Genomic DNA, 61437 nt, shown 5'->3' with positions numbered 1-61437 from the left:
CCACCATTTTGAGAAGGTCAAAAGCTTCCCAGGCGAGACACTCTCAAGATGGCAGCTGCGGGAAGACCACAGTGGAGTGCTGCAATACCGGACTCTGGCCACAAGGCGGCAGCACTCTTGCCCGCCTTAGCCAGGCGCTGCCACCCGCCATGGGGCTGCAGGAAAGGACGGTGGATAAAGAACAACAGGTCTCTTGAGATGAATTGGGGTCACTTGAAGTCATTTGAGGCCCTGAGTGGGGTCATTTGAGGTCATTTTGGGTCACTTTAGGTCACCTGATGCCCTGACCGTGGTCACTTGACGTCACCTGAGTCCTTGACCGGGCCATTTGAGGTCATTTGGGGTCACTTGAGGTCACCTGATGCCCTGACCATCATTTTCTCACATCACTTGAAGTCATTTAGGGTGATTTGAGGAGATCTGAGGTCCTGACAGCGGTCACTTGAGGTGACCCGAGGCCCTGACTTGGGTCCCTTCAGGTCATATGGGGTGACTTGTGGTCACCTGAGGCCTTCAGGTCATTTGTGGTCACTTGAGGTCATTGAGGCCCTGACCGGTGCTTTTGGGGGTCACTTGAGGTCATTTATGGTCATTTAAGGGCATCTGAGATCCTGACCCATGGTCACTTGAGGTCATCTGAGGCCCTGACTCGGGTCACTTGAGGTAATTTGGGGTCACTTGAGGTCGTTTGGGGTCACTTGAAATCTCCTGATGCCCTGACTGGGGTCACTTACGGTCATTTTTGGTCACTTGAGGTCATCTGAGGCCCTGACCGGGTCATTTGAGGTCATTTGGAGTCACTTGAGGTCATCTGAGTTCCTGACTAGGCACACTTGAGGGCATTTGGGGTCACTTGAAATCATCTGAGGCCCTGACCAGAGTCACTTGAGGTCATTTGGAGTCACTTGAGGTCATCTGAGGTCCTGACCACCGTCACTTGAGGTCACCTGAGGCCCTGACTGTGGTCACTTGAGGTCACCTGAGGCCCTGCCTGGGGTCATTTGGGGTGACTTGAGGTCATCTGAGGCCCTGCCTGGGGTCACTTGAGGTCATTTCTGGTCACTTGAGGTTATCTGGAGACCTCACCGGGGTCACTTGAGGCCCTGATTTGGGTCACTTGAGGTCATCTGATGCCCTGCCTGAGGTCACTAGAGTTCATTTTGGTTCACTTGACATCATCTGAGGCCCTGACTGGGGCCACTTGAGGTCATTTGTGGAAACATGAGGGCATCTGAGGCCCTGACTGGGGTCACTTGAGGTCATTTGGGATCAATTGAGGTCATATGAGGCCCTGAACGGGGTCACTTGAGGTCATTTGGGGTCACTTGAGGTCAACTGCGGCCTGGACTAGGGTCACTTGAGGTAGCTGAGGCCCTGATCGGGGAAGGTGTCTCTGCCCCTGGCTAGGGTGGAAGCACATAAGCTCTAAGTCCCTTCCTACTCAAACCTGTTTGTGACTCCATGATCAGAGGTCTGAGTGCCCAGTTTACTCTGAATGACTCCCTGGTGCTTATAAGGAGAAACAGGATTTAGAGTGAGTTATTCTCCATCTTAAATTAAAAATAAATTAAACTGAAGTGGGAGCCTTGAGCTGGCTCATCTCCCTGCTTTCTTCATCTGCCTTCCTCCTTGACCTCAGACAGAACCCAGGAGCTTTTATCAGGGAGACTAAAGTCAATGTCGGGAGTGTGCAGAGTTTCAGCCTCCCAGACAATGCCTGAATGACAAGTTATCACCAGCAAACTGGAGCCCGAGCAACTTAATCACCACCCCCTTTGAGCTCTGTGTGCATTGAATAAAGGTGAGATAAAGGTTGCTCATGTGTTGGGAGAGCCTTTGAAGTCTGACTGTGCCCAGAGGACGAAAGGAAAATCCAGTGCCTGCCTGCTGGAAAGACAGTGAGCAAAGAGCGTTCTTGGGAGTGATTAAGTAAGGAAAATGTCTGCTGGTGGGAAAAGAAAGGGGTTTGTCTGTCAGTACATCAGTGACTGACCCACCACTGTCAGGAGACTGCTGATAAATGTGCTTTCCTGTGCTGCATCATGACTTGGGCCAGAGCTTTGGGAATGGGCTGCAGAGCAGGGAGTGTCCCAGTCTGGGGTGCCAGGAGCATCCCATGTAGGAGATGGTGAGCAGAGTGCTGGGTGTCCCTCCATGGTTAAGGGTCGGGTTTGGTGGATCTTTGGGGCTGGGCTGTCGGGAGAAGCAGAACTGGCAGCTGGGTCGGGGTAATCGCAGGAACAAACCCAGCCTGGGGCCACAATGGATGGAGAGCAGCTCTGAGGAGAAGGGCTTGGGGCTGTTGGTGGAGGAGAAGCTCAACTTGCCCTGGCCATGATGCTTGAAACCCCCGGTGCCCTGGGCTAATGGCCCAGCATGGGCACCAGGGAAGGAGGGATTCTGCCCTGCTCAGGTGAGACCCCACCTGCAGAGCTGCCCCAGCCCTGGGGCCCAGCAGAGGAAGGAGCTGGAGCCACAGGAGTGGGTCCAGCAGTGTCCCCTGGTGGGGTGCAGTGCTGGCCCTGGTGACAGTGTCCCCTGGCAGTTGCAGGGGCTGACTCTGGTGACAGTGTCCCCTGGCAGTTGCAGGGGCTGACTCTGGTAACAGTGTCCCCTGGCAGTTGCAGGGGCTGGCCCTGGTAACAGTGTCCCCTGGCAGTTGCAGGGGCTGACTCTGGTGACAGTGTCCCCTGGCAGCTGCAGGGGCTGGCCCTGGTGACAGTGTCCCCCTTATGGGTTGCAGGGGCTGGCCCTGGTGACAGTGTCCCCCTGGCAGTTGCAGGAGCTGGCTCTGGTGATGGTGTACCCCTGATGGGTTGCAGGGGCTGGCCCTGGTAACGGTGTCCCCTGGCAGTTGCAGGGGCTGGCCCTGGTGACAGTGTCCCCCTGATGGGTTGCAGGGGCTGGCCCTGGTGACAGTGTCCCCCTGGCAGTTGCAGGAGCTGGCTCTGGTGATGGTGTACCCCTGATGGGTTGCAGGGGCTGGCCCTGGTAACGGTGTCCCCTGGCAGTTGCAGGGGCTGGCCCTGGTGACAGTGTCCCCCTGATGGGTTGCAGGGGCTGGCCCTGGTGACAGTGTCCCCTGGCAGTTGCAGGAGCTGGCTCTGGTGACAGTGTCCCCTGGCAGCTGCAGGGGCTGGCCCTGGTGACAGTGTCCCCGCAGCTGCAGGGGCTGGCCCTGGTGACAGTGTCCCCTGGCAGTTGCAGGAACTGGCTTGGTGACGGTGTACCCCTGATGGGTTGCAGGGGCTGGCCATGGTAACGGTGCCCCCTGGCAGTTGCAGGGGCTGGTCCTGGTGACAGTGTCCCCCTTATGGGTTGCAGGGGCTGGCCCTGGTGACAGTGTCCCCCTGGCAGTTGCAGGAGCTGGCTCTGGTGATGGTGTACCCCTGATGGGTTGCAGGGGCTGGCCCTGGTAACGGTGTCCCCTGGCAGTTGCAGGGGCTGGCTCTGGTGACGGTGTCACCTGGCAGTTGCAGGGGCTGGCCCTGGTGACGGTGTCCTCGGCAGTCAGTTGCAGGGGCTGGCTCTGGTGACAGTGTCCCCTGGCAGTTGCACGGGCTGGCCCTGGTGACGGTGTCCCCGGCAGTCAGTTGCAGGGGCTGGCCCTGGTGATGGTGTCCCCGGCAGTCAGTTGCAGGGGCTGGCCCTGGTGACGGTGTCCCCTGGCAGTTGCAGGGGCTGGCCCTGGTGACGGTGCCGGTGACGCCAGGGGCGGGGAGGGCCCAGCAGCGCTGCGGGATCGGCCCGGCAGAGCCCGGAGGAGGAGGAGGAGGAGGAGGAGGAGGAGGAGGAGGAGGATGCGCGAAGTACCGCTGTGAGCCCCGGGAATGTCCCCCTGCGCCCGGCCACGGCACGGACAGACCCCCGGAGCTGCTCCTGCGGGATGGGGAGTGGCTGAGCCAGGGTGAGGAGACCCTTCCAGGGAGGAAAAGGAGATGTGAGCCAAGGGGAATGTGTCTCTGTGTCCGTGCACGCTGTGGGGCAGCAGAGCCAGGATGAGGGTGGTGGATCCGGCTGGGTGGGCTGTGGGATTTCTGCTGTGTAATGGTTTGTTCACTGTCCTGTGAACCCCCTGCATTTCTGGGATTTGCTGGAGCAGGGAAGCAGCCACGGAGCTCTCCAGGTGCCATGGCTGTCCCCTTGCCACTGGCAGGACAGTCAGCAAACGCTGTGGCTTTGTAGGGTGGCACATGGCACAGCCTGGAACTTCACCAAGTGCAGCCTGGTTTTCCTAAGCCCGGCAGGGTCTGAAGTGGAGCATTAATTAACCCCTTCCAGGGAGTGATCAGAACACTGAGAAAACTCTGTTTGAAATGAGCTGTAACAGGGTCACTTTTCACTCACTGTCTCTGATTTGGAGATCTGGATCTTACCAACAGGGAGATTGTGGCAAGCACATTTCTCTCTCTCTCAGGATTTTTTATTGAGGTGCAGAGAGAGAAATGAAAGAGAAAACAATTTCTATTTCTGTTCCTTGTTTTTCTCTTGTGGAATGTGTTTGGAGAATTGTTTACCCAGAGTGGGCGCTTGGTTGGACCATGGTGGATTGTTTGGGCCTGATAGCCAATCAGATCCACCTGTGTCTGGACTCTGGCGAACAGGGTCACGAGTTGTGAGTTAGTGAGATATGATAGTTAGAGAAAGTAGCATCTAGTATTTAGTATCCTCTTTTATATAGCATATGAATGTATTATAACATAATTATAATAAAGAAATCATTCAGCCTTCTGAAATGGAGTTAGACATCATCATTCTTCCCATTGGGTTCACCGACATCTACAACAGGAGATCTGTGCAATCATCTTGGATGTGTTTTGGCAGGGCATCACAGAGCTCATTTTCCTCCTTTATTCCTATCTGGGAATCCTAGGATCCTTGATTTGCAGCAAGCTGAGGCAGGAAACATGATATTTATAAATATTTATGGCTGTCAGCCATTTCATAGTTCTGGATTACCCCTGGAAAAAAATATAAAGATGTTTTCTCATTATCATCTGTCAAATGAACAATTGTATGTGGCTGGAGACCTCGAGATTCTCCTTTGGGAATAGAAATCCTGGTGGTGTAGGAGGGCAGGCTGGGCTGAGCAGGGATCCTGGAGAGCAGGATCAGGCTCCAACCTGCACCTGCCTGGTCTGGAGTGGGATCAGCCCATCCCATCTGCCCGTGGACTCACTGGGGCTGTGGATGGGATGGGATCACAGGGGCTGTGCCTGAGGGATCCTGCAGGTGCCATCAGGGCCTTACTGGTGGTACCAGGACTTGCAGCCCCTCTGTCATTGCAACTCTGTGCTTGCATTGTGCCTCAGGGTCTGGTTCCTGGTGCTCCAGGGCAACCTTTGAGCTGGGAGAGTGTTCCCAGGACCGCTCAAAGTCACTGGTCTGGGCTGTTATTTCAGGAGAGTGAGCATGGAATGTGCTTGATCTCATCTTCTTGCAGAAAATACTTCTCAGGGTGTTCTATCAGCTTGGTTAACTCTCCTTCATTAATACTTTTCTTTAAGACAGCTGTATCTTTTATCTTTAGGAAAGATTTGGTAGCTAGGGAACAAAAAAAAGGAAAGGGAATAGCCAGAGAGAGCCTTCTGTCTGCAGCACAGAGTCAGGGATGATTGGGGTGCTTCTGGGAGAGGTGGTCATTCCTGTGGGAGCACACCCAGCTCCTGCTCTGGGCTGCAGGTGGGACTTGTTCAGGTGACGAGGATGAGGCCTCTGTTTGTTCCCTAGATACCTGTGCCAGGTAGCTCTCATGTCCTTGGAGCAGCACCAGCCAGGTGCCAGGAGGAGTTCCAGGCACTTCAGTGTTCCATGTTCTCCCCTTGCTCATGTTGCTGTCAGGATGGTTTATTCCAGGAGATTCTGATTCATCAGATTTAGAGAGCAGCATCTAGGATTTCCTGTGGGGATATTTCCATGGGGGAAATCTCTGGAAGCCTTGATACTAATTTTGCATTTCCAAACTTCTGGTCTCAAAAATGCTGTTAAAACCAGGGACTCCTCACAGAAAATGTGCCTCATTTTCCTCCTAGTGCAGTTGAGCCTCACAGCCTGTGCAGTCAGCATTTGGAAGAACTCTGCAGAACTCCACCTTTTTTTTTATTTGTCCCAGGTGAAGCGAGGAGCTGTTTTAAGTGGGTTATTTTGTGGTGGTTGTCAGTTCTGTACATGACTCATGTTGTTTTCCTGCAGCTGTGGCAATCTGGGAGATGGGCTTGGGAAGACTTCACAGCTCTTTTCCCTTCCTGCTTCAGATGATGGGGCAGAGGGCAGCTCTTTGAATTCCTTCTTTTTCCCATTTGGAGACACCTTTGCACCCATGATATCTGCAAGCTAAATATGCTCAAGTATCAACTATTATCCTTCTGTCTGGGAGTTTTAACCCTCCTCTTCCCCCACCTTCCAGTTTTGACTGGATTTTGGTTTTCACTCTTCTGTTTTTCCCTCTGAATGATTGCAAACACTCAGTGTCTTCCAGAACCAGAATTTTGGGAACGTATACCCAAGCTATTGTTTTCCATGGGCTGGAGCAGGTTAAACTGGAGGCCCAGTGGTTTGGCTGAGTTCTCATCTGAGGGAGGCTGCAAGTCCCAGTTTGGTGTTTTGCCAAGCCCCCATTTGGTACCATTTTCTGCTTTCCAGGCCCCATTGGATGCTTTGCTTTCCCTGTATCCCTGCTCCCATCCATGCCTTCCTGCCCATCCTGCTCTCATCCTTGCCAGATCCACCTGGGATACCCTTCAGCTCTGTTGGAAGTCTTATATATTCCTTTTCTCCTCTCCCTCTCCCATCTGCTTGCCTCAAATGGCAAAATATCCTTGTGGCAAGTCCTGGATTTGGGGAAAAGGCACCATCTAGATGCTGATGGTGATTTACTTTGCTCTGAACAGTCATTTCTAGGAGCAACCCCATCTCCAGGTGATCTGCTGAAGCTGGGGAGGCTGTACCTGGCACAGATCACCTGGGAGCACATGCCCATGGTATTCAGCTCAGGAAACACCTCAGTAGCTCTTTATTTCCATTGAAATCTTTGGTTTTCCTCCTATATGAGTTTTGTTTTTTTATAAAAAGAAGAAAAACTAAGAAATGCTCAATTTTCCCCCTTCCTCCCCCACCAGGCTTCTCCTCATATAATGGAGGAGGGATGAATGGCATGAGCACCATGACGGATTTCCTGGAGGAGCCTCTGCCTGGTGTGGGCACCTACGAAGATTTTAACACCATAGACTGGGTGCGAGAGAAGTCCAGGGATCGAGACAGACACAGGGAGGTAAAAATCCCTCCTCCTCCTCACTGCAGGATAATTAACGTGTGACTCTTGCTGGGGTAGGGAGGCTCTTCTTGGAGACCCCTGGGGTGGAGGGATTGCCCTTAGGATGGGGGCTGAGAGTTCAGTTTGAGGAAAAAGAGCACTAAATCAAACTTGTTGCCGTTTTTTTGGTTGCTGCTTCTCTTCTGAAGGTTTTGATTTATTCCAAATGGGGGTTTGGAGAACAAAACCAGCCTGGTTTTCTGCTCTCACATTTGCACTGGTGAATGGTGCTCTTTCTATTGGAATTTTTTTGTTTGAGGAGACTGGGTTCAGTTCTTCCAGAATTCCTTCCCAGGACTTCACTCTGCAATTAAAGGAATCTGCTCAGAATGCAAGGGGGGTTTTAGCTGAACACCCATGTCCCCAGCCTGCTCCTGCCTTGCTTCCTCACAGGGAATAACAGTGGGGAGCTGGAATGTTTCCCTTGGAAGAGGCAGCTGGGCACACAATGGCTGTTCTGTCATCCTTTGTCTGCCTATCAGGAGCAGTGAGACTGATAGGCCTCAGCCATCCTGGGCTCTGGGACAGGGCTGAGTCCCACTTCCCAGTGCCACCAGTGCCCACTTCCCAGCTGGACCATTCCTCTCTGCTGGCATTAAATCTGAGACCCCAATCTCTGTCTGTATTGTTCTGACTCTGGCACAGGTGCCCACAGAAGCTGTGGCTGCCCCATCCTTGCAAGTGTTCCAGGCCAGGTTGGATGGAGCTTGGGATAGTGGAAGGTGTCCCTGCCCATGACAGGGGGTGGTGCTAAGTGATCTTTAAGGTCCCTTCCCACCCAGCCCGTTCTGTGATTCCATGATCCTTGATCCATTCTCCTGCCCATACCCCGAGCTGTAGGAGCAGCCACTGTCAGATGCTTTTTCTCTCCCTCCTCAAAGCAGAGTCACAGTGTCACCAAGTAGTTTTAGAGCATTTACACCACAGTGGATCAGAGTCCTCACAGGTTTTTATTTCTTTCTGCAAACCCTTTCCCAGATCACCAACAGAAGCAAAGAGTCCACCTGGGCCCTGCTGCACAGCGTGAGCGATGCCTTCTCTGGCTGGCTGTTGATGCTCCTTATTGGTTTGTTGGCAGGTGAGGGCAAACCTCCAGGTAAAACTAATTTCTGCACTGCAGCATCAGGATCCATTCCTCCCCAAGGCCTGGCTGATCCTTGGAGCAGCAGGATTTTGGAGTGAGGACTTGTGCTGACATTTTTAAGTGCTTTCAGCCTGTGTTTGTGCAAAACCAAAATACAAAACTGAGGCTGAGAGATGTCCTGGACACTGCTCTGGGTCTGCTGCTGGCATAGAATTCTGAAATGAATAAAAAACATTCATTAAAGCAGAGCTGATTGAAACACTGGAAGTGTCTGTGCTGAATGCTCCTCATGGGTACTGAAGGGATTAATGCCAGGGGCTGCCTGCAAGAGTTTCTTATTGTTTGATGTTTTTCCATCTATACTTAGATATAAAAAGGGAGAGGTATTGCTTGGAAATCAGGTGTCTTTCAGAATTCAGCTGGCTGAGACCTTTTATATTACTTAGAAACAAACTTTGGCCCCAGGGCAGCAGGAATAAATCACTTGGATACAAATCTTCCCGATAGGAAGCAGCAAGCATCTGTCACGAGGGATGGGGTGAAATCTTGTGTTAATGTTTACCCAGGAAGGCTGCTGGCCAGTTGGTCATTAATTGGGGGATTTGCTGGATGTTTATTGCAGCCTCTGAGCTTGTGCTGCCACTTGCTTCTATGGATCAGAGGTCCCTGGCCTCTGCCTTGGTGTGGGGGTTTTGGGATTGGAGGAGTTATTAACAAAAGTGACTTGAAGATTCCTCTTAAAACCTGACTTCCCTTCTGTGCTGGCTCTGCTTGCCTTGTTTTACTTGGCACAGTTGTAACTTTCCCCTCCTTTATTTTTCTTTTTTTAAATTAGGGTTGGAAATGTTTTCTCCAAATTCAGAGTTATTCCTGTCACAGTGTTGCTGTTGTTGGTACAGCTCCTGAATCCTGGTGACACATTTTGTCTGAGTCCCCCAGGAATGTGGGACATCCCTCTCTGCCCTCCCACTGCTGCTGTGCTGTATTTAACAAACAGTTACTGAGAAGAATTAATTGCTGGTGATGCAGGGGAGGGTTTGGACACAGTCAACCTTTGAAGCATCATCAGCCATGCTCTGTTTCCTGACTTGCTCTTTTCAATATATTGAAATTATTCAAAACTAGGCAAATCCTCTCATTTAGCTCTCGATAGAATAAAAGTGATTTGTAGGCAGAAATACCACACTGCTCTATGTGTTGGGAGGTGAGTCCAAAATTGGTAGGGCAGGCTGTGACCTTCAGGTGTTTTAGTCTGCTCATTAAATTATTTGGGGTTTTTTCCCTTTAAACCAGGTTCCTTGGCAGGTCTGATCGACATCTCTGCCCACTGGATGACAGATCTGAAGGAAGGAGTGTGTTTGGCAGGGTTCTGGTTCAACCATGAGCACTGCTGCTGGAAATCCAACACCACCTTCACTGACAGGGACAAGTGTCCTGAGTGGAAGAGCTGGTCCCAGCTGATCCTTGGCCATGGAGAGGTGATGTGCACCTGGAGCTGCTTTTGGTGCTGAATTTCCCGTTTGCCCAGCCTGTAGCATCCCTGGGGTGATGTGGATGCCAGAAGTCCAAGCTCTGAGTGGTTCAGTGGTTCATTGTTGGGGCCCTAAAGGAGTGTCAATAAATAGGTTATATGGGTGTTGTCCTTGGAGGGGATGTGGGAAGGCAAAACACTGCCACATTTACAGGTGCAGTGTGCCACTGGTGTGTCCAGGATGTGCTGTTGGAGGGTATTTTGCCCATTTTGGGGAATGCCATGATTGTTAACCCAGCAAATGGAACTTGGCCTTGAAAGGTCAGACTTAGGGCAGGTCTCTCCATTTTTAGCTGATAACTCTGTGTGGTGTCCTGCTGATTCCCCGTGCTCACTTCAGTGCCCAGGTCTGATGTGGTTTCAGTTGAAACCATCTGATTTTAGCAATTTCCTCTATGTTTCAGGGGGCCTTTGCATATATCCTCAACTACTTAATGTACGTTATTTGGGCCTTGATGTTCTCCCTCCTTGCTGTGCTCCTGGTGAAGGGCTTTGCTCCCTATGCCTGTGGCTCAGGGATCCCAGAGGTGAGTGAGAACAAGAGTGGGTTGTTTTGCAGGTGGGATCCACCACCCAAAATTTACACATGCATGTTATGGAATAATATATTCCACTTTAGATGATGGCTTCATATGTAGGTGTTTTTCCAAGCTGTTTGAAACATGTCTAATACTAAAGTCTCCATGCAGTCCCTTGGAAAATCAGATGTTTTGGTGTTGCTGCAGGAGGTACTGCTTAGGTGTTCCTCCAGCAGGGATAGTGGCCCTCAGGGAAAGACTCAGATGGCTGCTCCTGCCTTTGTGTGGAGAGATATTTTTATGGACTCTCACTTTTGATAGCTCAGGGGGACTCTTGAAAGCTGTAGGAAAGGGCAGGATTGGGAATGTTCAGTAAATCAGGAGCTCTGACCAGGGCTTGAATGAAAGCCTGTAGAGCTTTGTGTGCTTGACTTCCAGATCAAAACTATCTTAAGTGGTTTCATCATTAGAGGCTACCTGGGCAAGTGGACGCTGGTCATCAAAACCATCACCCTGGTGCTGGCCGTGTCCTCGGGGCTGAGCCTGGGCAAGGAGGGGCCCCTGGTCCACGTGGCCTGCTGCTGTGGGAACATCCTGTGCCACCTCTTCACCAAGTACCGCAAGAACAAGGCCAAGCGCAGGGAGGTGCATGGGGACTCCAGCCTGGGGAGGTCAGGTGGGCTTGGGGCTGAGGGTAAATGGTTCTGTTTTGGGGTAAATGGTCCTGTTATGATTTTTTTTTTTTGGAGCTCCTTCTCGTGGAATTGGCTCACTCCACCTTTTCCCTGCTGTCTTAAAGCAGGTCAGACCTAGCTGACTGTGTTGTAGATAAACATTGTGCAAATTTAAGTGAAGACATACCAAAAAAGGGGGGTCGTTTGGAGGGCTGAGAAGTCTGAGTGCCTCTGTCTGTCCCTCAGGTGCTGTCAGCAGCTGCTGCCGCCGGTGTGTCTGTGGCTTTTGGAGCTCCCATTGGAGGAGTGCTCTTCAGCCTGGAGGAGGTAATCTTGGAATGCTGTGGGTTAGAAACACAGCCTGTGGAGAAATTCCTCCTGATGTCCAACCTGACCCTCCCCTGGCACAGCTTGAGGCCATTTTCCCTTGTCTACTCTCCTGACAGCTATGTCCCAGGGTACCTGGGTGTTACAGCAGACCTCTTGTTAGGGGTAAAAATGAGCCAAGACACAGACTCTCATTTAACAACATGAAAAGGGTCCCAGTGTATTCTTCTTTACACTTTAGCCATCCTGACTGACTACAGCAAACTCCTGCTGTTGGCTTCTCTGACAGACTGACTGCTGGCTATTTCCTGCTGGAATATGACTGCAAGTATTTCCTTGCTGCCTCTGACCACAGGCTTTTACCTAGCTGCACTATGACTGCAGGCTCCAACAGCAGGCTCTAAGTCTATCAGACCCAGACTGATCTCACAGCAGATCTTTTGCAGCAGCAACTCTCTTCCTTGTTTCATTCTTCTTTGTCTCTCTTTGGATTGTTCCTTCTTCCTCAGGGCTCCTCTGCCTCCTCAAGGTCCTCTTCCTCCAGGCTCTCCGTGACTGCCCAACCCACCCCTTCTATCACACTTATCTTAAATAGTCACAGCTGCGACCCATTAAGGGCGAGGCTATTCTTCTTTGGTAATTAGTACAACTGTGATTTATCAGGGGTGAGGTCACTTGTAATTTCTTCTTCTGCATCTACACATGGAAACAAACTTTTCTGGTTTATCAATCCTCTTTTTTTCCCCAAGGACCTAATCCTTAATCTGTTGATCTGGATGTGAAAGGACTATTGCTGTTTAGCTCAGGGGAGTACCAGGATGGATTTCAGAGGAAGGCAGGGATGGATTTGCTCAGCAGGGCAATAGTTGGTGGCAGTGATGGCAGGCACTGCTGTTTGGTACTTTGGACCTTGCAGAGCCACAAAATTCTCTCAATTCAGCTCATGGCTGATGTGTAACAGGTTTTATTACCCAAGTGAGATGCTCCAGGGATCACAGAGGACACATGCACGTGCTGCAGGCCACGGCGGCTCCCACTCACTGAAGTCCTCATTGAACTGGAGCTCCAGAGCAAGCCTGGGGTGCTTGGCTGGAGAGCAGGGAATGAGCCAGTGTTCATGGATCTCTGTCCTGGCTTTACTCCCTGCAGTGGGGTTGTGTTAAGTGCTCAGGTGACCAAATGTGCTTTGTTCTCTGTGGATATTCTCAGCTAAGTCAGAGAGAAAGAGAAAGGTTTTCTAACAAGGCAAGAGCCTGGGAAACAGTTGGGAAAGAATGTAAATAATTCTCTAATCTATCTTGTTATTGACATTGTTTATAGATATGCTCTGCCACTGTGCGTCATTCACTGCACACCAATGGCGTGACATGTTTTTACTCTAAGACAAATGAAATTAGTCTTCTCAATGTTCTCTATATATAGAGCGGTATATTTGAAATAAATCAGAGCTCATTTTCTTTGCCTTCTGATCTGGAGTTCTCTGTTCCCGTCCTGCTCGACAGCGACAGTTCTCCTCTTCAGGTGAGTTACTACTTCCCTCTGAAGACCCTCTGGCACTCCTTCTTTGCTGCGCTGGTCGCTGCCTTCACCCTGCACTCCATCAACCCCTTTGGCAACAGCCGCCTCGTGCTCTTCTACATGGAGTTCCACATGCCATGGCATCTGCTGGAGCTGGTGCCCTTCATCCTGCTGGGAATACTTGGTGGGCTCTGGGGAGCTTCATCCGTAGCAACATTGCCTGGTGCAGGCGGCGCAAGACGACGCGTCTGGGCAAGTACCCGGTTCTGGAGGTGTTCGTGGTGACGGCCATCACGGCCATCCTGGCCTTCCCCAACGAGTACACCAGGATGAGCACCAGTGAGCTGATCTCAGAGCTCTTCAACGACTGTGGGATTTTGGACTCGTCCAAGCTCTGCGAGTACGTGAACGATTTCAATAGCACCAAGGGGGACGATCTGCCTGACCGCGCCGCTGGCCCCGGCATGTACGTGGCCATGTGGCAGCTGGCACTGGCCCTCATCATGAAGGTCTTCATCACCATCTTCACCTTTGGCATGAAGGTGAGGGTTGCCTGTAAAGGAGCTCATGTTCTTCCCATGCTCTTCAGGACCCTTAAAGTTTTATTTCCTCCCTAACCAGACATGTGTCCCCCAAGCTCTGTTAGAAGGGGACAGACTGCAGTTGTTTGTCCTGCTGCTTGGATCTGAGGGCAGTAGAAACCTTCCAGTCTGACTGTGGGCACCAAATGCAGTCACAAAACTGCCGCCTCAGGGCTCCACATCCCATTTTCCAGACACAGAACGCTCCTAAATTGTCCTGCCTCAAGCTTTTTTGATAAATATGTGATTTAGATGAAAGAGCTAATTGCAAAGCAATCAGTGTCTTAATTTGTTAATGCATAATTGGAGCCGTTCCTTGCTCAGAGGGTTTGGAAGTTGTTTGGTGCAGCCTCTGGAGCTGCAGGTGTAGTTCCCAGGTGTGAGCTTTCCTGCAGTGGATGGAGCTGATGGACAGTTTTTATGTCCCTGCTCATTGCAGGGGGGTTGGACTAGATGACTTTTCCAATGTCCCTTCCAGCTCAGCTCCAGCAAAGCCTCTGCCTCACTCTGGTTTGAGGTTCCACCACTCCTCTGTGCAGTCCCTGGGCTCTGCTGCTCACTGCCCCGTGTTCCCACAGGTGCCCTCGGGGCTCTTCATCCCCAGCATGGCCGTGGGGGCCATTGCGGGCCGGCTGCTGGGGGTGGCCGTGGAGCAGCTGGCCTTCTACCACCATGACTGGGCCATCTTCAGCGGCTGGTGCAGCCAGGGGGCTGACTGCATCACCCCTGGCCTCTATGCCATGGTGGGTGCCGCCGCCTGTCTGGGTAAGCTGGGGCTGCCTGGGGCCACGCTGGGGCTGGGCCTTGGTTGGCCACGTGAAGAGGTGGTGTGGTGGGTGAATGGTTGGACTCCCTGATCTTAGAGGTTATCCCTGCCTTAATCATTGAACCACAGAATGGTTTGGGCTGGGAGGGATCTTAAAGACTATCTCATTCTGTGACGATTCTGTGGCTAGTGATTCTGTGGCTGAAGAGCTGTGGTTGTGGCCGATCATCAGAGCTGGTGTCACCTCAGGAAACTCTGTCACAAAGCGTGCCATGTGTTCCTCACCCTGGTGGTGTTCTTTTGCTGTCTCCAGCCTGGTGCTGGGCAGGGCAGCTGCAGTGGGGAGCTCCTGAGTGGGAGCCAGAACAGTTGAGGCTGCCCAGGGACTTGAATTTTCCTCTGAGGTTTTAATTCATTTTACTTCCTGTTCTGGCCTTAAATCTTGTGATGCAATTCTGCTTTTAAGTGCTCTGTGTTTTGGTAACACTTCTTCCTCTTGGCTGAGTTGGAGAGACTGGGTGCACATGACTGAACTTCACTTTCACAATTTCCAGTCCCTTCATCCATGGAATAGTACAGGAGTCCTAATGGACTACTTTATCAGGAGAAACTCACCTCTAAAAACATGCCACCAAACCCCATCTTTGGCCTTTTTAGAGGGGATACACCTTGTTTGAGCAGCCCAGTCTAGTGGGAGGTGTCTTTGCCTGTGACAGGGGTTGGAATGAGATAGACTTCAAGGTTCCTTCAAACCCAGACCTTTCTGGGATTGTTTGCATGTAATTGATGGAAGATAAATACACTTTGACTTCATTAATGGTTCTGTTTGCTGCTGGGCAGCACTGAAGGGTCTGTGCCCCTTTGGGGAATGGGTATTGGAACAAAACTCCTGTAAAATATTTGGGAGTAGTTTTAGGACTTGAATCTTAAAAGTGTAATTAAAACATGCCAAGAGAAAATTCCGCAGAGACCCTGAGCTCCGTGCCAGGGCCTGGTGCTGTGGCAGGGACAGAGGTTTTGGTGCTGTTCTGATTGTGTTTGGCGCTGCTGAACGGGGCAGTCCAGCTGTGCTGGCACCACCCTTCTCTAGAGGCGGGGACTGGTGTGACACAATCCCAGAGTGACCTGAGCCGTGCTGTGTTGGCAGGGGGGGTGACCCGGATGACCGTGTCGCTGGTGGTCATCATGTTCGAGCTCACCGGGGGCCTGGAGTACATCGTGCCCCTGATGGCAGCAGCCATGACCAGCAAGTGGGTGGCCGACGCCATCAGCCGGGAGGGGATTTATGACGCCCACATCTGCCTGAACGGGTACCCCTTCCTGGAGGCCAAGGAGGAGTTCTCGCACAAGACGCGGGCCATGGACGTGATGCGGCCACGCAAGAACGACCCTCACCTGACGGTCATCACGCAGGACTCCATGACCGTGGAGGATGTGGAGACCATCGTCACCAGCACCACCTACAGCGGCTACCCCGTGGTGGTGTCCCGGACGTCCCAGCGCCTGGTGGGCTTTGTCCTCAGGAGAGACCTCATAATTTCCATCGGTAAGGGGTGGCACTGCCCGGGTGAAGGTGATGTCATTAATGCCAGCTGTCACTGACCTGGGGAGGTCACACACTCCTGGTGCTGGTGGCTGGGCCAGCTGGTGCATCCCTGAGCAGTGTGGGTGGGCTCTGCTTGCCTTGGATGTGAAGGACAGGGTGGCTTGTCACAGGATCATTTAGGTTGGAAAAGCCCTCCAGGATCATTGAGTCCAACTTGTGTCCGATCTCCACCTTGTCACCAGCCCAGAGCACTGAGTGCCACATCCAGGCCTTCCCTGGACACCTCCAGGGATAGGGACTCAAGCTCCCTGGACAGCCTCTTCCAATGTTAGCAAGTTTTCTTGTGAAGAAATTCCTGCTGATGTCCAACTTGAACCTCCCCTGGCACAGCCTGAGGCTGTGTCCTCTTGCCCTGTCACTGGTTGTCTGGGACAATATGGAATAAAATACAGGAACAGGGGCATCAGGATATTTATGTGCATTGCCTGCCTTCTGTGGTACACTTGAGTTTCTGCACTTGGGTTCCTTGGAATCTCCAGGGATTCATTAAGAGTGGTCCTGTCCCCAAGCTGTGCACAGTAAGGCACAGGATGGGATTTGGGTTTTCATGATCAAATAGCCCAAATATTCTGAAGTATTCTGAATATCCAGCTGGTTTTTGGGCTGCTGGACCTGGCCCTTCCCAGGAAGCCTTGGAATGCTGATATCAGATTGCAGTGTGGCAGGTACCCACAGTATCTCTGTGTGCATTGCTGTGAAGGTCTGAGGGATGGCCAGTACTTGACTTGTTCTCCATTCCTGACCCTGATGACGTCCATGGAGCCTGTGCCAATCATTGAATGCTTAAAAATAGTCCTTTAACTGCTCTACATGGGACCCAAATCAGTGACTCATAAAGGTACAAAGCATTTTATTTACCTCCTCTAAAAATTGGGAAGTTAAAAGGTCTCCAGAACTTGTATTTACCTGGCCGGAGTACAATGAGATGCAACAACCTTGGCTTTGGGCAAAGCTGATGTGCTGATCCTGCAGTGGAACTTGGGAGATCTTGGAGGTTCTCCCAGGTAACGAGTGGCAGGACAATACCTGAAGCTGTGCCCAGGTGAGGTTTAGGTTGGATATTGGGGAAAATTTTTTCATGGAAAGGGTTGTCCAGTCCTGGCAGAGGCTGTTCTGGAGTCACCATCCCTGGAAGTGTTCAAAAGAATGTGTGGATGTGGCACTTTAGGACATGGGATTGTGGTGACCATGGTGGTGGTGCTGGTCGACAGTTGGACTGGATGGTCTTAAGGATCTTATCCAACATTAATGATTCCATGGTTCCCTTAGAAGAAAGGCTGGAAACCTATCACACCCTCCTTGGATGGGAACAGCTCTGGCAAAGGGAAGGAAAGGATTTCTAAGGCCATTAAATGTGAGCTGAGGAACAGGAACGCTCCTCTGTTTGGAAAAGAGTGCTGATATTGATTTAAATATTTCTCTTTTCAGAAAACGCCTGTAAGAAGCAGGATGGGATCGTAAGCACCTCAGTTATTTGTTTCACTGACTACTGTCCCCCCCTGCCTCCGAGCTCCCCGTCTGTGCTGAAGCTCAGGAGCATCCTGGACCTCAGTTCCTTCACGGTGACAGACGAGACGCCCATGGAGATCGTGGTGGACATTTTCCGCAAGCTGGGATTGAGCCAGTGCCTGGTCACTCACAACGGGTAGGAGCCTGGGGCCTGGGGTCAGAACCTCCTCTGCTCCCAGGGCAGAGGGGACTGGGATCCATCTGGGGCTGGATACTGCAGCAGTTCTTGCCTGGTAAAGGTGCTTGTGACAGCCCAGCTCCAAGCCCTGTCCAACCTGGCCCGGCACACTTCCAGGGATGGGGTAGTCACAGCTGCTCTGAGAGCCTGTGTCAGTGTTTTACCACCCTCAGAGGGTGCAATACTTTCTGTGGGGTGTCACTTTGAATCCCAAAAGACTCTTCAGCAGCTGCAAGGGGCTCAAGTGGCCCTGCCAGGGTCCCTTCTGACGGTGTTGGTGCCTTAAAAGCATTTTTTCATTTTCCAGGAAGCTACTGGGGATCATTACCAAAAAGGATGTACTAAAGCACATTGCACAGATGGCCAACCAGGATCCTGATTCCATCCTCTTCAACTAGAGGCAGACTGTAGGGATTGTGTGTCCCACATACCTGGAACTTTCTAGCCCATCCTGGGTAGACTTTCCTATTTTTATTGAGACCATGGAACTGTTTCCAGCATTTTCCTCCATGGAGCTGAAGAAGATATTTTTTTTCTACCAGATAACGAATTGCACTACGGAATCTGTGGAACATGATCTTCTTTTTAGAAGAAAAAAAAGAGACTTTATTTACATTGCTTTTGTGAAGTTGCGTTGGAAAGATTCCATGAAGGAGTAAAAGCAAAATGTTAGAGAATTGTATTTCCTTCTCTTCTTTAATTGGAACTGCTGTTACAAATGTGGGGAGGAAAAGCCAAGGTGTTTGTGCGCTTCCAGAGGTGTGGAAGGAGCAGGATGGTTTTGCACACAGTATTCAGGTGGTGGCAGGGGGACAGGGCTGAACTCAGGGTTGTGTATTTCCAGTTGTCCACTTGGGAAAAATCACAACCTTGGGAAGCCAAAATAGTGGAGAGAAAAAGAAAAATTTGGCCGGCTGAGGCTGCTTGGATGAAAGAAGGAAAAAAAAAAAAACAGCAAACCAACCCTCCCCCCAATCAGATCTCCTTAAAATTTGGCCCAGAATCTAATTGGGAAGATGTTGGTTTTGATTAATTAGTGAATGTATTAATTACTCTACCACTGCCTTGTCAGAAGAACCCCAAGGAGGAGGTAGGAAGAGTTCACAGGTGTCTTCCCATCCTGCTGCCTTTCTCTGATCCATTCCCAAGGATTCCTTCTCCTTGATTTCCCCTGGGCATGTCACTAAAATGCCAGAGGCTGAGTCCTAAATTCGTGCCCTTCCCCAAACCCTGGTGGTGTTGGACATGGCACAGGTGGCCTCCTCCTCACCCTGTCCCACTGGAGAGCCTGGTGCCTGGCACACAGATGCTGTTCCCTGATCCCTCCTGTTCCTGGATCCCAGCTGGAGGATTCCCAGCAGGGAATTCCCAGGTCTCTTTTAGCCAACAACTATGCAAGAAACCCTTCCCACCATGGCCCCCTGTGTTCCTCAGTCCCTGTCCCAGCACTGACCAAATGATTTTCCTGTTAATAAAACTGTGCCCATTTACTGGAATTTGGGAGGCTTCTGGATGCCTTGGGAGACTGATGTTCTTCATCCTGGCCTCAGCTGTTTGATGTCTGTGGGGAGTGGGGACTTCTGGCTTGACTTGGCTGGGTCCCTCTCAAAATCTCTCTGATACAAACAAATTCCTTGTCTTTCCAAGGAGCAAAAGCCAGATTCTTGATCTTCCAAAGCCATTCAGCAGCCAGTCTCTGCTCTGCTGCTTCCACCTGATGTCTCAATCCTTGTACAGCTCAAAGCTGCTTCAACCTGAGGTGTCACTGATGGATCCAGTTCTTTCTGCTTGGAAAATAAATGCCTGGACTTGTCTGTGGTGGTTTTGTGCAGCAGGAGATGGTTGGAATTCTCCATGTTTTGCCTCAGCAAGTGCCAGCAGCAGCTTTGCCTTTAAATGTCCTTTTTTTGTTCTCTTTGGAGGGCAGGTGGATGCTCCTGGGAGCTGGGGCTGAGTTCAGGGAAGAAGCTGCCTTCTCCCAGTCCCCTGGGAGCTCCTTTCTGGGAATGCTTGTCCTGTATGCTTCTCTTCCTGTGGCACACCTAGAATACCAGAAACGCAAAGCTTTTCTATTTTCTGCTCACCTTATCATCCTCAGGAGGGTCCCAGCTTGGGAAATGTGGTCCTGTTTCAATTAGATCCATGAGAGGATTCTTCTCCTTGTGGGAAGGCTGCAGCAGCCCAGTGCAAAGGTAAGGTGCCAAAAGGGAAACCCTTGTGCAGGGTTCTCCCAGATGGACCATCCCAGCTGGCTGGTGGCTCATTCCAGCTGCTCCTGGGGAAGGAGGGCAGGGAGCAGCTGTCACAGGGAATTGCAGCTGCTCTGCCAAATGGGGAGGGGAGCCCGGGGCAGGAAACATCTGCCCAGCAGTTCCTGGCTCTCCTCAGCTGCTGCTGTGTCTGTCCCGTGGATGTTTTTTTCAGTGGGAGAGGTTTCCTGGGGATGCTGTCCAGAGAAAGTCCAGTCCAGGATGGTGGGAGTGGGAAGGACAGGAACAGCCCAGTAGGGCCGGGCTTTAGGGAGGCTCACTTTGGGTGCCGGCAGGATCTGGAGTCCTCACGGTGCCAAACTTCCAGCTCCTGAGAAGGGCTCTGCCCAGGCCAGCTCTTGCTCTTCCATTGCTTCACTCCAGGAGGAGCCCTGTGGTTCCCTTCGGCAGACAGACGGGGATGCAGGACGCAGCCGGGGAGGTCCATCCACTGCATGAGCGACCCAGAAGGACCGGGGGGGTTGCAATATCCCATTTATGGCCCATGACTTTGGGGACCTCTCTGAGACAAGGCTGTCGGACGCTTGAAGGGCAGGATGGGACTGGAGGGAGCCGACTTTGAGCCTCCCACTGAGCTGATCTTTAAGGTCCCAACCCAAACCAGTCTGATTTCTTGGTTCTGTGGAATAGTGCAGGGGTTTGAACAGGACACAAAAGGAGGAATTTTCTTTAAATGTGGAATTATTCCTTCCCGATGTCTCCAGCTTGTCTCATGGGGGAATAAAAGGGGAAAGGCGTGTATGAGTGGTGCGGGAGGCCCGTGCACCCGGCTGGAGCTGGCTCAGCGCTTCCCTTGTGCTCAGCTCACTCAGCCCGTGGGCAGAGCCGGGGTCAGAGCTGCTGAGACCGAGAGGGAACCGGGCTCCCGCTGCTGCTGGGAGCCACGGGCTGCACGGGGAAAGACAACTGCTCCTGGAAAGGAGAGAAATCCCCTTCTTTCCTCTGGGCTCTCAGTGGGGCGGTGGGAAACGGGCTGGGAGCAGGGCAGCTGGGATGAGATTGCACTAAATGGCCTCTAAAGGTCCTTCCGACCCAAACCATCTGGGTTTCCTCAAGGGATGAGCTGAGCCTCCTGCCTGCAGCAGCACCGGGCCCCCCTGCTCGCTCACAGCGCCCCAGCATCAATGCCTTCCTGAGGGTTTAAGGAGCATCCCGCGAATTCTTCGTGCTGTAGGAAAGAGGTTTCTGTTTTGTTTCCCTCTTTTTTCCAGGCTGAATTCCTGCCTGGGGGGAGCTGTGGCTGGTGAGGTGCCCCTGGGGCAGAGCGAGGGGCGCTGCTGGGCTCTCACCACACCCCGCCGCCTCTCTTTGTGTGCTTTATTTACAGTGTCCCAAGGAATGATTTCCTGCCGGGGTGACGTGGATTTCCTCTCCCTTCTGTGAACTCGAGCCAGGCTGGGGATTTGAAAGTAAAACGAAATCGTGTCTGGGCAGGGATGGAGACTTGGAAGTGGGAGCTGGTTCATAACAACAAAGAGGGGAAAAAAAGAGCCTTTGGCCCAGGATTTATTTAGAGATGAAGGCTCAGGGCTGTGAACGCCCTGGGCTGAGGTAGAAGCAGCTCCTCAGCAGTGGAGATAAGAGGGTCCTTTGGCAGCGGCTGGAGGAAGCAGTTTTTGTCTGGATTGAATCCACGGGGTGAGGCCATGGGAAATCAGGTCAGTGTGGAGATTTTATTAGTGCTGCAGTCACACACCCCCCCCCCCCCCCCCAGCTCCTAGGCTGGGTTAGAGCAGGAGGGAATCAGAATTCTGGAATGGTTTGGATTGGAAGGGTCATGAAGCTTGTCTGGCTCCATCCCCTGCCATGGCAGGGACACCTTCCACTGTCCCAGGCTGTTCCCAGCCCCATCCAGCCTGGCCTTGGGCACCGCCAGGGATCCAGCCACAGCTCGGCAGCTACAGCTCCAGAGTTGTCACTGTAGGGACACTGTAGGGGTGTGCTGCCTGGGGAGCTGGAGCTCTCTGTTTTGGGGGACAGGGTCAGAAGGGATAATGGGGACTTGTTTATTCTTGTGGCTCTCCCCAGCTGAGGGAGGTGCTGGCAGAGGAGGCTGTGTGAGGGGCTGCAGAGTTGGTTTAGGGACCATTGACTTCGCTTTCTAGCAGGAGTTACAATGAACTTGTCAGCAATACACACGTTAAAATAGTGAGTTGTAATTTCTAATAAACAATTTTAACAACAACAGAAAAGTTGTATGAGAAATCTTCAGTACTTTGCTCCATTTGCACGGCAGATTTTGTTTCCTTAGTCAGAGAAAAGTGGTGTGTCCTCATCCAGGTCTTTCCACACTTGGTTCTTTCTTTCCTGGAGCACATCCTGGGACAGGTACTATTGGCACAGGTGCCTCAGGCAGTTTTTGTGGAGGCTGGGTTTTCATGCTGCTGGGTTCTCCTGCTGGTGGCCAATCCACTTGTCCAGGTGGGAGCCCAGCCCTGGCCAGGCTGGGGGTGTCCAGCCCTTCTGCTGGAAGCACTGGGACAGGGAGGACCATGGAGGAGGCAGAGGGGCCGCATGGGCTGAAGCTCTCGGGGTAACCTGTGCCACTTCCTCTCAGTGAGGAATTCCAGCTGGGCTCTCCCCAGACAGGGTGAGGCTGCCCTTTGCCCTGATGCTGCTGGAGTTCTCCTTCTCCCATCCACCCACCCATGAGCCTTCTCCTTTCCAGGAAAGCAGGGTGGGCCATTGCCCGCTGGTGCCGAGCCCAGCTCTCCCCACTCACTGCTTTCCCTGCTTCCTCCATGGCAAACACAGCCTCTGCTGGCCCCCTTGGGCCGTGTCCATGTTCAACTCCCTTTCAAAGGAAATCTTGGAACCACCTGCTGCGTTTCCTGTAGCCCCAGCTCCCTGCTTCAGCCCTGCTCTCCCAAGGCTGCTGCCAGAGGTGGGATAAGCTCAGTGCTCCTGGGGGTGTTTGAGACCTGAAGACCTCAAGAGCCCTGATTTGGGTCACCGAGGTGGTTGGGACAGCAGGAGGGGGATGAGAGGTGGAGGAAAAGGGATGGTTTTAGAATGGAGGAGTTTGGAGTGCTTTTTTTGCTTTGGGTAAGAGCCCAGCGTGCTCCAGGACCAAGTGCTGCAGAGCCAAGGCTCGGCTCAGCTCCCTCCATCCCTCCAAGGGGACTGGGGAAATGGGACTGCAGCCCTGCCATGGAGGGATCAGCCCTGTCACCCCCCTGGAGGCTGCAGGAGGTGGCTCTTGGTGATCTCTGGCTTTGGATGAGCTTTTGGAGATTCTGGATGAGCTGGGGAATCTTCCCTTGCATTGGGGCCGGTCCAGCTGCTTGTGTGCAGGTGCCAGGGTGGCACCGTGTCCTGTGGGGGTTGTCCAACCCCCCTGGATTGGGAGCCTGCAGGGGATGGGGGCTGGAGAGTGGGAATGCCCAGCAGCTGGGAGTGGGGGTGATGTGGGAACTGCCTGGCTCAGCCCCCAGCCCTGGCTGGATGTGGAGGGCCAAGAGTCAGGACTGGCTGTGTCCTGGGCTGGGCTCAGCAATCCCAAACTCAAAGAGGAGGAGCACTGGGACCCCCTGGGAGCTGATGGGTGCAGGGGAGGAGCTGGGATGGGCTCAGATCTCATGGGGTCTCTGCAGGAGCTGAGCCCAATGGGAATGAAGGCTCCGGGTTGAGAAGCAGGAACACATCCCCTTGGGACTACCTTGGGTGCCCATGGGGGCTGGCAGCTGCAGAGCCCCTGGAGGTGCTGTGGGTGCAGGACGAGCAGGAGACTTTGCTGGGCTCTGGCAGTGGCCCAGCCCTGCTCCACCTGGCTCCAGGCCCACCCTGTCCAGGCCCACCCTGGTTCAAAGGGGCCAGACCTGTGCTGGAGTACAAGGCTTTATTCCATCCTCCCTGGGAGCCCCATGCCTGTGGCAGCCCAGGCTGCCACTGTGTAAATCCCCCCAGTCTTAGTAGGATACAGAGAGTACAGGGAGAGTTGGAAAAGGGGGCTGTGCCCACCCAGTGTCCATGGGCTGAGCCAGCTGGGCCCTGCTCTGCCCTGCCTGAACCCACCTTTGGCCTCTGGAGTGGCTCCATCACATCACCCAAGGGCTGGTTTGGTCCCTCCAAGGTCTTGCTGTGACCATGGGGCTCACCCAGAGCTGGAATCCTGCAGGGATTGCCAGGGCTGGAGGTGTGAGGAAGTGGGGACTGTGCTGTCCATGAGGGCTGGGCGGGACGAAATCCACACGGGAAGAGGTGCTGCGTCAGCAGCCATGCTGAGCTCCTGGTCCTGTGCAGCCTGGCTCAGTCACCACGTGCCCCGGTGCCACGTGCTGGGTGTGGTGCCAGGACTGGTGACTGCTGCGGTGTCACGGTCCTGCCCTTTGCCCTCCCTGCAACCACCGGTGCTGTTGTCCCAGGCTTTCATCTCCCAAACTGAAATGCCTTCATTCCCTTCCAGAGGCGGACACTGCACCCATCCCCACAACGTGTGCCCCAGGAGTGCCAGCCCTGTGTCCCAGGGTGCTTCCAGCCCCAGGTCCTGGCACCCACAGCCCTGCTCAAGGTGGGGTCAGACTCATGGGTTTCACCCTGCCATGGGGACACTCTGTCTTGCAGTGGCAGGTGTGGCCCTGGTGCCTTTCCTGCTGCAGGGAGCCGTTGGGAGGTTCTGTGCCACCAGAGCTAGGATGTCCCTCCTCCTGCATGTCCCCTGTAGGCCCTCGGAGACCCTTCCTGGTTCACAGCTGCCTCCCACGTGGAGGGTGGCACGGAGCACAGCAGGGCCCTGTGGGCAGCCACCCCTGTGCCCTTCTTGGCTCATCCCTCACCACAAAGGACAAGGCAGCCATAAGAGCCCTGCGCCACCCCGGGCCATTGGCCACTGTCCAGGGGCCAGGTGGGAGCGGAGGGGGTGTCACAGGTCGAGCCGAAAGGCCCCAAAGTAACTGGCTGCTGCGTCACTGGAGTCGATGGCCAAGGAGGAGACGGAGACGAAGAGCTCGTCCCCAGCCTTGAGCTCAAAGAGTCCCCCCTGGTAGAGCGCGTGGAGCCCGTAGTCAGCCTCGGGTGCCCAGCACTTGGTGCCCACGCCCTTGAGCAGCAGCACGGGCGGGCTGTGGGCTGGCTGCCACTGGATGCACTGCACGAGCTGAGGGCCTGAGTCGCGGCTGGCACCGCGGTAGCGGAAGTAGATCTGTGAGTACACGTAGTACTTGCCTGGCTGTTCCACGCGCAGCCGCCCGGCCCGGTACGTCATGTTCTGCACGTGGGAGAGGAGGCTGCTGTGCCCCCAGTGCGTGATGGCATGGCGGCACGACTGGGAGAGATTCCCGGAGCGCTGGGAGCGTCCTGAGGGAAGGGACAGTCACTGAGGAGAGCGACCTGACACGGTCACACAGAGGGGAGGGGGTGGCTCTGACTCCTTCCCAGTCATCCAGCTCAGAGGGTGGAGCTTGGTGGTTTTGGAGTGAACAGGAGATACCTCTCCCCATCAGCTGCCCCCATCCTGGCCCCCTGCCCTTTGATCTCTCCCGTTCCCATCTTGGAGACCCAGCAGTGCCCAGAGGGATTCCCCAACTCACCATCCTGAGCCAGGTTCTGTGGGCGGAGGGTGAGATGTGCTGAGGGTTTCCCAGCTATTTTGGGAGGAAGTTGTCCCTCCGAGGTGTTGAAGTAGCTCCGCCAGGCCTCTGCAGGAAAGGGACAGATGCTGTAAGAACAGTGTGGGGACACCCGGCCCCATGCCAGCAGGGCAGAAAATGCCCCACTGACCCACCAGAGCAAAAGATTATCGAGGGATGGAAATGTCTCGTCAGTCATCAACCAACACATCTGTGTGTGCCATAGCCCTGCTTCCCCAGCCTCTGGACAAATGAACGTGGCTGTCCCGCGGCCCATTCCCAGAACTTGTGCTTGTCATGGCGAGTGATAATCCTGGCTCTCCCCTCTCCTGCCCAGCTTACAGCACTGGAGTTTGCCGCAGGAGTGACTGCCCCCCCACCCCCTGCTGGCCTCCCAGGATCCTGGTTCCCATGGATCCCAGCTCCCTGGACCACAGCTCCTATGGATCCCAGCTCCCTGGATCACAACTCCCATGGGTCACAGCTCCAGTGGGTCACAGTTCCCATGGATCAGGCTCTGTCCCAGGAGGGACTCACCCTTCACCATGCTCCTGCGGATGATGTCCTCGGTCACCTGTGCCACAGAGAAGAGAAAATTCCCTGGTTAAAGGTGACACAGGGGTTCCCCATGCCTGAGCTCCTACTCCAAGCCTCCATCACCTTCCCTGTCACGCTGTCTCTGGGCCCCACCACCTCCTCGCTGTGGAGGGCTTGAGTCCCACTCCCACCTTGAACCATCCTGGCTATTCCCCCCTCCCACTGGTCTGGTGAGGTGTGCTCTGGTGAGGCACACGGACAACCAGGAGCTCTCCCATCCTCCCCTGGTCCCGGGCTCACCGTGGCCACATAGGCTTTGATGGTGCTGGCCAGCTTGAGGCAGCCCTGGCTGCTGCTCAGCTTCTCCAGGCTGGAGCCCTCAGGCTGCTGATTGAGCACCTGCAGACACCGCAGCTCCTCCACATTGCCCAGAGCCTGGGATTTCAGCTGGGATGGAAACAGAGAGTGATGGCAAACTGGGACAGAGCAAGGAGCAGCCTGGATCCTGCTGGGATGTGAGCAGGGGCAGCTGCCTTCAGCCCGGCTCCAGCACCTGGGCACTCAGAGAACAACCAGGATATTGGGATCAGCTCAGCCTCTAGATCCACAGGACAGCCAGGATCCGCAGGATCCATAGGACCAGTACGATCCTATGAGGTCATATTGAAAGGACTGGGTTCATCTCTGCCCTCCAGGTCCCCCGGCCGGCCCTGCCCCCGGCCATTCCCCGCGGGAGGGCTGCGGGAGGGCTCGCAGGCTGTTCCTGCACGCACCTGCCCGCCCAGGTGGGAGTGCCGGGTGCTGCCAAGGCAGGGAATCCCCCCGGGATGGGGCTGCTCCCTTGGAATGCCCGCGGCGGGTGCGTGTCCGGGCAGGGCCGCCCGCGCAGCTCCTCCGGTCTGACTGCGGCGTGTGCCCGTCCGCGGAACCGGGGCCAGCCCGGCGCGGGAAGCTGCTGGAGAGGCTCTAGGAAAAGCCACGGAGATGTTCCGAGGGCGGGAGCCGCTCTGCCCTGGAGACAGTCTGGGAGAGCTGGGGGTGTTCACCTGGAGAAGGCTCCAGGGAGAGCTCAGAGCCCCTTCCAGGTCCTAAAGGGGCTGCAGGAGACTGACTCCCTACTCCCAGCACAGATCCAGTGACCGGCCGCTGAAATTAGCCCAAATTGTTCCACTACAGTGGTTTTCTCCGCCCTCCGGCTCTTCCCTGGGGCTGTATCTCCCCATTCCCCTCCTCTCCCCGCCTTTCATGTAAATCCCTCACAGCGGGACCTCATGTGACCCAGGGATGGAGACAAAGCCCGAAGGAGGGCTGGAGCCCACTCCGAAGGATCCTCCGCTGGATCCAGACGGGCTGTTTATTCCCCCTGCATCCGTGGCAGGGTTTTTCCTTCTTCCCCGTCTCTGGTGTGTTTGGATCTCCTGACTGGCGTTTCCCTCCCGCTGCTGAGGGGTTGTTGTGGGTCGGAATCAGCAGATGAGGGGAGGGGCTGGCGAGGCTGTTGAAAGGATCAGACCCGTCACGGCCAAGTTTGGGAGTGGTTTTGCTCGACTGACCCCGTGGGACGTGGGAATGGTGGGATTCCAGCACAGTTGGTGGGGCTGCACTGGAGCAAGCAAAGAGCTGCTGGAATGGGGGTCCCAGCATCTCACAAAGGGGGTGAGGAGTTTTTGGGGGTCCTGGAGTGTGGAGGAGATGGGAATGGGAGGAGGGAGAGATGAAGCCAGAACCAGGGTTCAGTGGGGCCTGGAGCCCAGGGAAGTCCCCCCGCACACCCCCATCTGGGGCTGGAAAACCCGATGGGATCCCAGGGCAGAGCCCCCTCTCCCAGTGCAAACATCAGCCCCAGGCGGGGCCCAGGACAAAGGCGCCGTCTCTCCACATCTGCATCGGCGACAGTGTCCACGCCTCCGCCCGCGCCTGCACAGCTGGATCTGCAGCTCCGGGCGGAGCTCGGGCAATTTCCACCCCCCAATCCACATCTGGCCCCGCGGCTCCCTGGGGAGCTGGGGCAGTGTCCACCCCCCAATCCACATCTGGCCCCGAGGCTCCCTGGGGAACTGGAGCAGTGTCCACCTCGCAGCGCGCACCGGACCCGGTCGCTGCCGCGCCCGGCGGGCAGAGGCGAGGGGCGGGAGCGGGCAGAGCCCTCTGGCAGCAGCCGGGACTCCCGGGGCCGCAGCCCCGCCGCCGGTCCCGGGGTAAAGCTCACCTTGGAGATGGCCATGGTGAAGTAGACGAAGAGGCCGGTGGTGGAGGCGATCTGCAGCGCCAGGATAGCCATGACGGCCACGCTACCCCACAGCGGCCCGCATCGCCGCCGCCGCTGCCCCCGCGCCGCACCGGGGCCGCCGTCCGGACCGGCACCGGGACCGGGACAGTCACAGGGAACGGGCCCGGCAGCGGGACCCTCGGCCAGCATAGGCGTGTCGGAGCCGCCGCTGTCGGAGCGCAGGTACTGCCCGGCGCTGGGCGGGTGCGGGGCCATGGCCCGGCCCGGTCCCGGTCCCGCTGCCCCGGGCCCGAGCGCGGCGGGACGGACGGACGGGCGGGGCGGGGCGGGGGGCGGATTCGAGGGTGTGGCCTGTGACCGAAGGGGCGGGGTCTCTCGTAGCCACCGAGGGGACACCGGGAGCGGTGGCGTCTCAGGGTTGTGATTCGGGAGGCAACGGTGTTGCGGGGACAGAGCGTGTCCTCAGGGAGCCCCAGAGTGTCACTTCACGGGTACACAGCGACAGGACACAGGGAATGGCTTCACTCTGCCAGAGGGCAGGGTTAGATGGGATATTTGGAACATATTTGGGAACATATTCTCTGCTGCGAGGGTGGGCAGGCTCTGGCACAGGGTGCCCAGGGAAGCTGTGGCTGCCCCTGGATCCCTGGAAGTGCCCAAGGCCGGGTTGGACACTGGGGCTTGGAGCAGCCCGGGACAGTAGAAGGTGACCCATGGCAGGGGGTGGCACTTGGTGAGCTTTAAGGTCCCTTCCCAGCCGAGCCATTCCATGATTTATGAGTATTTTTCATGCCACCATCACAGGACAGTGTGGGAACTGCTGGGGTGACTCCAGGCGAGAAGACCCCAGTGTCCCTGGGCTGAGAAGAGAGAGTCTCAGGCTGGAGGGACATGACCTGAGCTGGATTTAGGTGATGGGCCTCACGTCAGCTCTGGCCACCAGCAAAAGGCTCAGAGAGGTGCAGGTTTACAGCACGGGGGGCAAGAGCTGCTGAGAATCTCCTGGAGGCCTTGCGGGGGGGGCTGTGCCCACCCTGCCCTCCTGGACTGGGCACAGGGCTGCCCAGCCCTGCTGAGCCCCAGGCTCTGTCCTGCTGCTGGCTCACATTCCCATTGCTCCACAATAGAAATGTGGAGCAGGTTGGAAAGCAGAAAGGTGGGACAAGCTGCTGTTCCCTGGTGCTGCTGTGGCACTCAGGTGAGTCTGTGGCTCACCTGTGAAATGAAAGTGAGACCTGAGAAAGCACAGGAGCACTGGTGTCCCTGCAGAACTGCTCTCTCCTGTCCCCTGGGCCCTGGGGAGGGTGGGTGGCCTCAGCCCAGATTCCAGCTAGCTCAGCAGCCCCCAGACTATCAAGGAGGTGGCTGCCCTATGGGCCATCCCCTCCCCACCGACCCTGCAGTGTCCCCAGGAGCACCATGAAGCCAGGGCTCCTCTGACCCCTTGGGGCTCAGAGCAGGGGATCTCCCACCCCAAAGCATCTGCCAGGCCCAGGACTGATTTCCCTGCTTCTCTGCCAGCTCAGTGTCTACCCAGTGCCAGAGCCCCACCAATGTTCTGGCATGGAGATTTTCCATGGAGTTTCCCCAGGCCAGATGTCTTCCTTGGAGTCTGGGATCTGGGAGGGAGGTGATTAATTATGTCTAAAAAAATCCCGTGATAACTCAACCCTCCTGGTTTTTCTCAGGAAAAGGTCTGAGGACCTGCTGAGCCAGGTGAGGGGGAAGAGCTGCAAAGGGCACATCTGGGGAGCAGCTGCCAGCCTGGTCTAGTGGAAGGTGTCCCTGTCCATGGCAGGGGGTGGAATGGGATGGATTTCAGATCCCTTCCAAACCAATCCATTCCACGATTCTATGATTTGCCATTTGGGGCATAGAAGTTTGTACTGAAGGAACCTGGGACCACTGCTCTCTGTGCTGCTCCCTGGGATGGCACAGAGGCATGGCTGAGCTCTGCTGAGGAGCAGAGGGAAACCAGGAGCAATCAGAACCCCAGAGCCTGGGGCTGCCCTCTTGGAGAGAGAAAGTTTGTCTGTGAGTCAGGGCAGGACCAGAACTGGAGCTGTGCAGAGAAAATTGGGTGGGAGCCAGGGGGAAAAGCGTGCCTCAATCCTGGCTGAGGAGTTGTTTTTCACTTCTAATGTTTCCTGGTCTGTGCACTGGGTGAGCTGGGTCAGGCAGAACCTGGAAATGTGTTTCCTCAGTGCCTGTGGTGCAGAGCAAGTGCAGGGGAGTAGGAGAGGATCTTGCTAGGGTTTCCCGGTGCTCTCAGTGAGGCTGGGATGGGGGAAACTCGGCAGGAGATGCTGACTCGGACATGGAGCTGTGTCTGGGAATTCCCAGCCTGTCCCTTGGATTCGCTTCAGTTTGCTTCAGGCAGGATAATGGAATGTGCAATTTTAGTTGTTTTCCACGTTTCCTGGGATGGCCAAGGCAGACCCCCTGAGCTGGGTCAGTGCAGGATGCTCCGCCCCTGGGGAGGTCCCAGGGCTGGCTCTCAGCTCCCCGCGCTGCTCCTTTCAGCCCAGCCCAGCCCGGCGCTGGCCTCCGGCAGCTGATGACTCCAAACAGGATTGACCACACGGTCCTCCCTGAGGAAAGAGCAGCCCCTGCGGCATGAAGTCATCGCGTGCGGCTCAGGAGCTGCCGTAACCTCCCTGGAATGTGCCCTCAGATATTTGTCTTTCGATTGGAACCCATCAGTTCCTGTGCTGAGATGTTTTTTTGGGAAAAACCTCTTCCTCATCACACCGTACTTCCAGTGGGAGGGTCAGGTGTCCAGCCTCCTCCCTCCAACCCTGGGAACACCCCAGCCCTTCCTGGCTGTCTCCTGCCTGTGGGCTGGGTCCAGCGTTTGTTTGTCCCTGTTATCACAGAGTGGGTGGATACATTCCCTGCCTCTCCAGAGCTGCTCCAGCCTTACACGTGCCAGCTGGAGGGATGGAGGGATGGGTGGTCACCCAGGTGGGACAGGACATTGGCTTGGATGGGCACAAGCTGGTCCTCACAGCCCTTCATGGCTTCTGGAGGTTGGGAGCCGAGGTGTAGGGAGAGAGGGAAAAGAGGAGCAGAAAGGCTCTGTGGGGACCCAGGGGTGCTCCCTGTGCTGCTGGCGGGAGTTTGGCAGGGAAGGGATGGGTGGAGGAGCCCCATAAATCCCTGAACCCGGGAGCTTTCCCAGGAGGGATGAGGAGCAGCAGCCTCTGAACATCCCAAGGCGAGACAGCAGCTCCCGAGACATCCACGCCCCGGCCAGGAGCGTCCCCGCGCTCCGGCGATGGACGACAGGCAATGACAGATAATGACAGGACAGACAATGACAGACAATGACAGACAACGAGAGGCAAGTTCTGCTGCAGCTCCTTCCCTGGGCTGGGCTCCCCGGTCCCAGTGCCTCCGCGGCTCCTGGCACAGCTGATCTCCTCGCTCCCTCTAGTGGGATTGGGATGGCTGCGTGGGCTCCTGCCTGGCCACACCTGTGTCCCCGTTCGTCCTCCTCTCCATGGGATTTTGGTTTTTTGCTGCCACAAAGCCCCCAGCACTTTCCAAGCTGCCCAACCTCCTGGGGAAGGAAAAAAACATTGTCCCGATCCCGCCTGGAACATTCCGAGGTGAATATCCTGCAGGAGCAGCATCCCAGCCATGTCCTGTCCTTCCCACAGCCCTGTCGGGAGCTGAAAGAGCTGCTCCAGGAAATGGTTAAACCCCCAGTTTTTGTGGCTGAGCTGGGATCCTGAGGAGAGGGGACAGGGTGAGGCCATTCCCCCAGTGCCCCCGAGCTGGGATTTGAGGGTTTTACACCGTGACAGGTAGAGGAGGGACAGGAGAGACGGCAGGAGGCAGCGCCTTGGGGAGGGGCTCTGTGTGTTGCGTTTGGAAGTCCTGGAAAGGGGAGAGGGATGGAGGGGAAGGAGGAAGAGAGGAGGAGGAGAGGAGGAGGAGAGGGAGAGGGAGAGGGAGAGGGAGAGGAGAGGGAGAGGGAGAGGGAGAGGGAGAGGGAGAGGGAGAGGGAGAGGGAGAGGGAGAGGGAGAGGAGAGGAGAGGAGAGGAGAGGAGAGGAGAGGAGAGGAGAGGAGAGGAGAGGAGAGGAGAGGAGAGGAGAGGAGAGGAGAGGAGAGGAGAGGAGAGGAGAGGAGAGGAGAGGAGAGGAGAGGAGGAAAATAGAAGAAGAGGAGGAGTAGAAGAGAGAAGAGGAGGAGAGGAGGTGAAGAGGGGAAGGGAAGAAAGGGAAGGAAAGGAGGGAAGGGGAGGGGAGGGGACGAAAAGAGGAGCAGCGGGAGGAGGAGAGGGAGGAGGGCAGGCGCCGCGCGGTCCCGCCCAGAGGAGCTGCCCGAGGCTGGTGGCGGAGCTGTCGCCTGGCGGCCCCGCAGATGTTCCCCGTCCCCCTCCTCCTCCCCCTGCTCCTCGCCCCCGGCAGCGCCGCGGTCGCCCCGGGGGTCACAGGCGAGTGTTAGCCCCGGGGCCAGGGGTGGCCGGGCCGGGTCGGTCCCGGGCCGGGTGCCCGACGGTCTGCCCTGGCCGTTTTGGGAAGGTTTGAACGAGCTGGGCCGAGTTGGGCCGCGGGGGGAGGCGGGCGGGACTTCCTGGGCCCCCCTCATGGAGCCACTCCCGGCTTTGGCTTTGGGAATCTTCTCCTGGCGCCTGATTTAACACGCGACGCCGACTCCAGGCTCGGGCACGCCTTAATCCCGGAGTAAAGCTTTTAGGGGAAGGTCGGGAAGGGACTTGCGGCTTTTCTCGGCTCTCAGCGCGGGTTCCCGGCAGGGGCCCGCGGGACGGGGGGCGGCTGTGCCCGGGGGTCCCGCAGCTCCGTCTGTGCCCCCCAAAGCAGGAAGGAGCATTTCCATGGCCCTGCTGAAAGATTTGGGGGTGTGGGTGGGTGAGAAGCTCAGCAGGGCCTGTCCAACGCGGCTTCAGCCCCAGAGCGTGGGCGGGGGGGATTGGGCCCCTCTGCCCCCTCAAGTGAGAGCCCACCTGCAGAGCTGCCCCAACCCTCAGCACAGCTCAGGAGGGACCTGGAGCTGCTGGACAGAGCCCAGAGGAGGCCACGGAGCTGCTCTGAGGCCCGGAGCCCCTCTGGCGCCAGGCTGTGAGAGCTGGAGGTGTTCAGAGAAGAGAAGGATCCCGGGAGACCTCAGAGCCCCTTCCAGGGCCTGAAGGGGCTCCAGGAAAGCTTGGGACAAGGGATGGAGGGGCAGAACAAGGGGAAATGCCTTCCTACTGCCAGAGGGCAGGGTTAGATGGGATACTGGGGGAAAATCTTCCCTGTGTAGGGGGTGAGGCCCTGGCAGAGGTTTCCCAGAGGAGCTGTGGCTGCCCCATCCCTGGCAGTGTTCCAGGCCAGGTTGGACCTTGTGGCTTGGAGCAGCCTGGGATAGTGGAAGCCCTGCCCATGAAACTGAGTGATCTTTCAGGTCCCTTCCAAACCAAACCCTTCCATGATTCATGATTCTATAAATAATTCCCTCTGCAGCTGAGGCAGGAAGGGCTCCTGCAGCACCTCCCAGGTGAATGAAGTGGGATCCCTGTGGCTGTGGGGTGACTCCTGCTTTCTCTTCCAGCCCGCACTCTCGCTCCCTGCTACTTGGCCGACCTGCGCCCGGCCTCGGGCAGCCTGGTGTCGGCCGTGGGCTGCACCGTGCTACTGACTGCCCCTGTGCTACGGGGCAGCAGGGCCGTGTCCTGGGAGTACCGAGCGGGCTCGGAGGAGGGGGTCATCCTCAGCTATGGCTTCCGTCACCCCCCCAACATGTCCCAGCTCTACAAGAACCGTGCGACGTTCAACGAGTCCAACCTGTCGCTGCAGGTGGTGCTGCAGCACGGGGACAGCCGCCTCTACCGCCTCAGGGCCCTGGAGGAGGCCACGACCTGGTTCCATCTGCACGTTGTGGGTGAGTGGTGCCACGGAGAACCCTCCTCTGTGGCTGGGAGCTGGGATTGCCACAGGTTTGAGCGCTGACACTGCCTCTGCCTCTCCTAGAGCCGCTGTTCCAGCCAAAAATTGTGGGCAACTCCTTGGTGAAGGCAGGAGTCAACACCAAACTGCTTTGCAAAGTGCTGCAAGGGAAGGCAGATGCCTACTGGTGGAAGAAAAATGGGGAGCTGCTCGTGGAAAGTGAGCGCATCAAGTTTGTGGAGAACACCACGCTCTGCATCCTGCGGGCGTCCATCAGCGACAGCGGCTACTACACCTGCGTGGTGAGCAACGCTGTGAGCCAGAATGAGACCTCCTTCCTGCTCAAGGTCCACCGTGAGTGCATTCCTTCCCTGCCCAGGAAAAAAACGGGGGGACCACCCCAAGAAAGGGATTCTCTCTCCCTGCCTGTGCTGAGCAGGCAGGCTTGATGTGAGGCTGTGGGTGAGTTAAATTCAGGTTAAATTTGCTCTGGTGCAGAGGGTCTGTGTTTTCCCCTTTGCAGACTCTACCAACGTGGTGCTGCCTGTGGTCCTGACCTGTGTTGTCATCGGCTCACTCGCAGGTGGGTGCTGGGGTGGGCAGGTGGGTGCTGAGGTGACTCTTTGCCCTGTTTCTGGCTGGTGGGTGCCATGGCAATTGCTGTGGCCACCAGAGGTGGGTGAAAGGGTCCCATGTGGCACATCCCTGCCAGGACCTGGCTCTCCTACCCTGGCATCCCATGGGCAGGGGCTGGGTTTTGTGACAGCTGCTGTTTCCAGCAGGGTGTCCCCAGTCCAAGGAGGTCATGCTGGATGATGATGGTGGTGGGGCTCTGAGCAGCCTGGGCTAGTGGAAGGTGTTCCTGTCCATGGTAGGGGTTGGAACTGGATGGGCTTTGAAGGTCCCTCCACCCAAACGGTTCTGGGATTCTGGGATTTTCTGATGCTGCTGCTTTGTCCCCAGGTGTCTTCGTCTGGTGCCGGAGAAGGGAGAACTCATGTGAAAACTGTTGGTAAGATGCCTCCAGCCCCCTCTTGGGGTGGCCCCCTTGCTCCAGAAAATATTTTCTCTCTACAAGCCCAAATTTATCCTTGGCTGGATCCAAGTGAGCTGGAGAAGTAGGAGAGCTCAGGGTACTATTCCAGCCTCTCTTGTAAGAGGCTGCTCTCCCACCCTGGAGGCTCAAAGGATTTGCTGTCTGCTCTATTTAATCCCCAGTCTGGAAATATTTCTGATTATCCACCCAGACCCTGACACTCCTGGTTACCTTAGCTCTGAATAATGGGTGGGCTTTTGAGTACTCCAGAGATTTCTGGGAAGCAAAGGATTCTCGAGATTTTCTCAGAAATCACTCCCTCTCTGTGACCACAAACACACTTAGGCTGTTCACTGGAGCTTCTTGGAGGGTGAGGGTAAGGATGGAGAGGATAAGGATGAAAACCCATCCCATGAGGTGGCGGGTTACAAACAAGGAGCTCTCAGGTGTCTTGTGCAGTCAGAACCCAGGGAACTGCAGACAAATAAATTGGCCAAGGTAGCTTCTGGAATCTGGAGTAGTGCAGAAGTCCAGATCTCCTGGTGCTGCCACTGCCAGTGTGGGACACTGAGCTGGCTGAGGCCCTGGAGGGGTCCAAGTGCCCAGGACATGGCTCATGTGGGTGCCTCTCTTCTCCTTGCAGGTAGAACTGGGTCAGCCCTGCTGTTGCCCTTCCCAGGTGGTGGATACTGCTGGGAGTGCCAGGTATCCCATCCCATCCCAGCCTCTCTTGGGCTCACTTGTGAAGTGTTCAAGCTGCCAGGACCTGCAAATATTTTTTTTAAACACTGGTTTGGACTATTTCTATGTTGTCCTGCTCTTCCTGTTGTGCATCCCTGGGGAGAGGGATGTACCCGCTCCCTCCCTCCATCCTCCTGGCTTCCTCCAGAGGCCTGGATGGGCTCATGGCTCTGGAAAGAGCCACTGTCCTTGCTGGGCAAATCCACAGTCGTGGGGCTGCTGGGAGGTGCCACAGTGCCAGCCCTGCCTCCCTGGGGCCTCCCGGTGCCCTGCTGTGCCAGGGGTTTGCCAGGGGGCTCAGGGGCTGAGGCTCTGGGCATCCTGCTCCATGTGGCCCTTGGAGGGAGGAGAAAGGGCAGGATTGTGCTGGGTGTGCAGGTGGAGGCAGTGGGAGCTGGCAGGGAATGGGGGAGCAGCAAAGGCGCTCAGTTTCTGAAAGCAGATCCCATGGAAATCCCTGCAGCTGGCAGAGGTGGGGATGCTCAGGAGCCCATCTCCTCTAGCCCTGGGCTCTGCAGGATCTGGGGATATCCCTGGGGACATCCCCTCCTCTTCCCAGCACCAGTGCTGGTGCCAGCTTGTCCTTTCTGTTTGCTGCTCCTGCGGGTGACAATGGCCTCAGCCTGGCTGGATACAAGGAGCCCTGCTCCTGTCCCCTGCTGTCCCCTGCTGTCCTCTCCCTCCCCATGCTGCCTCTGCAGGGCCCTCCTGGGCTTTGCTGTGGAGGAGATGTTACTCCTTCAGCTGAGCCAGGAGGCAGAGCTTGGAGAGAAGCGGATGCTATCCCAGGTGCTGGACCCCACTGTTGGTCACCTCAGGACATTTGCACCCCCTTTAAATCTGAGGGGGAAATCCCAGGTCCAGGGCCCTCCCTGAGCCAGTCCCCAGCACCTCTGGAGCAGGCTGGGGACCTCTCAAAGGCAAACTGGAAAATCGTAGGAGGGATCACTGCGGGATTCAGGGGCTGTAAGCAAGGGGCTATCTCAGCCTGGGGTTTCATGGAACCGTTAAAGGAAGCAGAGGAGTTTGGATGGAATAAATGAGATTCTGACCCTGTTGGAAGCTGCAGGACAGGTTGTCATGTTCTCTGTTGCACTTGAGGGTGTAAATGTAGCCACAGGTTTTACAAGAAATACTTTTCTAAGCGTTTTGGGGAGTTGTCTGTGACTGGTTTTGGAGACTTTGTGTTTTGTTGATGTCTGTTGCTGCTAATAAAGAGTGTGTGTTATCCCAGAGGGTATTGCTGTGATGTGTAGGGGTGGGAGATGCTCCCTCGGGGTAGTTGGAGCCTGGGGTAGCAGTGGGGTAGGAATCAGGCCCTGGTGGGGCATGGCTGGTGGCAGACCTGGGAATGCTGGATTTGTCCTGGTGTCCAGCTCTGGGAGATGATCCCTTCCTCTTGAGGACATCATTTGCTCCCCTTGTGGGGTTCCTGCATCCCCATCCCCTCCCTCACCTGCTCCTGTGGCAGTGACAGCCTGAGGGACTCAGCTGGGGTTAAGAACAGCCCAACGACTTTGCTCCAAATCTGGGTGAGGGTATTTTTAACCTGGCCCCATTCCCTGAGTCATGGGAGCCTGGCAGCTGCCCTGGCAGTGCCTGGGTCGAGCTGCCTTCCAAGGAGCTGGGTCTGGGCTGTCCCAGGGGGGCTTTTTGGGGAGGTTTGGGGTTCTTCTGGGGGCCTTTGGGTGCAGGGATGTGCTCAGCAGCTGTTTGTGGTTGGGAAAGGCTCCTTTGGGCTGCAGGAAACATCTCAGTGTGTTGTGACAGGCAGGACAAGCAGCCACTGGCACAGGCTGAGCACGATTTACGGAGTAAATAAATCCCAGAGTGTGTCAGACGCCCTGGGATGGACCTGAGGAAGAGCTGTTGACAGCATCCTCCTCCTCCCACCCTGGTTTTTGTGCCTTCATGTCCTTCCTCCGCCTTTACTACTGGTAAAGCCAGAATCTATTTCAAGGTACTACAGGGTTAGTCCCAGAAAAGTATTTCATGCTACTCCCGGGTATAACTTACACAAATAGCTCTAAATTGTTGTAAACAAACATTAAGTAAAGATAAACAAGTTAGAGACTCCTGCAGCTGCTGCTAAAGTGGCTTCTCTACTTCAGGCTTTGGTTTCCTGCAGAAAGGGGGAAATGTGCATTTGTCCTCCCCTGGGTCTGATTTATTATTAAAAAAGGCAGAATCAGATTAATTTAATGGACATTTATTATGAGGATCACAGAGGAACCCAAACTGAGACCCTTGAACCCCCTAAACCTGGGGGAAGGCTTGGCCTGGCTTAGCCAAGTGAGAGACACCCACATGGAGCTCAGCTGGGAATGGTGTCCTTGGTGCCTGGCTGAGACATTTCAAAGGACCTGGAAGGAAGAGGAGGGGGGACATGCTGAGCATCGAAATTGTTCCCTGTGAGGGTGGGAAGGCCTGGCACAGGGTGCTCAGAGAAGCTGTCAATCCCTGGAAGTGTCCAAGGCCAGGCTGGACAGGGCTTGGAGCAGCCTGGGATCATGGAAGGTGTCCCTGCCCAAGGCAGGGGGTGGAACTGGATAATCGTAGAATTTCCTTTCCACCTAAACCATTCTGTTAATCCATGAATCCAGGAGGAATTAAGGCTTAAAAACTTCAGGTTGAGGCCATAAGTGGGAGTTTTGAGTGGGCTTTCAAGTGCTTTGCTGGATGGGAACCCCACCAGAGCAGCCTCCCCCTGAACCCAGCAAGAACCTAGGGGCTGGAGGGCATGCTGGGCTGGATCTTTCTTGGGGTATGGGTCTTAAACTAAAACACAGGATAGTTTCCATATCCTGCTGCTTTTGCTTCAAGATGTACAAATTCATGTGAAAAATAGGAATTTATGTGGAAAATAGGAACAAAGGACCTACCTGGCTTTGTCCATCCAACAGTCATCACAGTCCTTGCTCCAGCTCTGAGTCGTGTGATGTGTAAAAGACAAATCTGTCCCCAGATCAGGAGAAGGTGTGAGAGGCACCAAGGGTGGGGTGTTGTATTTGGGATACAGTCCCTGGGGCTTCCCAGGGGAGGGAAACAGTCAGTGGGAACTATGAAACACAGGGGCTTCACAAAAGCCAAATCAACCACTTTTAAACAATTCCAGTGGCTGCTGGATGGTGCAGGGACACGGAGGCGTTGTGAGGGGCTGGAAGAGGAAGGAGGAGCAGACTTACAGCAGAGACCAATGGCGAGGAGCGGGAGGGCCGACACGGCCGCGGCGCTGCACACCAGAATGGTCACGTCCATGAACTCCGTGCATCCTTCTTCTACTGCCGGAGAAAACAGCAGGGGCAGGGAAAGGAGGAAGGTAGGTTGCCACCATGAAAGCACAAACACACAAAAAAATAGAAAATAAAATAGGTGGAGGATGTTTGAAACTGAATTTTGCTCCTGCCAAGATTTCACTTCCCCGAAACTCCTGGTTTGTTGGGCTTGTTTTTGGAGGCCTAAGAGCCAAATTGAAGGGATGTGGGGATTACACAAGCTGTGCTCTTGGGGCGGTCCCTGGAGGATCTCTGCTCACCGTGGCGGTGGTAGATGCTCTTGATGAGGAAGGTGCTGCTCAGCACCACGGCCACCACGGCCCCCGGCGCGGCGTAGCCCATGGTGCGCTGTGCTGCAGAGGTGCACAGGAAAAAGAGATGTGGATGAGTGCCCAGAGGTGTGGGTGCAGGGCTGGCCTCACCCAGGCACAGGTGAGGGATCCACCAGCCTGGGTCATCACAGGAGTTCTCATTTTAAAATGAGGATGATGTTTTGGGCAGAATAACCTCCCTGTGGACCAGTTTGGTCCATCCTTGGTGGGACCGCTCACCGTTTTTGCTCTTCAGATGGCTGAAATCCGTAGGCTGGAAAATCACGGTGGTGGCAACCAGGAAGGTCACCACGGTGAGGTAGCTCAGGGTGATCTCAGGCAGTATGACAGCCACAGAAGGGCCTGAAAGACAACAGGACAAGGCAGAGACCCCAATGGTCCATTGCCCACCCCCTTCAACACCTGGGAACTCTGCATTACATGCCTTCCCCACCCTCCTCTGACTTCCAGCCTCTCCTTGCAGCCTCTCCATTCTCTGATCATTTTACTGTCCTGCTGGGATTAATCCTGGGAAAGGGCTCTGGGAAAAGGGGAATAACTGTATTAATTGTCCAGGGGGGTGTGTAATGCACGTGGTGGTCCAGCTCCTCCAGACCTGGAGATCACACATGGAGACCACACATGGATCACGAATTTCTCTGGATGGGTCTGTCCCCCATATTCCATGGTGTGACTCCCCTGTCCCTCACTGCCTTCCTCTCTGGGCCCCACTGGACTCTGCATCTCCCATGGGTTCTGTCCCCCCTCCCTCCAAACCTCCCCACAGTCCCCTCTGACCTTCCTCCCACATCCAGAGGATGCCAGCGGTGCCATCCAAGATGCAGGCGATGCACACCAGCCCGCAGGTGTAGGAGCTGAGCCACCTCCAGAGCTCCCCCCCTAAAAACCCAGAGCAGAGGGGGTGACCGCTGTGACCCCTGCAAATCCTGTGCCAGCCATCACCCCTTCCTCAGGATGGGATGCAGTCCATCCCCACCCAGATGCTGTAGGATATCCCAGGATCTGGGGGTTCCCAGAGCAATGCTCTTTGCTCTCCCCCACCAGACAAGGGAAATGGGGTCCTGCTCCCCCCCAGCTCACTTATCCTGAGCTTTTCAGACTGGCAGACGGGAATAATTAATCCCCACGCTGAGACAGCAGCGAAGACCACAGCGATCACTGCAATTCTCAGGGTGTGCTTCAAGCGATGGGAGAGACCTGGAAAAGAGCAACCCCGAGGGGCAGGAGACAGGACGTCAGCAGGACCAGCCCCCTGGCTCTGGTGGCCTCAGGGATCCTCCATCACCAGGACAGATTCTATTTATTTGCCACTTGGTGGCCAAATACACTCCATGCAATGTCCAGACTGGGGTGGGTGCTCCTCAGAGGCTTCCTGGCCACCCTCCTGCTCATGTCCCGCTCAGCATCACCTTGGCCAAGGACCATAACTTTGGACCTGCCCCAAGAGGGAACAGCCAATCTCCTGCCAAGGACTATGCCTTGGTGGGATCAGAGGCTGGGAATTGCTGCTGATCATCCCAAGATGGGCAGCTCCTGGCAGCAGCATGTGCACACTGCCTCCTGGGGAGGGTGGCCAGACCACGAGTGATGGAGGCTGAGGGATTGGATGGAACCATTGAGACATCCCCAGGGAAGGGTGGAGGGCAGGAGGAGCAGTGGGAGGCGAGACCTTCAATGGTGACCTCCAGGGAGGTTTCTTGCCAGCTGATCCTGTTGCTGGCATTGCAGGAATAGGAGCCGCAGTCTGACTTCTTGGCTGGACTCAGGTACAGAACACTGCGGCTGCTGGACAGCTGGGAAACCCTGTCTCGGAGAAGGGGCTGCCTGTCCTTCTTCCAGGTGATGGTGTCCACTCTGCCCTCTGCCACCTCACAGACAACCTGGCCAGTGGCCCGAGCCAGGAGACTGCTGGTCTGGAGCTGAGGGCGGGACACAGGCTCTGGAAAGGGAACAGAGACCCCAGCACTTCTCTCAGACATAGAATCACAAAATGGTTTGGGTGGGAAGGGACCTTAAAGCCCATCCCGTTCCACCCCCTACCATGGACAGAAACACCTTCCACTATCCTGGGTTGCTCCAAGCCCTGTCCAACCTGGCTTTGGACACTGCCAGGGATGGGGCAGCCACAGCTTCTCTGAGAATCTGTGCCAGTGAATGTGACCCTGAGCATCCCTGATGGGCCCTTGGGCTGCAATTGCCACCACAGCACCAGCCACAGTGTGGTCATGGGTGCCTTTCCCTTGGGAAGCCCATCCTGCTGCTGTGCTTTCCAGGACTGTGTTTTTTTGCAGTTGAATCACTGCTTTAATGGATGTGGCTAAGTATGGAGCACTTTGAAATGCATCAGAAAATGAGAAAATAGCAGAGAAGGCAGCAGATGCCACTCAGATTGTGTGTGGTTGGATGGAGAGGTGGGTGGTGAAGGGCCGTGGTGGCATTATAGCCATGGTGTGATTGGTGAGATAAGCCAGAGCAAATTAAGGGAATTGCTGGCAGCAGTGCTGAGGAGGGACTTGTGGGCCGTTTCAAGTGCCTCTTTTCTCTGTGGTGGCAGCTGGTGCTTGCAGAGGGCAAACGGGACAGCCTGGCCTTGAGAGGGTGGTGGCTTCTCCAGAAACCTCAGCTCCACTTGCTCTGCCAGGTGTCCCCTGGCAAAGTGCTGGGGGGAGGGACCCTGCAGGTGGCAGAGTCACAGCAAGCCACCAGTCCCTCTGTTATCCCTCTGGTTCCTCCACCACCCCCCCAGTTCCTCCATCCTTGCACCGGTCCCTCCATCACCCCCATCACCCCACTAGTCCCTCCATCATCTTACCAGTCACTCTGTCATCCCTTTATCCTCCCACCAGTCCCTCCATCTCTGCACTGAAGTGTGGGAAACAAGGGATGGAATTGCCTTTCCAGGATGGAACTTGTCCCTCTGTCCCAGCCAGGCCCCTGGAAGGTCTCACTGGGCAGCATTTCCAGATTTGCTCCACCAGGATAGGTCTGGAATCTCTTTCCAAGGTCCCTTGGTGCTGTCTCCACACACGACAGGTGCAAACAAGCTCAGGACCGGTTGGTAAGCCTTTGCTCAAATCCCTTCTGCAGCCCCTTTGCCCTGGCTCTTGCTCCATGAACAGACAGATTCTGCTTGGATCCATCACCCCGCTCCTTCCCTCCCACACCCACCACTCACGGAGGACTTCCAGCTGGATTTCCAGGCTCCTCCTGTCTCCTGTGTTGACAGTCACTCTGTAGGTGCCACTGTCACTTTCCTGGACATCCTCCAGCAGGAGAGATCCATTGGATGGATGGAAAACAGCTCGTCCTGCATAGGGAGAGTGGATGGCTGGGGCGTGGCCCCCCTCGTGCTGCAGGATGGGGTGGGAGCCGGTGCCATTGAGGAATTCCCAGCACATGGAATTGCTGTGGGTGTCGTTATCCAGCCCAGGGAGCAGCACTGAGGATCCCACAGCAGTGGCTCTGTGGACAGCTCCCGTTGCTCCCAGAGCTGGAGGGAACAGCACCAGCAGCCCTGGAGGGAGGAGAGGGGTAGGGATGGGGCTGGAAGCAACTGCTCTGGGGAAAGGTGTCTCTGCCCATGGCAGAGGAGTGGAATGAGCTTCTCCTACCTGAGTTTTTGTTGTACTGACCTAATTTCCATGGCTCATTCCCAATTTGGAGAACCCTGGGAAGGTTTGGGTTGGAAGGGAGCTCAAAGCCCGTCTCATTCCAGCTCTGCCATCCACAGGGACACCTTCCACTAGACCAGGCTGCTCCGAGCTCTGTTCAGCCTGCCTTTGAACACTTCCAAGGATGGGACAGCCACAAAATTCCTGGTCTTGTTTGGGGCTGAAGGTGTCCACGTGCCCCCCACAGTGCAGGATGGAGCCACCATCCCAAAATTTCTGGGCTTGTCACAACTTGGGCTCTGGCAGGTGCTCAAGGACTTAAGGAGGAGGTGCTGTGGGAAGGTCACAGCTGCCAGCCCCCCATCTCCAATAAAGAGGATTCTGGGAGGGAGGAGAGGCTCCCCAGCCCCCGTGGCTCCAGAGCTGGGCAGAGGCCAGGGATCCTCACAGGCTGTGTTTGCTCTCGGCCCTGTCTCAGCTCCTGCTCTGATAAGCACCTGTTCATCTGCATTCCCACTGCACCTGCCAGGCAAACTGCCCTGGAAACTCCTGCTGCTCCCACTGGGATGGTGCAGCACAGGTGGGAGGGAAATAAGTGTGACAATCCAGGTAAAGTCAAGTTCATCAGGTGATTTTAATTTCTTACTCTTATAACCTTGAAAGGCAGCTGTTTTCATGCCCTCCTCCTCCCCAGACTGTAGATGTGGGGGAAGAAAATACAATTTAATGATTAAAAATTCTTATTCTCTGAAAATTTTCCTTTTTCTGCTGATAAAACACTATTTACAGAGAAGAGAACAACGAGCTGAAGGAAAGAGGAAAACACTCCATCTTTTGCAGCTGCAATGGCCAAAACTCTTCCTACAGACACTGAGAGCTCACTGACATCCCAAAATCAAGCTGTAGGGTAATGGGCTTCCTTTCTATTTTAGATGCTCATCCTGAAAATCTTTGTGCATTTGGATCTAGCACATGTTGCTCAGAGCAGCTGTGGCTGCCCCATTCCTGGAAGTGTTCAAGGCCAGGTTCAGAGTGTTCAGAGCAAGCTGGGGATGGAATGGGATGAACTTTAAGGTCCTTTTCAACCCAAACCCTCCTGTTATTCCATGGTTTATGTTTCAAGGCAGCCAGGAGCACAGTGAAAATGCTCACATGAGTTTAACTGAAATAAAATTTGTGGTTTTAAAAGCATCAAATATTTTTACATATCTATTTTTAACACAAACACAGATATTAACATATATACCGATATTTATGTCTGAGTACATCTATCAGCCCCACTACAAATCTAGCTCCAGCAGACTTTTATCCCCAGATTCATGCGTGGCCCTTCCACCACCTCTCTCCTTGGACAAACATGCCTTTGCCTTCTAGGTTAAACCTTTTACCCACCTAAAACCTCCGGCCCAGAGCTCCCCACACTCGGCTCCAAAGGGCTTTGGAGGATGCGAGGAGCCAATGAGGAGCCCCCGGGCCGGCCCCGGCTCCCAGCCCTGGGCCCCCTTACCTGCGAGGAGCACCCAGGTGGTGCCCAGCAGCTCCGCGGGACGGCACAGCAGCATCTGCCGAGGGAAACCAGCGCCAGAGCGCCCCGATTAAAAAAAAAAAAAAAAAAAAAATCCCCTCACAATTCCGCGCCGTGCTGGGAGCAACAGGTGAGGCGGTACCGTGGGTTTGCAGCCCTGGGATGGATTCCCGGTGCCGCGGGTATTCCCAGCCTGTTTTCCTGCCGATTCCCCTCCCAGACTCTTCTCGGGAGTGGCAGCAGCGGCAGCTCCCGCTCCTGTCGCCACTCCCCCGGGGGAAAAGGAGCTGCCGATGGCTCCGGCACCGCGCTGGGATCCATCGGCGGCTCCCGGGCCGCCGGAGGCTCTGCCGGCACAGGGCAGGGGGTCCCACAGGAATAAAAATTACAGGGGGCATCCCAGGTCATTTTCATGCTACGAGGCCAGAAGATCCATCCCTATCCCTTCCCCACAGGTCAGTCCTCTCCCAGAGCCTGCAGCAGAGTTGGAACTCGACCCAGCCCGGTTCTGGGGGGAGCAGGGGTTCAGTCTGGCTCTAAAACACCTGTGAGCAGCTTTTTCCTCCACCCCGTGAGGTGTGCTGGGATCATCTCTGCCCCACAGGCTTTCTGCAAAGGGAATTTAAGTTTACGGGAGGGATACTCCTGGAATCAAGACCCGGGGACCTCATTTGGTTACATCTATCTCAAAATAATAGAATTCCAGACGGGTTTGGGTTGGGAGGGACCTTAAAACCCACCCTGTTCTACCGTTCAGCCATGGGAGGAGACCCCTTCTACTGGACCAGGTTGCTCCAAGCCCCAGATGAGCTGGGAGGCTAAAAATGGAAATACTTTTCAGCTGGGCTGGAAGCAGCTTCCCCCAGTTTTATTCGAGTCCTGTGAGGGTCCAGAGGCTCCTGGTGGCATCAGAGGGGACCAAGGGGGACACACTGAAAGCTGCACCTGCACAATCCTCAGAGCTGGGAGTGAGCAGAGGGCTCTGGAGTGCACTGGGCGGGGGGAAATGGGAAGCTCTGGGAGATACTGGAGGGAAAATGTGGCCAGCAGGTCAATGAGGAGGGTTTGGTTTCACTGCAGCGCTGAGGACTCTGGGGAGCCCCAAAAGCTGAAGGAGGGGCTGAACTGCAGAGCCAAGAGGAAAGGGAGGGGTTCCAAGGGAGGAACTGGGGTCCCTGTGGGACAAGCCCACAAACAGGGACGGGGGGAGTGGAGCCAGCTGAAGGTCTGGGCGTGTGGGAGGGACACTCGGGCTGCACGAGGTGAGGGACAGACGGCCCCAGCGGCAAAGGGGACCAAACCGGAGACCTGGGACGTGCGGATGGGAACGGAGGATCCCGGGATACAGCAACACCCTCCAGCCTCTCTCCGGGTTCCATCAGCTGTGCTGGCCTCACCTGCCTTCAGATCAGCCCCAGGGTCCTGCAGGCACCCGCAGGTCCCCCAGACCGAGGTCTCCAATTCCCTCACATCATTCCCACCCTCTGCTCCACCCTTTGGTACAACGGGCACCACATCCCACAGCTCCTAAAAAACGTTCACAGCCACAGAGGCTCTGAACAGCAATTCCTGGGCTTCTCCGGAGGGATGGAGAGAGATCAGCGGCACGAACTGCACCGGCACCGCCGGGAGCCCCGAGCCCGCCTGGGATGGGACTCGTGGGTTTTTGAAACACGAATTTCTGGCATCTTGTGCCATCGTGTGGCCAGGGAAAGGCCCGTGCAGCGGCACGGTGCGGGGGAATCAGGGAGGGGTGTGCGGGATGCCGTGGGTGGGTCAGCCCAGCCCGAGGGTCCCGCTCGCCCAGGACGGGGACATTCAGCGCGTTCTCGGCCACACTGTCCCCGTCGCTGGAGGAGGGCGATTTCCAGCAGGGAATGCTCAGACACTGCAAGCAGAACCATTTTTCTTTCCTTGGCTGTGGAAGGGAGTGATTTTGTCCCTTTCCAAAAATGGAGGTGGAAGAGGAGGGATCCTTTCTTTTGCTGGGCTCATTCCAATGGGAGTCTCCCCACAGGTCCCAGCTGCTACCTGGCCACACCACTGCCACCTCTAACCTTTGTCCCAGGGGCCTGGTGACACTTTTTAATGGTAAATACACTTTCTCTGGCAAGCCATTCTAATTTTGTACAATCTTTTATTAATATCATTGTGATTATTGCGATTTCTTCAGTAAATTGTGACTCCAACTCAGAACCTCTCCTAGTGTTTTTCTTCCACTATGGAAAGGGGTTTGCTGGAGAGGGGCTTAATTTTCCTGCTGAGTTTTAAAATTGACTCCTACCAGGATCCAAGGCTGCCATTGGAGCTTTACCTAACAGAGGGCAGCTCCCCTGGCACCCTCTGCCCAGCCTGGGCTTGGAAATCCCTTTGAGCCCTGCTGACTCCCAGGGGCTCACAAGGGATGGGAAGCACTGGGAAGGGAACACCGGGACTGGGGGCATCAGGGAGCTCAGCCCACAGCAAGAGCAGATTTCAGGACTGTCTTGGCACCACTATCTCTACATTCAGTGTTTGGATTAAACAAGAGCAGCGAATTCAGCACCTGTGCACCTGCACTGCCCCTGCCCTGAGGACACAGAGCACCTCACACACAGCACAGTTAGGGGTGAAGGGGCACAGCCCTGCTTTAAGGTCTGGTCAGAGCAGAGAGAACACCCCAAAAGATATGGCAGAATGAAAAATGTCTAACAGCAGGATTTGCTTTTGTTCCTTACCCTGTGGCACTTCAGCATGCCAGATCCCAGCTCCCAGGAGCTGAAAGGCACCTGAGTTACATTCAGAGGAGGAGAATTTTAGGAAAAAATACACCTAAAGAGTGGGTTTCATGCACCAGAGAGTATGATGATGACCTTAAGATTCCTTAAGAAAGGATGGAAGAGGAGGCACAGTGGGAAGTTTGTCAGAAATCCTGGGGCTGCTGAGTGTTGCCCTCCACACAAGTACAGTGAAACAGGCAGAGTGAACAGCAGCATGGCAGTCAAGGAAGAGTGGGAATTCCATCCCTCATTTAACATCATGATCTCTGCTTCCCAACATGCAGATCTTGGTGCTTCCCTTTTCCTTCTCTAACCTAAACCTTCCAAGAAACACTCAAAGTACACCAGGATCTCTCCAGGCCCTCTTTGAGGCAGAGCTTGGCTGCTTGATCAGTTGTAAGAGACAAGATCCCAGAGACTTCCATTCTGCTCTGCTAAAAGTCCCCTAAAACTGGCAGCTCAAAAAAAAAAAAAAGAAGGCCAAACAGGGAATCCTGAAGGCACTTGCTTGGAGGAGCACTTATTGTGGTGGGATTAACCACAACTGAGCCACCCTGGCTGGGAGCACCAGGCTGGGAGCATGGACAGCAAGAGCTGCCTGTGCTCAAAGGTAGAGCGTGGTCCCAAAAAATGGTACCACAACCTTTGGTTTCCACCTGCCCCCTCGCCTGAGCAGGCCCTGGGAGCTGCTTGGAGAGGGTGGAGGTGTCTGAGTTATTGCAGTGTTTGTGTCGTGGTGAGGCACCAGCACAGAGGGCCCAGAGCACCTGGGGAGGCACCAGCTCACCTGGCCTTGTATGCAGTGGGGCTGAGGGCTCCTGCCTCTCCCAGGGGTGGCACTGAGGGGCTGCTGGCTCTCCCAAAAGTGGGACTGGGGGCTGCCAGCTGCTCTCAGAGGTGACACTGGGGGCTGCCCGCCTCTCCTGGTGGTGGGACTGGGAGGGCCCTGCCTCTCCCAGAGGTGGGGCTGGGGGCTGCCTGGCTCTCTGGAGGGTGGGCTAGGCCTGCAGCCCCAGCAGGCGGGCAGTGTTTAGCACGTCGTCCCTCGTCAGGTAACACCCACAGAGCTGCCGGTACCCGGTGAATGCCTCCCGGCCGTGCAAGACACGCCAGTTATCCACAAACAGGACCTGCAGGGAAGGGAAAAGGTCATCAGGAGGACAGCAACCACAGCAGGCAGGGCCAGGAGCCTCTGGCAGGGCAGGTCCTGGGGATCCCTGGACACTAGAAGAGCAGGTAAGGGTGTACCACAGTGGGCACGAGCCTCCTGTTCCACATTGACACAGGTGAGGCTACAGCCAGCTGTCCCACAGGATCCAGCACAGCTCTTTCATCAGCTCTTTATGGAGCCAGCCCAGAAACACATTTTGGGATTTCTTTGCCTTTCTACTGGAGAGGAAATAGCTCACCAGCAATAGACAGTGGCCAACTTATCACTGAATCCCAGAATGCTTGGGTTAGAAGGAACCTTAAAACCCATTTTGTTCCACCTTCTGCCATGAGCAGAGACACCTTCCACTATCCCAGGTTGCTCCAAGCCCCATGGAACCTGGATTTGAACACTTCCAGGGATGGGGCAGCCCCAACCACCTGCCTCTGTGGTGTCACCCATGTAAGGTCTCAAACATAACCTCAGAACTGTAATTTCTTCTGGAAGAAGTGAAAACCTGAACATTAAGTGTTCTGGCCTCTCTGCTCCTGAGGATTCTCATTTCAGTGGCTGGAAACTGGGACTAACTTTCCTCTGAGGCAGAGCTTGAACTAAACATCTCTACCTCACCTGGGAGCTCATACTGCTTTAGGACAGCAGAAAACACACATGCAGAAGCCACTACTCTTAATGCTGGAGCACCCAGAATGAGGAAAACTGCTGGATGTGGCAGTGCCCAGACACTGGCACACCCACAGAGCAGCCTGCCCTTCTCCCTGTGCCAAACCCACAGCTCCCAGTCCCACCCTGGACCAGTCCTAGAGGATGCAGCTCCAGGTCCCACCTTGCCCGGCTTCAGCTTGACCCAGAGCTCGTTGTCGGGCCGGCGCAGCTCAGCGGTGAGGGCGCGGTGCGCCTGGTACCAGCGGCGCACCACGTCATGGGGTACAGTGTTGATCACGGCACGGTCGTAGTTGTTGTACCTGCAGGGAGAGGACAGACAAGAGACTGCCCAACATGGCTCCAGGTGCTTCCAAGAGAACCTCAGGAGCCTGTGGGATTAGTGGGTATTTAAGGGAGGCTGCAGAGGTGACCAGCAAGGCTCTGCTGCCAGCACAGGACTTTAGGGAACACAGCACTGAGAGCAAGAGTTTACTATCAAGTGTACACCTGTTCTTCCTGGTTTTCCATGGAAGGACATGGCTAGACTGAGGGTTGCTTAGAATAAAAGTGCAAAGCAGTGCTGGACAACCTCTAGAACTGAGGCAAACTGGAGTTTCAAAAATCAGCCCAAGTTCCCTTTGGAAGGGATCACTCTGCATTCTCCCTGTTCCCTGAGTGCCAGGATAGTTTCTAGGGGCTTCTCCAGAGAAGGGCTGAACTCTTCTGCATCTCAAATAGAATGGGATGAGAGCTTGGAGCTGAAAGGAGAATGGCAGGAGTAAAAAAATCAAAGCTCAGCACCAACACCCATCCTTGTATCAGCGGTGCTGAAGCTACCTCTAAAGCAGGAGGAACACAGGATGTGTTCCTGTGGTTTCATCCCTGCTCATCAAAGATACACTGGTTTTCAGCCCATGGAACATTCTGGAAAACCACCACCACAATGCCCTCTCCTCCCCAGAGGCCTCCTGGCCATTACCTGATGAGGTAAAGCTCGTTGTTCCAGGGGTAGACATTGAGCACTGGCCCCACTCCAATCATGTGGTTGTGGCAGCCGCCCACATTCTCCACGTACTCGTGTTTGAGGGGCACCTTGGCCAGCAGCTCAAAGTGCTCCGGGGCCTGGCGCAGCACCTGCTCGGCCGCGTGGAACCCGTCCACCAGCAGCGTCCGCCCTCCCGTGCCTTCGTGCTTCAGGCAGTGGAACACCTGGATGCTGCACAGAGACAGAATCCGAGAAGAATGACCTTGGCTGCCTGTCCCCTGGGCACAAGGTGCTCCCCAAGGACACAGCCAGATGTGTATGGATGCATCACCCATCCTTGCTGTTTCTCCAGACCCAATCCCACATGTTTTGCTGGGTGAGGAGGCAGCACTACTTGTGCTGCTTCCAAAACTTAGTGAAACGAGTCTGGGGACTTCAGGAGCTGCAGGATGAAGGCTGTGTCACCCAAAATCCAAACCCAAAGAGGCTGTGGCTGCCCCATCCCTGGAAGTGTCCACGGAAGGGCTGGATAGGGCTTTGAGCAACCTGGGATAGCAGAAGGTGTCCCTGCAGCAGCACGTACCCGCAGGGCTCCTGGAAGTAGGTGGTGTCCGTGTGCCGGTCCAGGGCCAGCTTGGTGTAGGCTGTGTCTCCCCGGGAGAAGTCAGAGGTGAAGTACCACATCCTGCCATAAATGGTCTCCCTGGAAAAGAGATGGGCAGTTATCATAGGTCAGTGTCTGGGTAAGGCACATCCTCCCCTACATTTGAGTTATTCCCCTCTGTCCCATGCAGAGTCATTAAAGCAGAACAACGTCACAAAATTCAGATTGTCAGAGATGGTGCTTCTAATCCCTCTTCTGGTGTTCAGCTCCTCTGTTTCCTCCCCAAAAAGCTGGTGGTGACAAGTCTTCCCCTCCACAACCACTGATGTTTCCATACCAACCATCATCCCCAGTCATGGAAGTGACACAAGGAGTTGCCTAAGTGCAGCCAGCCCTTACTTGTATCCACACAGGGTTGCCCAATAATTCCATTTCTTCTTCCCAGAGTCCTGTTTTCACTACCTCCCCCCTCCAACATGCACAGGAGGGAAGGGACACCAGGCAAGGCCAAACAGCAGGGGGTACAGGGGGAGGGTGCCTGAAGACAAAAGCTGGTTGTATATTCCCTGGAGCCCCTTGTTTCTATTTGGAGTGACTGTTCATTAAGAAGAATCCCTCCTTTTCCAACAGCCCCAGGCAAATCAAACTGTTTCCACAGCTTGGATAAAGCCTCGAGCTCAGGCCCTGGCCTACCATGCTGGTGGTGGTGCTTTACACAAGCGCAGCACCAACACCTCTCACTGTTTTTCTCTAGCAAGAGCTCCAACTGGTCTTTGATCTCCCTGGCTCCCAGGGCCAGGCTGCCCTCGTGACCCCCCAAGTCATAACAGGAAATGTCTCTCCTTGCAAAGCCCTGCTCTTCCCAGCCAGCCACTTCCTTCAGTCCCTCCTCTCTGCACAGTCCCACTGTCACAAAAGTCATAGGATGCTCCAGGGCCAGCTCAATGACTGAGTGATTCACAGCTCTTCCATAAAGGAGGGTGGATCCCACAGTGGGATCCTCTATCCCAGGTCCAGGGGAACAGCCAGAGCATTTGTCTGCACACCAGGCCATGCCACACAAAACACAGGACAAGGAGGCAGCAGCTTTCCAAACAGAAAGAAAACAAGTTTATCCTTCCCAGGATAGCCCAGATACCTGATTATGCTGATCCTCTTTGCCAAGATTTCCGTGTCCTCTTTGGTGGGAGTGACATTCTCCACAAAAGCAATCCCGTACAACAAGAAGTTCTGCAGGAATTCCTTCAGCCCCTCGTCTGTCTCCAGGAAGCTCTGGCAGTCGATGGAGGGGACCTGGGCTTGCCGATAGATCTCAGCATTCCAGAGGATGCGGGGGTGCATGACCTGCTGCTTCTGCCCCTCATAGCTGTTCCTCACCAGCCACTCCAGCCCGTACCGTGTCACATGTCCATCCGGCCCTGGCACAGGGACAAGGGCAGAGTCACCAAAATCCCACTGACCAGCCCGACATTGTGGCACCTGTCAGCCCAGGACAGGCCTCACCCTTGTCACCTGTCTGGGGATGGGTCCTTTGCACCCTGCTGCCACCCAAAACATGACCTGAAAGGCCATGAATCCTAAAGGTGTTGTCACTGCTGCCACAACTCCAAATTCAGGACAGCTGCTGAAACCCTCTCCAAATTCTCAGCAAACTGTTGCATCTGCAGTGGTTTTGGGTTTTTTTGACAGGCCTCCAAGGGCAATCAAAGCTCTGAAGTCAAGCCCTCAAATAAAAGTAAGCCCCACCAAAGGAAGAAAGCAGCTGGGAAAGGGAGGAGAAAGGACAGAGAACGGGCATGGTGAGCAGGGCTGACAGCTGCTCACACAGGACAGGGAAGGAAAAGAGAAGCAACCTTGTCATGCCCAATCTGTTCACCACCTGCACTACTGGGGGAGTTTGACCAACCCAGACACTGCATACACACAAGAAGGGCTGGGGCAGGAAAACCACACCGCTTTGATGCAGAGGTGTGTTTAGAGTGAGTGCACTGTTTAAAACCTGCTCACGGCTCAGTATCTTCCCACACAGGCAGAACTGGGGGCAATGCTGTCCATCAGCAGCCACAGACGTTCAGGACTCACAGGTGAGGAAGAGCGTGGTCTCATCCACCCGCACAGCCTGGGGCTGGATGGCCAGGTCCACGCTGGCTGTGTCCAGGCTGCGCTGGTTGGTCTTGGTGTTGTAGCAGGAGGCGGAGCGGCAGTGGTCCCGCAGCCACACGAAATCCAGGCGCATCACGGTGCTGCCGTACCTCAGCTCTGCCAGGGATGGGAGCAGAGGAGGCTTTGGGGCAACAGGGAGGACAAACAAAGCCGAGAACCGAAGCCCAGAGCCCACACCTTATCATCCCAATTACAGGGGATGCAGTGGTACCCCTTGACATAAATTGTCACATGAGGAAGACCTGGCAGAGGATCAAAGGCCTGGCTCCTTTGCTTTGTGTAAAATGCTGAGGAATTCCCTTTGCTTGCAAGTGACTCGGAGTACTGAGATCTCACTGGCTGCAGCTGCCAACACCCTGCACAAGGTGGGGCAGCAGAGGTGGGAACACACCAGAGCTAAGGGGGGCTGTGCCAGGGAGAGCCTGAGCATGGCACAGAAAATGGTGCCCGACAGGTCATGGCTCAGTTTTTGTTCAGGAATCCTGGATTTGATTACTTATTTAGCAGTGCCTCACTTATTATAGAAGACAAGGCTGCTCCATCCTGCCTTTGGGAATTCCAGCAGGGAACATGAAACAGCCCCCAGTGTGCATACCTCTAATGCAGGCTATTTCAGAAGGAAAACATACATCATTCCAGGGAACAAGGGTGGAATCCCTCCCTGCTGTCCCCAGGCAGAACACCCAGGAGCACCCTCCCCCAGCACACCTACCGAGATAGTCTGGGTGCAGTTGCCAGGCACAGTGGGGGGACGCTGGGCCCGTGGGGTGGCAGCGTGCCGGGGCAGCCAGGATGGGTCCGGGGCCCCGGGGCAGCCATGGCCAGCGATGTCCGGTGCTCCCACGCCACCCCTGGAGCAGCCACGCCAGCCTCTGGCACCACATCCTGGCAGTCAGGAGAGAGGGGACAAGGTGACTTGGACGTGATACTCTGTCCTAAACCCCAGCAGGACACAACCCTGAGGAGACACAAAGGACATGCCGGGATCCTGTGAGGCTGGGGAGGCCCTGGCATAGGGTGCCCAGAGAAGCTGTGGTTGCCTCTGGACTCCTGGCAGTGTTCAAGGCCAGGTTGAACACTGGGGCTTGGAGCCACCTGGGGTCATGGAAGGTGTCCCTGCCCATGGCAGGGGGTGGAATGGGATGAGCTTTAAGGTCCCTTCCAACCCGAGCCATTCCATGATTCTGTGATTTACCAGGCAAAGCCATTCCAGGAGAGACAGCTGTGTTCAACACTCTTGTGCAAAACAGTGGCAAAGCCTCATCTCTGAAGGTCTTCTCCCCCCTCCAGCATTCCGAGTTTGAATTCACCATTCCTGGATGGAACTGCAGCAATCGAGGAAGCAAAGTGACCTTGGTTAGAGAAGCAATAATAGAGGAATCGAGTAATTAGGTCAGTTCTAGAAAAAGCAGGCAAAACAATGAGGAGGAGGAGGAAGATCTCTGCTGCTGGTGAAGGACACAGCTGGCATGGAAGAGAAACCACCGTGATTAATTTTAGGATAGAGATTAGAAGGCGATTTCTCCGAGGGAAATTTGTAACAATTCTTCAGTGCAAAGAGCAAGGGCAAAAATCTGACAAGTTTTAAGAGATGATGCCTCAGTCTAAATGCCCATCATGTTTATGAATTTCTGGGGGCCAGGTCTAAACCCAGCAGGATTTTAACAGCACTTTGAAGTGCATTGAAATGTGGTCTCTCTGGATAAGACACAGGCTCAGAAAGCATTTCTTATCCTAGACTTCTGATTTTCCTTCATTTTCTTATCTGGAGAGTCCAGGCACTGGAGCTCTGGATGTCCAAGCTGCTTCTGCTCTGCAGAGACCTCAAAAGCTGCTGATAACAACCAAATCCACAGAGGTGCCACATTCCCAGCCAGCAACTTGTTAAGCAGGGATAAAAGAATGCAGACATCCCTAGGGAGAAAAAGTGGGAATGTTTTTGAAGAGAATATTTGAGATGAAGGAACCCTGACACACTTCAGCCACGGAGCCCTTTCCATGAGAAATTTTCCCAACATCCAATCTAAACCTTCCCTGGCACAGCTTGAGGGTGTTTCCTCTTGTCCTGTCCCTTGATACCTGGGAGAAGAGACCAAACCCCCTGGCTCCAGCCTCCTTTTCCAAGATATCCATTTCCTGCTCCTGCTGCCCAGCTTTGAAAATCTGCTATAGGAAGAGGAATGAGCCCCATCTGACATGCAAATCTCATAACCAAGAGAAGAAAAACTACAGCTACAAAACCCAGGAGCTGCCCCTATGTTTATCAGCTTTAAAATCTTTTAAAAATTATTTAAATCCCTGAACCAATGATTAACAAATCCTAAGATTATCTGAGAGAGGGAAACTCTGTCCAGTTTGGCTTTTGGATCCCCTATCCCAGTGAGGGGTGGAAAAAAGAAGGAATCTTGTTTGCACACATAAACTGGACCCAAAATGCCAGGAAAAGGTTCACCCACAAATCCATTGGCACATGGCCCGGGGCAGCTCCAGCCTTAGTTTGATCTTTCCATACACATTTATTTTATCTCCTCCTCTCCCAATATCAAAACTGAGCAGGGAATTAACACAGGTAATGGGAAGTGACCCAGATAATTAAACCTAATCAGGGAGATCTCGTGTTGCTCTTCCAGGAAGAAAACACCACAGGCAGCTCAGTGAGAGCCTTAAATTCCATCTGTCCAAGAGATACTAAAACTAAGGGGCATTGAACCCCCAAAAATCTGTATGATTGGGGAGGATTTATAATTTTTGTTGTTTCATCAGAGCTAACAGCTGAATGAGCTACATGAACAGCAAACTCTCTTCCTGCACCTCCTGCTATATCACCTTTATGCTTTATGTCCAGACACCTGCGCAGCAGTGAAATGAGAGAATTCCAGACAAAATTTCCCTCAGAATTCAAAGGGAAAGGGCAGGAGGGAGCAGATATTAAATACTCAGTGCATAAACACACATGGTGGGTGACACAGGACCCACAGGGTGAAGGAGAGAACAGTGCTGGAGGGAAAAGCAGAAACCTCAAATCTACTGTGGTTTGAGGAATTCCCATCAGTCTTTGGAGAGAAAGGACAGGAGATGCTGTGGAAGGAGCACAAAGGAAGGCTGGGTTTCCTAGAGGTTACCTCTAACCCTAACACTGCAGTTTGTCTCACAAGAAACATTTTAAGGAAACAAAACTGGGTTTAACCTCTCTGAGGAAAAGCCACAGTTCCCATTCTGGGCAAACGAAATGGTGAAAATAGGAGTGAGCAAATAGTTTCAGCAGTGGGAACATCTAAGAAAGGAGAAACCTCACAAATCTGGAGGCCTTCACCAGCTTTTAGCCAAGCCCTCCAGGGCATGGGATGACCCTGCTGCCCTCCCTGCCCTGCTCCAGCCTGTTTGTCCAGCTCTTCTGAAAAAAAAAGGTGTTTTCTATTAAAAACACCTCAAACATTCAGCTGCTTACACTCACTCAGTTTTTACTTCTGGAAGCACCTGGCTGGAACCAAAGTTTCTGTTCCATATGGAATGGGGAGGTGTCAGAAGCACAACAGTCCAAAGTGAGGGAAAGGAATTTGGCTTTTGATCCTCTGTGATCCTTTAACCTGACAGTTCTCTCTGCAGTGAAGGAACACCAAGAAGAAGAAGAATTCTGCACAGGCTGAGCTTCCCTGAGGACTCTGCCAGAGCCAGAGGAGCCAAGAGCACAAGCCCAGGTGACAAACCAGATCCCCCAGGATGGCAGCACCTCTTGGACAGGACACATGCAGAGTTTAACAGCTTGAGCTGACTCAGTTAATTACAATTAATTACCACAGAGACAAAAAGCAGACTGACTGTTCCCTGCTGAGCTTCTGCCCTCACCCTGCAGACAACTCCATCAAATCTCAGCTGTCAGGAACCAGATTCCCCTTCCAGCCCTTCCCCACGTGGGATTTCAATGAAATTAAGGAGCTAATAAAGACATCCCAGGCACTGCCAGCTTCACAGCTACTTCATTTTCCTGGAAGCAAAGGGAATTATCTGCTCACCCCACTGACCACCTGACACCAGGCCCCATTCCCAGAACCTTATTCCAGCCTCCTGTTTGCGTTTCTCCCAAGCAAAGCCTTTCCAGGCCACACAGCTCAACAGAAACAAGTTCTAATTCTGGTTTTTTTTTTTTTTTTCTTTTTTTTTTTTTTTTTTACTTCCAGCAAAGCAGCCAGCCCTGATGGTAGAACTCCCCCAGAGGAGTTTTACTCCAATAAACTCCTATTGCTAAATCACTCCATGATCGGGTCCTGCCTGGGCAAAGAGGAGCCAGGCAGCTCTCCCGGGCAGGGAGGGATTGTGTTTTTCCAGGGAATGAGGGAAAACAACTCTGTCCACGAGCTGCAGCCTTTCATTCCCTTTCGCTGGGACCGTAATTCCCGTGTGAGCCCGGGCCTGACATTACCTGGGACCCTGGAACGCCGGGCGGAGCTGCGGGATGATGGAGCGAGGCTTCGGCCGGGCTCGGGATGCTGCAAGGATCACGGAGGGGCTCTGCCGGAGGGAATTCCGCAGGGTCAGCACTGCTGCTCCGGGCTCTTCGCCGCTCCCTCCTCCTCCTCCGGCTCCCTGCGCCCACCAGGCCGAAAGCGCCGCTCGGAGCTTTCCCACATCGGCCGCTGCTGCCCGAGGGAACCGGCGTTATCGGTGACCCTGTAAAGAGGAAAAAAACAAGGAAAAAAGCTACGTTGCAAACGGGTTCCCCTCCGAGGCGGCCCAAGCGCAGCCCCCGAGCCCCGCTCCGAGCTCTGGGTCTGGGGGCACCGCGACTGCCGAGCCCCGCCTCGGCCCCCGACCCACCTCGGCGGCTCCTCGGCGCGGCCCCGGTGCCTCGGAGTGGCGTTGCCGGGCCGCAGAGCCCGCAGGCGGCGGCGGGGCCGGGTCGGGAGCGGGGCCGGGGCCGCCTCAGGCCGCCCCGGGGCGGGGCCGCCGCCGCCACAGAGACACGCGGGGCAGAGCGCCCGCGAACCATAGAGCCGGGCCGGGACGGGACGGGGCCGCCCCAAGAGGCGCCACGGCTCTGGCGGCCGCTCCAGTCCGGGAGGCCGCGGGACGGAGCGCGGCATGGAGCTCGGGGAAGGGGATGGAGCGCGGCGCAGGCCCCGTGGGACGCGCGGGTGCCGCCAGCGTGCGGACAGCGCCAGCGGGCTCGGAGCGGTGCTGCAGAGTGCTGCCCCCTGGCGGGCAGGCGGGCAGATGGACAGCGAGAGGAGCGGCGCTGCCCTGTCCCCGTGCCCGTCCCTGTGCCCGTCCCTGTCCCTGTGTCCATCTCTGTCCCTGTGCTCCTCTCTGTCCTTGTGCCGGTCCCCGTCCCTGTCGCTGCCACTGCCTTGCTCCATCCCTGTTCCTGTCCCTGTGCCCGTCCCTGTCCCTTTCCATTTCCCCGCACTGCCTTACCCCATCCCCGTCCCTGTCCCTGTCTTTGCTACTGTCTTGCCCCGTCCCTCTCCCCGTCCTTGTCCCCGTCCCTGTCCCTGCCCCTTTCCCTGCTCCCATCCCCTGTCCCTGCCTACCCCTTCGTCGTCACGGTCCTCCCTTCTCCTGTCCCTGTCCTTTCCCGCTGCAGCTGATGCGGTGCCGGGGATACACGCATCACCTCTTGGGTTACAAAGCGCTGATTTTCATCCAAACCGGGACACTGGCGTGCGCGCCGGGCAGGCGGCGGGTCCCCGCTGGAGGGCTGCCTTGGCCCGACGGTGGCGACCGCCGCCCCTCGCCCCCTTTCCATCACCCCCGGCACCGCAGCACGCCCAACCCTGCCCTTCTCCGCCTCCCTGGAGGGCGTTCCTAGCCCCGGAGATGCCCCGGAGCAGCGCGGTGAGGACCCGCCGGGACCCTCGGGACAGTGGCTCTGCTCCCTGGAGCTCCGCGTTGTTCTGCAGCACGAAGCACCCGGAGGGACTGAGTTGGTGGATCAGAAAAAGCTCGGGACCCGCCAGTGGGAGCGGCAGGTGGCACTGGGGAGTATAAATGACACCTGGTGACACAGGAGCCCTGGGAGTGGTTACGTGGGGATTAGGATGAAGAACCTGTCAGACACAGAGAATTCCAGAATGGTTTGGGTTGGAAGAGACCCTAAAGCTCATCCCGTTCCAACTCCCTGTCATGGGCAGAGACACATTCCACTATCCCAGGTTCCTCCAAGCCCCGTCCAAATCTGGCCTGGAACATTTCTAGGGACATCCTGCTCTGTGTTTAAACATGCTGGGAGGTCTCAGCGGTGCCTCCTCGGTACCTGTGCAAACAAACCACCCCAGCGAAGCACTTGGGAGATACTCCCCAGTGCTGTGCCGGAATTTCCATGCCTGGTTTTCCAAGATCCAGGTGTTCCGATTCTTTCCAGTTTCCCTGCCGTGGGTGTGTGGGCAGAGGAGTCGCTCGCTGTCGCTGTCCTCGCAGCGAGGGGACGCGCTGGTGCCACTGCGGATCCCCGATTTCCGATTTTTTTCAGGAAAGGGGTGGGGGCGGCGCCTGGAACAGGCAGAGGAGCTGTCGGGGATCTGCTGCTTCCCAAAACCTCGGTGCAGCTCCCGCGGGAGATAAATAAGTTAGTCACTGGGTGAGCTCACGGCAAAGGCATCCCGGCCTCCATGAGAATTTGTCACAGGCCCTTGCCGGGGTGTGATCGTGCCCCGGTACCGGCTCCCGGGGGGAGGCAGAGGATGTGATGAGCAGCCTCGTGCTCCTCGTGCTCGGGCAGTGCCTGTCAGCTGTCCCTCGGTCCTTCCTGGCAGAAAGCCCGGGCCCTTCTCCCTCCGTGCCTGGGCACAGCCCCTCGGATGAGCAGCGACTCACCGAGTACCTGCGGGATCCAGGCGTGTTCCCGATGGAAGTGATGGATGCGAGCAAACAGGGTCAAACTGTACCTGAGATGAAGGGAATGGGAGCTCTGGGGGGCTCTGGGGTGGGGGGGGATCCCCATTCTGTGGTGTCCCACTGGCTGCCTTTGGGATGGACAGTGCAGAAGCACTGGCATGGCCCGTGGGTTATGCTCACGGGGTTGTTTCTCCTTGAATGTGGAGCACGGTGGTCTCTGGAGCTCACTGGGATTTGTGGTCCCTCCTGTGCCCCACAGGGTGCCGTGGGACAGGGACAGGCAGTGCCGAGGCTCTCCTGGAGAAGGCCCATGTGCTCCCGAGGAGCCCAGTGTTCTGGGATGCACCTGCTGCTTGGCCTCAGCATGTAGGAATGTATATGCTGGGAAAAAAAGTGCCTGGGTACTTTCTGGGGATTTCCCAGGGAGAGCTGGGATCTGGGAATTTTCTGCCCTCCCCCTTTGTCCCCTCCTTCCTCACTCACACACTGCTCCTGGGTCACAAATGACTTTAAAAAAACTAACAGCCCACACAATGCTCTTCCCTTCTCCAGCGGGTGCTGGTGACGAGATCCTGCATCCGGCAGGGGATATGGAATTAGCCCTCTGCCTGGGAAAGGCCCTGCCAGGCCCTGCCAGCTGGTCCCACACCAAGGGGCTCCCGTGGCCACGCACAAAGGAAAAAGACTCCGGATCCTACAGGTGCATCCTCCCTCTGGCCTGCTCCGTGGAGTCGTGCAAGAAATCCGTCCCCCTTCCCTAGCCCGGGATTTCTTGGAGGTGGCCCTGTGGTGCTGATGTCAAGCAGAGCTTTGGATGACGTGCAAGGCACACAGTGGTTTCTCTCTGCATGTGGGGGTATCCCACATTTCTGGACAAGGTTAGGACAGGGAATTAATGTTTTCCAGGAAATCTTGTGGCAATTTGCATTAGAGCAGCAGGAACCAAGGGTGGCTGAGCCAAGGAGATGTTCCTGGAATGGTTTGTAGGGCAAAAGCTCTGAAAAATGTTGCTATGGGTGTTGGAACAGTTTAATGAATGACCCACCTCACCTCTGCCCGACATGAATGATCCAAAAAAACCCAACCCAACCAATCCAGGGGAAGCCAACACAAATGGCCCAAACCAACACAAATGGCCCAAACCAACATGAATGGTCCAACCCAACATGAATGGTCCAACCCAACATGAATGACCCAACCCAACATGAATGACCCAACACAACACGAATCCAACATGGAAAACACACCTCAATTTAACCCAGCAGGAATGACCCAACCCAAATGACCCAACCCAATGCAAAATGAATGACCCACCCAGCACAATCCAATGCAAAAGATCAATGTCACCCAGCATGAATGACCCGCCTTGACCTAACCCAACCCAACATGGTGGTGCATGGACTGGAGATCTAGGTGGCTGGTCCTGACCTACCTTTGCTGTGGGAATGAAACAGAAAGAGGAAAACAATCTCTCCTACCCAGAGTTCCCCTCCAAACAGTCTGTGAGTTCCTGGTGAGCCGTGACTGTGTGTTGGGGACCTGGGAGTCCACGGAGAACTTTGGGTGATCCAAGGGCTATCAGAGCCAAGGGACTTCTGCTGGTCCCTTGGGCCACTTGTGGCATCACTGGCTTTGTTGCTCCAGCATTACTTCTTCCC

General features: G+C 55.3%; 4 protein-coding genes across 7 annotated transcripts; 2 read left to right on the top strand and 2 right to left on the bottom strand.

Moving 5' to 3' along the window:
- The first annotated feature begins 3616 nt into the window (after nt 1-3616).
- LOC128795141 (H(+)/Cl(-) exchange transporter 5-like) lies at nt 3617-18286 on the top strand. The gene is given in 13 exon segments (XM_053955676.1): nt 3617-3907; nt 7119-7270; nt 8291-8390; nt 9690-9874; nt 10332-10454; nt 10884-11090; nt 11366-11446; nt 12968-13160; nt 13163-13506; nt 14124-14310; nt 15459-15857; nt 17346-17562; nt 17912-18286. Coding segments are annotated over 12 exon segments (2253 nt in total). The 5' UTR covers nt 3617-3907; nt 7119-7144; the 3' UTR covers nt 18003-18286.
- A 3724-nt stretch (nt 18287-22010) lies between these two features.
- Nucleotides 22011-28522, bottom strand: LOC128795397 (tumor necrosis factor ligand superfamily member 10-like). The gene is made up of 5 exons (XM_053956127.1): nt 28188-28522; nt 26279-26425; nt 25979-26015; nt 25403-25510; nt 22011-25169 (listed from the first exon to the last, which is right to left on the bottom strand). Exons 1-5 carry the CDS (start codon nt 28461-28463, stop codon nt 24736-24738), a joined length of 1002 nt encoding a protein of 333 aa, XP_053812102.1. The 5' UTR covers nt 28464-28522; the 3' UTR covers nt 22011-24735.
- A 3971-nt stretch (nt 28523-32493) lies between these two features.
- Nucleotides 32494-37114, top strand: LOC128795171 (HEPACAM family member 2-like). The gene is made up of 6 exons (XM_053955734.1): nt 32494-32651; nt 33770-34099; nt 34189-34458; nt 34628-34687; nt 35068-35116; nt 35784-37114. Exons 1-6 carry the CDS (start codon nt 32579-32581, stop codon nt 35785-35787), a joined length of 786 nt encoding a protein of 261 aa, XP_053811709.1. The 5' UTR covers nt 32494-32578; the 3' UTR covers nt 35788-37114.
- A 9627-nt stretch (nt 37115-46741) lies between these two features.
- Nucleotides 46742-57928, bottom strand: TMLHE (trimethyllysine hydroxylase, epsilon). Of its 4 annotated transcripts, none has more exons than XM_053956022.1 (10): nt 57764-57928; nt 57369-57616; nt 54144-54273; nt 53661-53906; nt 52868-53044; nt 51924-52203; nt 50765-50884; nt 50176-50412; nt 49378-49516; nt 46742-48513 (listed from the first exon to the last, which is right to left on the bottom strand). In XM_053956022.1, the coding sequence occupies exons 4-10, from the start codon at nt 53830-53832 to the stop codon at nt 48382-48384; spliced, it is 1257 nt and encodes a 418-aa protein (XP_053811997.1). In that variant the 5' UTR covers nt 53833-53906; nt 54144-54273; nt 57369-57616; nt 57764-57928; the 3' UTR covers nt 46742-48381. The 4 variants fall into 4 exon arrangements, with proteins under 4 accessions (XP_053811997.1, XP_053811998.1, XP_053811999.1 ...); XM_053956023.1 differs by having other exon boundaries at nt 53661-53833; XM_053956024.1 differs by lacking the exon at nt 54144-54273.
- Between the last annotated feature and the right edge of the window lie 3509 nt (nt 57929-61437).

Source organism: Vidua chalybeata, chromosome 14 (assembly GCF_026979565.1).
Source record: "Vidua chalybeata isolate OUT-0048 chromosome 14, bVidCha1 merged haplotype, whole genome shotgun sequence".
Lineage (NCBI taxonomy): Eukaryota > Metazoa > Chordata > Aves > Passeriformes > Viduidae > Vidua > Vidua chalybeata.
The sequence above is the reverse complement of the archived record's forward strand: the minus strand, read 5'-3'. Positions and strand labels throughout refer to the sequence as shown.

Bases quoted from the DNA above. Each gene is read 5' to 3' on its own strand.
- LOC128795171 (XM_053955734.1), top strand. From the start codon at position 32,579: ATGTTCCCCGTCCCCCTCCTCCTCCCCCTGCTCCTCGCCCCCGGCAGC. The intron at 32,652-33,769 runs GCGAGTGTTAGC...TTTCTCTTCCAG, and splicing joins GGTCGCCCCGGGGGTCACAG to CCCGCACTCTCGCTCCCTGC. The intron at 34,100-34,188 runs GTGAGTGGTGCC...TGCCTCTCCTAG, and splicing joins GTTCCATCTGCACGTTGTGG to AGCCGCTGTTCCAGCCAAAA.
- TMLHE (XM_053956022.1), bottom strand. From the start codon at position 53,832: ATGTGGTGCCAGAGGCTGGCGTGGCTGCTCCAGGGGTGGCGTGGGAGC. The intron at 53,045-53,660 runs GTAGGTGTGCTG...CATCCCTGGCAG, and splicing joins ACTGCACCCAGACTATCTCG to AGCTGAGGTACGGCAGCACC. The intron at 48,514-49,377 runs GTGGGACCTGGA...CCTTCCCTGCAG, and splicing joins TCAAGCTGAAGCCGGGCAAG to GTCCTGTTTGTGGATAACTG.
- LOC128795397 (XM_053956127.1), bottom strand. From the start codon at position 28,463: ATGGCCCCGCACCCGCCCAGCGCCGGGCAGTACCTGCGCTCCGACAGC. The intron at 26,426-28,187 runs GTGAGCTTTACC...TTTCCATCCCAG, and splicing joins TCACCATGGCCATCTCCAAG to CTGAAATCCCAGGCTCTGGG. The intron at 25,170-25,402 runs GTGAGTTGGGGA...CCCTTCCCTCAG, and splicing joins ACAGAACCTGGCTCAGGATG to GACGCTCCCAGCGCTCCGGG.